The sequence below is a fragment of the Apium graveolens genome, chromosome 8 (genome assembly GCF_009905375.1).
Source record: "Apium graveolens cultivar Ventura chromosome 8, ASM990537v1, whole genome shotgun sequence".
Lineage (NCBI taxonomy): Eukaryota > Viridiplantae > Streptophyta > Magnoliopsida > Apiales > Apiaceae > Apium > Apium graveolens.
In genome coordinates this window covers 161,114,859-161,186,947 of record NC_133654.1, presented here as the reverse complement: position 1 = coordinate 161,186,947, position 72,089 = coordinate 161,114,859, and the positions used below count along the sequence as shown (strand labels likewise).

At 33.9% G+C, this 72,089-nt stretch overlaps 2 protein-coding genes and 2 non-coding genes across 7 annotated transcripts; 3 read left to right on the top strand and 1 right to left on the bottom strand.

The window, feature by feature from the left end:
- The first annotated feature begins 21,268 nt into the window (after window positions 1–21,268).
- On the top strand, window positions 21,269–39,030 carry LOC141676603 (integrin-linked protein kinase 1-like). Of its 3 annotated transcripts, XM_074482284.1 has the most exons (12): window positions 21,277–21,993; window positions 23,345–23,419; window positions 23,499–23,603; window positions 25,509–25,594; window positions 27,180–27,300; window positions 28,436–28,515; window positions 28,780–28,842; window positions 28,946–29,064; window positions 29,497–29,582; window positions 35,248–35,372; window positions 36,430–36,558; window positions 38,735–39,030. In XM_074482284.1, the coding sequence occupies exons 1-12, from the start codon at window positions 21,583–21,585 to the stop codon at window positions 38,739–38,741; spliced, it is 1,407 nt and encodes a 468-aa protein (XP_074338385.1). In that variant the 5' UTR covers window positions 21,277–21,582; the 3' UTR covers window positions 38,742–39,030. The 3 variants fall into 3 exon arrangements, 2 of the variants coding, with proteins under 2 accessions (XP_074338386.1, XP_074338385.1); XR_012557086.1 differs by lacking the exon at window positions 35,248–35,372 and having other exon boundaries at window positions 21,269–21,993; XM_074482285.1 differs by lacking the exon at window positions 38,735–39,030 and having other exon boundaries at window positions 21,273–21,993; window positions 36,430–36,562.
- LOC141676604 (uncharacterized) lies at window positions 32,781–35,006 on the bottom strand. 2 transcript variants are annotated; one of them, XM_074482286.1, is made up of 3 exons: window positions 34,709–35,006; window positions 33,335–34,399; window positions 32,781–33,029 (listed from the first exon to the last, which is right to left on the bottom strand). In XM_074482286.1, the coding sequence occupies exons 2-3, from the start codon at window positions 34,275–34,277 to the stop codon at window positions 32,908–32,910; spliced, it is 1,065 nt and encodes a 354-aa protein (XP_074338387.1). In that variant the 5' UTR covers window positions 34,278–34,399; window positions 34,709–35,006; the 3' UTR covers window positions 32,781–32,907. The 2 variants fall into 2 exon arrangements, with proteins under 2 accessions (XP_074338387.1, XP_074338388.1); XM_074482287.1 differs by having other exon boundaries at window positions 33,335–34,059.
- A 5,538-nt stretch (window positions 39,031–44,568) lies between the features above and the next one.
- LOC141681740 (small nucleolar RNA R71) lies at window positions 44,569–44,675 on the top strand. Its single transcript, XR_012559164.1, has one exon. It is a non-coding gene; the product is annotated as a small nucleolar RNA R71 (small nucleolar RNA).
- A 13,231-nt stretch (window positions 44,676–57,906) lies between these two features.
- Window positions 57,907–58,013, top strand: LOC141681642 (small nucleolar RNA R71). Its single transcript, XR_012559068.1, has one exon. It is a non-coding gene; the product is annotated as a small nucleolar RNA R71 (small nucleolar RNA).
- Window positions 58,014–72,089: the final 14,076 nt, after the last annotated feature.

Here is a 72,089-nt window from a genome sequence, read left to right as displayed (position 1 = left end):
GAATTTCAGGACCGGCCCCGGATCCTATAAGATGAAAATTTTTAAACGTTTGTACTATATAAAGCACAAATAACAAACGTGCCACAACAAAGAACGGAGTTGTGTCCGAAAGAGAACAGAGTTGTGCCATAAAAAGAACGGAGCCCGACTAGTATAATAAGCATTTGCTTATTTCAAAAATATAGGATGGGATAACCCTAAATAAATTATATTTTTTAAATGATAAACTTGTTTTAGTTTATTATAAATATTTAAAATCAGATTATAAGCATTCATGAACTCTTTTTATGATGTTGCTTCTCAACAACAATAGTTGACACGTGATTTATCCGTAAAAATTCACGAATGGCAAAATCTTTAACCCAAAAAATAAATATCAATAAAGTCAAATGGTCGTTGAATTCGTATAATTTTATGTGTTAAATTTATTTGAGAAAAGTTTTAACGGATAAATTATTACATTCGTCGATTGTCAGGTTCAAGTCCTCGTGTGGCATTGTTCATTGATCAAATGGTAACAAACTAACACAGACACCTAATTTAGAAACACATTCAATTGGTTCTTAGATGCGTAGTTATAAGTTATAACTGTACTTTTGTATTTTTTTAAACTTAAAATTCTTATGAATTTAGGTTATATACTTTTTATAATATTCAAATATAAATATTATTCTACACTAACATCGAATATTATATTTTTTTTATTAAATTTTACAATTTATGATAAATTTTTATAATAAAATCAAAGATTTTCCGACCTCCATTCATATAAGAGGATTTTTTTTCTTAAACATTAGCCTATTATTAGAGGGTGACACGTCAACAAATTATAATTATAAGTAAGTTATCACTAAATTTTAATTTTTTTTAATAGAATATTGAATTATTTATTTATCAGCAGTTGAATATGCAAACAAGCTCAGTCTGATTAACTCACGTTCATCTCGATTTTACACGTTTGTCGAATAATCAGACAAAAAATTTAATTGATTTAATATAAAAAAGCAGATTCAAAATCCAATAATTAAAGTGCAAATTATACTTTACTTTGCAAAATCCAAATCCGTTGTCCATAACGCACACCGAATAGGCGAATAGAATAAAGCAAAGATATCGAATGATTGGTTAGGTATTGGATAAATAAGAATCCGAATCCTCACTTAACACCAACAGCGTCTCTGTCTGGCTCCTTGTCGACGTATTCCCAATAGAAAGAAAAGCGGACTTGGTAAAACAATAGACGCATTATGAATGTGAGATAGTCACGTGAAACTTCCGCTTGACCGGGTCTGCTATCATCATTGAATGAAGTACCGTAGTTTAAAATCCGTGCATAACAGGGGAATTCGTTAATATTTATACTAGTTGACAAAGACGCGCTACGCAGCGGCTCTAAAAAATATTTTTAAAAAATTTCATTTAAAAATTATTTAAGAAAAACATGAATAATGATAAATAAAAAATTAATTATTCATAATTATTAACCGTTTTGTGTCACTCTTTGTTAAGCCGACACCCGTTATAATACACATAATAAAATAAAATTACGTACATATTTTTTCATAATATCAGTTTATATCACATTTTCTTAAGTCGATAATAATTGTAGTAATTATGATATTTTGTTAGCCCGACGCCTGTTGTAATAAAAAAAGACTAATTAGATAAATTCTATTATGAACTAATATTATAATTTAGATAAAAATTAGTTTAAGCCGCTCTACTGTCAAACACAATATTAATAAAAATTTATTGTGATCGAGATAAATTAGTTTGAGCCGCGCCCACCCGTCAAACACAATAATAATGAAAAAAATATTAGAATTTAGATAAATTTCAGTTTGAACCGCCTACCCGTCAAACACAATATTAATAAAACAATATTGTAATTTAGATAAAATTAGTTTGATCCGCCTCCCATCAAATACAATACTAATAAAAATATATTATAATTTAGATATAATTTAGTTTGAGTCGTTCTCCCGTCAAATACAATACTAATAAAAAATTATTACAATTTAGACAAAAACTATTTAAATATTGAAACAATAAACAGATGCAAACCCCTAAAAATAAAGAATATTATGTTGAATATCGTTATATACACTCGAGAGCCTACGGCCTGCAAAATTTAAAAAAAACAATATAGTAAAAAATATTAAAGATTTGTACATGGAGGTCTTTCGACCCCTTTTAACTCCCATGGCAGTGGGTCCCTCCTGATTTTTAAAATTGAATATAATTTTAATTAAATTCTACTTCTATATAAATTTGGATTTTATTTCTACTTCTATATGAATTTGGATTTTATTTTCTAAAATATATGAGCTAAATATGGAAGTTTTATATTCTATATAAACTTGGATTTTAGTTTATTTCTACTTCTATTTGAACTTGAATTTTATTTTCTAAAATATAGGACCTAAATAAAGAAATTTTAATTTTTTGAATTAAAATCTAGGATTTCTAGAAAAAAAGATAAATATGATTGAAGCGATTCTAGAGCTCCCGAGGGCTTTCCTTTATATATATAAAGATATTTATATTTATGTTTTATATAATTTTATTAAAATTTTAATATAAATATTTAAATACTTAAATTAATAAAATTATAATTTGATTGTGCATAATTTTAAGGTAAATTAAATAAAACTAAATATTTGATATTGGTGAAATTCAAATCTAAATACTTATTTGTAATTTTAAAATTTGGAGTGATTAATAGAGCTATATTTTGAATTTAATTTTATGCAAACTCGGGTGATGTATTTTTTTAGTATTCGGATCTAACGGTTATGATTGTTTGATTAATAAGCCCGACGGTAAACCAAAAATAGGGGTTAACCCGTAAGGATTGATATTTTCGCGATATAATTATATGAATAAAATATAGTTATGTGATCTATTTGTGGATTATGTGGATTTATGGGGAAAGAATGATGGTATTGAATAATATTTACTGTTTTAATGTGATGAGTCAGTATAAATTTTTAGTATGAAATACGAAAGTGCGATCCAGTCAGATTTGTAATATCCCGTAATTTTTAGAATTATATTAATAATTGAATAATAGGAAAAAAGAATTAAAATTAGATAAGGACTACGATTTAAAATCGAATTAGACTAATGGGTCTAAAATTTGAATCAGATTATAATATGGATAACTTATAGGTTAAGAAATAGGGTTTTGTTTCGTTATAAATACATCATATTTGTCTTTCTCGTTTTTATTCATAAAATTCGTAGGGCTTTCTTACATAAAAATCTGTAATCTTGTAAAATTTGTAGAAAATTCATCGTATGTCGGAATTCGTTGATTCTGAACTTTTCGGAAAGGTCTTTTCGTTCTCTACAACTTTTATGTTTCGTGTTTTTCAAGAAAACGTCGTTTAGATGGTCAAGAAGAGAAATTTAAGATCTGGTCAGGTTTTTAGGTAAGTTTTCGATCGATCTTACTAGTGTTTTCAAAATTGTGTGTTACGCGTTTATATTTGATTATCAAAATTTGGGTAAAGTGATGATATATTTGAAAGAATTATGTGTTATAGTATACGTATTATTGTATCTATGTGACGTTTAGATGATAATTTTGGATCTTTGATTTGTGGCATGATTTGTGAACATTTTGAATAAGAACTTAGGACCGTAATCCCCAGATTTTAGTGGCGGTTTTACAAAAATTTAGTATCGTTATCACCGGGTTGTAGTGGTCGTGGCATGAATTATGAATTTTGAATTATTGTTGATTATGTGTTATATGTATCATATGTATCGAATAAGAATAAGAATAAGAATATGAAAGTTATCGAAAGTGTGTGCTTCATATATCGTATAGAATGTCATATTTTTTCATATGTTTATATGTTGATTGGCCTGATAGTTGGATCGATTGGTCTCTTGCTGGGCTGTATAGCTCATTTTTACAATTTCAGGTTTTGTCTAAGATCCGAATTGGTTAGCATTGGAGTTAGAAGACTTAGAATTGGAGTATATTGACTTTTGGATTTCCGTTAACGGCGCTTTCGTAATAGTAACATTTGTAATTGAATCGTGGATTAATAAACTGTATTCTGTATTAGTTTTTATTTTAGAATTAATTATCCGGAAGTGTGGACTGTTACACAGATATTGTCAGGCCGTCATGAAGAACGAACCCGTTATACAAAAGATGGATTTAATGAAAAGATTAAGAATGAGATAATATGCGGATTATGTTAAAATATGGAAATATTGAGTATTTCGTGTATTTATGATTATTTGGATTTGAATTTCAAATTGTATCATTATTTTAAAAAGTATCGGATATTGAATATCGACGCTAAAATAGATAAAATAGAAATTATGTGTAAAAGTGTATAATCATAAGTTGTGATTGGTGTTATTATGTGAAAATATGTTCGTGGATATTTAAGATTGTGATTCAGGAGTTTTAAAGATTTTTAAAAGAGTTTATTTGGTAAAAAAAATAAGGATTATTTGATCCTTATATATTTTTATAAAATTATCAGAGTATGATGGAAGTGTGAAATCTATTTTATTATCTCTAAAAAAATGGTCCTAGAGACTTTTTAAAAATGATAGTTGGATTTATTTTGATATTCTAGTATTTTAAAATGATTTTCCAGAGTTTATTTCTATTATTGGTGATTTATTTGTAAAATTCATAGAAATTAATCCGTTTGCTCAAAAATTATTTTAAAAATATACGAGAAGAGCTAATTTCATATTCTTGGTATTAAAAATAATTATTGTGATTTTTTCAGATTTTTTCAAAGCTTTTTTAATATTAATAAATGGAGTTTAAAGATTTGTTTTGTATATAAAAGAAAAAGGAAAAAAAGAGAAAAGGAAAAACATATTTAAAAAATTATTATTTTGCCCGTAACTAATATATCTAATATATATATACTCCATCTCCCTATCTTCTTCCTCCCGTCATTCTCGCTCTCACTCTCTCTCACTCTCTCACTCTCTCTCGGTTACACACACTCTCTCTCTCTCTCTCCTCCGTTCTTCTCCGTTCCTGGGTGGTTCTCGAATCTGAGACCGTTATGTGTAGTTGCATGTGTGAATTCTTGAGATTTTGGAAAAACCCGAATCGGGTTTTAGTTTGGTTCTTGATGAAAATCAATTGGGTTGTGATTTTGTTGATATTGTTGTGATTACACGTGTATTTGATGATTAAAAACATGATTATAGGCAAAGTTTCGGTTGGAATCCCCGAAGAGGGCATTATCGGACTTTGTCGCCATTGGCGGTGAACCACCGGTGAGCCGACGGGGACAATGATACTCTTTGAGTCAGAGATTAAGACAAAGTAATTAGTTTTTTATTCTAATTTGATGTGCATGTATATGTTCTTGAATTTTTAGATTTTTTGGATTTACTTTCTTTTAGTTTTTGGTTCGAATTTGATATAATTCGATATATAATTCTTGGTTGTGTAATGGATTGTTAAGAATGTGGATGCATGCTAAAATTTTTAAATTTCAGATTTGTATAAACTCGGTTTATTGGATTTTTAGTTCGAGTTTGGAAATTTTAGTGTTTATGTATAAGAATTGGTTATAGTGATTATGCATCAATTTTAAGAATTCGATAATGGTCAATTGTGGTAGTAAATTTGAATAAAGATGATGCATGTTTAGAACCGAGTCTTGGACTATGATTATTCGAGTGAATTGACATATGTGATTAAGTGTTAAGTTGGTGTAAACCTGAACTTGAGATATATAGTTATAAGTGTGATTAATTTGAAAAATGGATTGGACCGTGTACTTGTTAAGTAATATCAAAACATTGGGTAGTATTAATATACGAATACGTCATGTCAAAATTTTGATAGAAGTATACATCGTCTATAACCAGAAGTCGTAAAGGTTTATGTGAGCATATTAATATGAGAATGCTATGGATTGTGATTATGTGTTATGTGTAAATAGGGATATTTATAATACTACTTGATAAGTAGTGAAGTAGAATAAATAAATGTTGAGTATAAATACTTGATAAATATGATTATGTATGTAACGCCCCCAAATCCGGGGTCAAGGGATTTGGTCGTCACTATGAAATCTCAATCCAACTTAACCTGTTAAATTAATAAATAAATGCCAGCGGAAGATATTTAACATAAATGACCCCAACCTAATCCAAGATCTTTTAAGGTTACAGTTCTAGAAACAAGATATCCAAATTCCACAAATAAATTTTTCTCACTTTCTTTTAAAACTCGTTTCAATAAATTCCAACTCACAATTAAACTCACTAGTATAACTTCGAAATGAAGTATACTAGGCCCAAATAAAATATACAACTATAATATAATATAATATAAACAAATTTATACAATAAAACTTACACTAATCCGTAAACCCTGGACCAACCACCTTCCAAAAGCTTCTTCTTTGCTTCCTCGAATTACGCAGCTAAACAGCGCAAGCTAATCCTCACTGGAGGTTAAATTTGAAAACAGGCAAGTATGAGCGAAAGAAATGCTCAACAAGTTAATTATATCATATATAGGGTCATTTTGATATAAAATGGACATCTGCATAAGCGCAGAACATTTTTAAAATCAAATCATAATTGCTGAATCATAAAACTCTTTTTGATACTTTCTAGCGAAAGGCTTCAGCAATACTTTGAATCTTGACGAGAGCAAAGCTCGTAAAACAGTGTTTACGGAAATATCGTAAACAACAACAACAAGAAGCAATGATCATGGAATGAATCATAAACTTTACTCAAAACCGAACTCTTGAAATTAATACTTATTTTGTTGTTATATCAAATTAGATATAAATACGAACTTTGATGCTCACAACATTCCATACTGAAGTCAACATCAATCATCTATACTAATACCACCTTTGATAATTAACAACAACGTAAGTATCAGCAAAAAAATAAGAAACTGAATCAAAACCACAATTCACTTTAATCCAAAACAGAATCAGTATTTTTAATCCAAAACAGAATCAGTATTTTTAATCCAAAACAGAATCAGTTGATAAATCATTTATTCTATGAATATCAAAACAATATCATAATTTAGATTGGAATCCTCGAACGACGGTGTGTTGCCGCCGGTGATCAGCCGCGGAGCAACACCGGTATGCCAAAGCATATCCAACTAAACAAAGGGGTACCCAAGGCACATATCGGCCTAGCAAGGTGTTATATCCTGTATAACACATAGCTCACGCTGGACCGCCGCCACGGCCTCTTACGCAACCATCCAATCTTAAAACATTTTTTTATTGAAAGGGGTCATAATACTCGACACCCTTATAAATTTTATTCGCCCATTCACTTGGGCAGAAAACCAAAACAACGTCATCTTTCTCAAAATCCACAACATTTATAAATCCGATAATTGGATAAGTAAAATCACTTAGCTATTCTGAACATAGAATAACGGAAGAATACTTGCATAAACAGAATTATTTAATTCAGCGATATGTAAAACATTTATCGATTCTAAACTGAGAATAGGGAAAACAATACTTGCATGATACGATTCAAAATAAATATCACTTGAACAATAAGTGATGATAGGGATACTTGCATAATATGAATCGAATTAAACGTCACTTGAATGATAAGTGAGGTTAGGGTACTTGCCTTTGGATTTTAGCAGTTAGTCACACTCGCAACGACACATCTATTCTGATATTCTGTCTCAAGACATCACCATCTTTATTCTACTAATTCTTGGGCCTGCTGCTCATGCAGTGCTGCAACCCACTATTCCATATTATTCAACTCTAGCTTTTATCCACTTCATCTGGTCCTGATCGTCTTGAAAGACTCGTATCTATAATTAAAACATAATACTTTAATCGTCTAATCGATAATCACTCGACGAACTACGCGTCAAAAGCCTATCGTCTAAACCCATACGATAGCCCATATATAATTAACACAGACAAACACAAGACTCTTGATCCACATACGCACATAATTCATATAGCATATAAGCACATAACTAATGTATCACTTAATTCATATCACATATGACTCAGTGCGTCAAAAGGGTCGACTCGATATGTTTAAAACGGAAATCGGGTCAAAAATATGATTTATCGATCAAAAATCGACTCAAAATGACTTGTAAAACAAGCGACCTTTCAAAACAAAAGAATTTGGGTCTCGAAAGTATTTTTATTGAAAGCGGAATATTTTTCTGAGTCTGTACGCGTTCGTTTCGTATTAAACAGATGAACGATTTATTTATAAAAATATCTTGTCCCAACACGTAATTAGGTTTCGTAAATTTTTATTATATAACCTCATTCAACGTCTCCGATAATCGTAGGTTACGTTCCCGTATTTTCGGAATTAATTTCCCGAAAATCGGGCAGCGTCTCTTTTGTTTATCGGCCTACCCGTCGAACATCCCGACGTCGAATCAACAACACAACCACCACAATCCAATTTACAAGTCCCAACCACCAATTCGAAACAACAATAATAATTGTAAGTCACAATTCCTAAACGTCCATTCCATTACAGTTATTAATTATTATCCGTACTTATAATTATTTATTTTAAAATATTAGGACTCAGAATAAATCATCACAGTCCACCGTCGGCTCGCCGAGGCTCATTGCCGACGGCGGCGAAATTTTGCGGGTACCCGATTAAATCCCGGGTTTCCAACGCAATAATTCCACCGATTATTATTATTATTATTATTATTATTTCCCACTCGGAATTATTTATATCACGAATACTCGATCAAAAATTTTCTGCAAAAAGAATCAAAATTCCAATCAGAATTAATAGGATAAAATAACAGGAGCACAGTACACGCGCGACAAGCAACAAAACACGCGCCACCATCCCCCTTACGAAGAACAGCGGAGAACAGCAAGGGGCGGCACCGCACCATAACAACCACACCATATCACAATGACCACACACACATACAACTATATATGCATGTAACAAGACGGAACCGGAAAGAATGCCAGAAAGACGAACCGGAAACCCGAATAAAGCCACAGCCTCGCCACCACCGCCTCGTCGGAAGCCGAGGAAGGGCGGCTGACACCGCGTGAATCACCGGGAAAAACGAGGATCACGGGAAATAAACCGTAGAGCACATCCCTGACAGCTTACCGAACCACAAACTATCGCTAGGGAAGGGGAAACCCCGAGAGAAAAGTAAAAACAACAAGAAAGAGATGCAGCCGAGAGACTCAGGGAACAAAGGGGCTGCAATTGATATTATATTATTATTATTTATTTTTTTTTTGCCTTTATCTAACCTATTATGTTGTTTACACGTGTCCAGGAAGTTGCAAGAATTAAACACGTATATTTTTGGATAATTATGCAAATTCAGAGACCCGGTTTTATCTCGAAATTTTGAAATTAACGGACCGAGGTGTACGCAAAACAGTTTCAGAAAATTACGAAAACTGTCTCAAAATGTTAGAAATATCCCGAAGTAAATAAAAATGAAATTTTCATAATTTCAAAACAATTTTTGAAACACAATTTATACCCGCTTTTATCAATTAAACGAAACAACGTGCGGGTAAAATTAATCCTAAAAATTCCCAAAATAATTTTAAAATTCTCAGAATATTCCAAACTTATATAAATATGAGTTTCATAATTTTTGAAAAATTTTAGAATTAAATACGGATTTTATAAATAAATGAAATCAGAAAATCATACAGGGCTAAATAATTGATGAAATATTGATTTCTAAATTTTATAAAATCCCAAAAATAATTATTTTAATTATAAAGTCATAAAAATATTTTTGGAAGATAATTTAAATATTTATGAAATTAGATTTTCAATAAAATCACTTTTAAGGACAAAAACAAAACGATACGACTCAGTATTTAATAATACAAATAATCCTCAATCACAACTAAGTCACGCACAATTAATATTACATACAACACATAGCAGACGTAATATCCATCCAATCCCTAATATTACTAAACGAACTCAATTTACCGATATCAATAAATGATCGGTTTTCAAATAAACTTTTGAAATTAATACATTTAAGGAAATATTTTCAGATATTAACAAGGACCGATATAACACTCAACAATTAGCACATTACCAATTAATAACACAAACTCGTCAATTAGGAATAAAATATCCACCATTTTATTCCTTCTAAATCAGAAAATCACATAAACATATTCAAATAATAATAATAATAATTCTGAAAATACGGGATATCACAATCTACCCTCCTTATAAGGATTCCGTCCTCGGAATCAGCAGAAGACAGCACTTAGGGTTTTCTAACCAACTTTCCATTTCCAAATAAACTCAATTTTCCATAATCTCAAATAAATCTTGTATTCTTTGTATAATAAAATTTTTATAGGAGCTTCACTGTGCACCACTGTTCCATTCACACCCTTTGACCAATTCTTCAATAGAATCACTTTTTACTGATCGCGAGAAAGAGGAATAGAAAGAAAGATAGAGAGAAGAAAATAAAGATAGATAAAGAGAGAAATAAAGAAACAGATTGACTTCGGTATATGCCACTAATATTTTAATCGCATTGCAGTCCACTGTCGTCCTTCGTAATTTCATCACATAACCCTGCTTTGACTTGACCAGGATAACTCAGCATAACTTGATTGACATACCTTCGAATATTTGGAATGTTAAAATCATGGAGTTTCAAAAAGAAAAGAATTTGATACCATAACGGAACCAAAATCTAAATTTGAGAAAGATATTGTTGAAATAAAAGAATAACTGAGAGATCAATATGACCAAACGAACTTGGTATTGCGTGTCCAAATTAAGACACTACTAAAGGTTGTTAACCTTCATGTATTCACAATACACACAAGTGATGGCGTCCCATCCAACTCCTATCACACAGACAGGTATACCTTGTGTCCCTTATATTTAAGGTTGTTCATCTCAGTCAGAATAAAAGAATATGAAAGAATTTGAAAATCAACTGAATAAAGCTGACAAGATTTCAAAGCTGATATTTCTGAAGGAAATGAAGTCCAGAGAACAAAATTCTGGCACCAAAATGAGCAAGTGGTGTCACATCACCAAGAAACTATCCACCAAATAAGAAAAGTGGAAGTTAAATTATAATAACTTGACAGAGCTATCAAAACCTGAAAAATAGGCTTCATGACAGCCTCTGGCACATTTGAAACACAGATATAATTGAAAATGAGTGTTAGGGAATATATCTCCTCTAACAATTACTTCTTTTTGAGAGATGTCAAAAGAAATTATAGAAAGAAAAGGTATTGCCAAAGTCTTAATATTTATCTTCAACTTGAACTCTCCAGTTGACTCGCCATCTGATTCTAGACGCTTCTTCATGTTCCAAGGATATCGATAATCTTTATCGTCGTCGAACCGTAGTAGTCTCGAAAGATTCCACCATAGAAGTTTGCAACTGCCAGGAGTTCCATCCAGCTCAACACAACCATCTCGAATGATTGCGCCTATCTTAACTTATTCGTTGGTACTATATCCAATAGTCCAACAGGAACTCGATATGAGCTCAAACGTCCTCACATAGCTATACACACTCCTACACACTCTCGTTTCTAGTTTACTATAACCTCAGCTCTGATACCAACCTGTAACGCCCCCAAATCCGGGGTCAAGGGATTTGGTCGTCACTATGAAATCTCAATCCAACTTAACCTGTTAAATTAATAAATAAATGCCAGCGGAAGATATTTAACATAAATGACCCCAACCTAATCCAAGATCTTTTAAGGTTACAGTTCTAGAAACAAGATATCCAAATTCCATAAATAAATTTTTCTCACTTTCTTTTAAAACTCGTTTCAATAAATTCCAACTCACAATTAAACTCACTAGTATAACTTCGAAATGAAGTATACTAGGCCCAAATAAAATATACAACTATAATATAATATAATATAAACAAATTTATACAATAAAACTTACACTAATCCGTAAACCCTGGACCAACCACCTTCCAAAAGCTTCTTCTTTGCTTCCTCGAATTACGCAGCTAAACAGCGCAAGCTAATCCTCACTGGAGGTTAAATTTGAAAACAGGCAAGTATGAGCGAAAGAAATGCTCAACAAGTTAATTATAGCATATATAGGGTCATTTTGATATAAAATGGACATCTGCATAAGCGCAGAACATTTTTAAAATCAAATCATAATTGCTGAATCATAAAACTCTTTTTGATACTTTCTAGCGAAAGGCTTCAGCAATACTTTGAATCTTGACGAGAGCAAAGCTCGTAAAACAGTGTTTACGGAAATATCGTAAACAACAACAACAAGAAGCAATGATCATGGAATGAATCATAAACTTTACTCAAAACCGAACTCTTGAAATTAATACTTATTTTGTTGTTATATCAAATTAGATATAAATACGAACTTTGATGCTCACAACATTCCATACTGAAGTCAACATCAATCATCTATACTAATACCACCTTTGATAATTAACAACAACGTAAGTATCAGCAAAAAAATAAGAAACTGAATCAAAACCACAATTCACTTTAATCCAAAACAGAATCAGTATTTTTAATCCAAAACAGAATCAGTATTTTTAATCCAAAACAGAATCAGTTGATAAATCATTTATTCTATGAATATCAAAACAATATCATAATTTAGATTGGAATCCTCGAACGACGGTGTGTTGCCGCCGGTGATCAGCCGCGGAGCAACACCGGTATGCCAAAGCATATCCAACTAAACAAAGGGGTACCCAAGGCACATATCGGCCTAGCAAGGTGTTATATCCTGTATAACACATAGCTCACGCTGGACCGCCGCCACGGCCTCTTACGCAACCATCCAATCTTAAAACATTTTTTTATTGAAAGGGGTCATAATACTCGACACCCTTATAAATTTTATTCGCCCATTCACTTGGGCAGAAAACCAAAACAACGTCATCTTTCTCAAAATCCACAACATTTATAAATCCGATAATTGGATAAGTAAAATCACTTAGCTATTCTGAACATAGAATAACGGAAGAATACTTGCATAAACAGAATTATTTAATTCAGCGATATGTAAAACATTTATCGATTCTAAACTGAGAATAGGGAAAACAATACTTGCATGATACGATTCAAAATAAATATCACTTGAACAATAAGTGATGATAGGGATACTTGCATAATATGAATCGAATTAAACGTCACTTGAATGATAAGTGAGGTTAGGGTACTTGCCTTTGGATTTTAGCAGTTAGTCACACTCGCAACGACACATCTATTCTGATATTCTGTCTCAAGACATCACCATCTTTATTCTACTAATTCTTGGGCCTGCTGCTCATGCAGTGCTGCAACCCACTATTCCATATTATTCAACTCTAGCTTTTATCCACTTCATCTGGTCCTGATCGTCTTGAAAGACTCGTATCTATAATTAAAACATAATACTTTAATCGTCTAATCGATAATCACTCGACGAACTACGCGTCAAAAGCCTATCGTCTAAACCCATACGATAGCCCATATATAATTAACACAGACAAACACAAGACTCTTGATCCACATACGCACATAATTCATATAGCATATAAGCACATAACTAATGTATCACTTAATTCATATCACATATGACTCAGTGCGTCAAAAGGGTCGACTCGATATGTTTAAAACGGAAATCGGGTCAAAAATATGATTTATCGATCAAAAATCGACTCAAAATGACTTGTAAAACAAGCGACCTTTCAAAACAAAAGAATTTGGGTCTCGAAAGTATTTTTATTGAAAGCGGAATATTTTTCTGAGTCTGTACGCGTTCGTTTCGTATTAAACAGATGAACGATTTATTTATAAAAATATCTTGTCCCAACACGTAATTAGGTTTCGTAAATTTTTATTATATAACCTCATTCAACGTCTCCGATAATCGTAGGTTACGTTCCCGTATTTTCGGAATTAATTTCCCGAAAATCGGGCAGCGTCTCTTTTGTTTATCGGCCTACCCGTCGAACATCCCGACGTCGAATCAACAACACAACCACCACAATCCAATTTACAAGTCCCAACCACCAATTCGAAACAACAATAATAATTGTAAGTCACAATTCCTAAACGTCCATTCCATTACAGTTATTAATTATTATCCGTACTTATAATTATTTATTTTAAAATATTAGGACTCAGAATAAATCATCACAGTCCACCGTCGGCTCGCCGAGGCTCATTGCCGACGGCGGCGAAATTTTGCGGGTACCCGATTAAATCCCGGGTTTCCAACGCAATAATTCCACCGATTATTATTATTATTATTATTATTATTTCCCACTCGGAATTATTTATATCACGAATACTCGATCAAAAATTTTCTGCAAAAAGAATCAAAATTCCAATCAGAATTAATAGGATAAAATAACAGGAGCACAGTACACGCGCGACAAGCAACAAAACACGCGCCACCATCCCCCTTACGAAGAACAGCGGAGAACAGCAAGGGGCGGAACCGCACCATAACAACCACACCATATCACAATGACCACACACACATACAACTATATATGCATGTAACAAGACGGAACCGGAAAGAATGCCAGAAAGACGAACCGGAAACCCGAATAAAGCCACAGCCTCGCCACCACCGCCTCGTCGGAAGCCGAGGAAGGGCGGCTGACACCGCGTGAATCACCGGGAAAAACGAGGATCACGGGAAATAAACCGTAGAGCACATCCCTGACAGCTTACCGAACCACAAACTATCGCTAGGGAAGGGGAAACCCCGAGAGAAAAGTAAAAACAACAAGAAAGAGATGCAGCCGAGAGACTCAGGGAACAAAGGGGCTGCAATTGATATTATATTATTATTATTTATTTATTTTTTGCCTTTATCTAACCTATTATGTTGTTTACACGTGTCCAGGAAGTTGCAAGAATTAAACACGTATATTTTTGGATAATTATGCAAATTCAGAGACCCGGTTTTATCTCGAAATTTTGAAATTAACGGACCGAGGTGTACGCAAAACAGTTTCAGAAAATTACGAAAACTGTCTCAAAATGTTAGAAATATCCCGAAGTAAATAAAAATGAAATTTTCATAATTTCAAAACAATTTTTGAAACACAATTTATACCCGCTTTTATCAATTAAACGAAACAACGTGCGGGTAAAATTAATCCTAAAAATTCCCAAAATAATTTTAAAATTCTCAGAATATTCCAAACTTATATAAATATGAGTTTCATAATTTTTGAAAAATTTTAGAATTAAATACGGATTTTATAAATAAATGAAATCAGAAAATCATACAGGGCTAAATAATTGATGAAATATTGATTTCTAAATTTTATAAAATCCCAAAAATAATTATTTTAATTATAAAGTCATAAAAATATTTTTGGAAGATAATTTAAATATTTATGAAATTAGATTTTCAATAAAATCACTTTTAAGGACAAAAACAAAACGATACGACTCAGTATTTAATAATACAAATAATCCTCAATCACAACTAAGTCACGCACAATTAATATTACATACAACACATAGCAGACGTAATATCCATCCAATCCCTAATATTACTAAACGAACTCAATTTACCGATATCAATAAATGATCGGTTTTCAAATAAACTTTTGAAATTAATACATTTAAGGAAATATTTTCAGATATTAACAAGGACCGATATAACACTCAACAATTAGCACATTACCAATTAATAACACAAACTCGTCAATTAGGAATAAAATATCCACCATTTTATTCCTTCTAAATCAGAAAATCACATAAACATATTCAAATAATAATAATAATAATTCTGAAAATACGGGATATCACAATGTATGAACGTGATATCGTTATTACATGTTGTGTATATAGTAAATGATTACTTGAAGGTATAAAGGGTATAATAATAGTTATATCATACGTGTTCTATGAGATTCAGTTGTATCGAGATAATACGATTGGGGTACAAAGTTAGACGTTATGAGAAAAGTCGGGAATTGATAAGGTTTCTAATTAGGGTTCGTTTTGTATTGTAGATTTGGAAAGCGAAGGCATTCGAACTAGGAAAGAAAAAGAGGTATTAGGTGGTGGTAGCTCAGACCCTGTGAAAAAAGAAAGTTTTGTGAGGCAAGTAACTTTGCCCTCTTTTTACTTGTGATTTGATCACATAGAATTGTTTATGTCATGCATGCATAGAATAAATGGTCTTGTTGATATTGTTGTTGCCCCTTACATTTCATTTCAAGCATGTATTGATGTTCTTTTAATATCTTGACATCCATACGAATCTACGAACCTATGAAATTCGATGAAACTTCTCATTTGCTATCTTGTTAACCTAGATTCCTATTATAGTGAACTTGAACTTTGTTGACGATTCATTTCTTGAAACCATCTTATTTAACAGCCGTGTGAATACCTATGCTTGATGCTTGATCATTTCCCAATTTACGATCTTTTAATTTCACTTGCTTATTCACTGGAATTCTTGAATTGAATCTAAGAATGATTTGTGACTTGAAATAGTACGAATGATTTCAAAGACTGGCAATGATAAAAAGAATCTTTGTTTGAATTTCTATATTTTCAATATAAAGGTTTTCATTGAATTCCTAAGGATTGGACAGAGACGTAAGAGACTAGCGGGGCTAGTCCAGTCGCGTAAGAGGCTAGCGAGGTTAGTCCAGCATTATAGGCTGAAATAGTGCCATAGGTACCAATATGACCGGATGGAGATCAGTACGGGTTGATCACCCTTATTATAATTAAAAGATGGATAATCCAATCAAGAGTTCTATATTGTTCAAAATGAAAGTAAAAGAGTTTTATTGTGCGATAAGCACTGTTATGATTATGTTGTAGGCTTGATGATAACTTAACAAGACACTCTAAGTAGATAAGTTAAATGAATTGTGTAACCATCTTTTGATGGAGTAGCTTGTATTAAACAAGTATGTAGCTCATTCCTATATACTATAATATCTTAGAGGTTTAGAAATTGTTAGACATTCCAAGTCATGTTGACTACCAGCAAGATATGCAGAACATGTTGGCTAATTGTAAATAGATGATGCCTTGTAATTCTGCATAAGTGAAAGGGTATCAACTGCTAAGAAAATACTATCAACGGATAATCTTCAAAGCTCTCAACAAATGACTCAAGGCACTTTTAACAGATGATTCACAACAGAGTCAACAGATAATGCTGAATTCTCAAGGAACATCAGATTCAAATAGCATTTGAAAGCGACTTGACAGTCACATGAGTTGATTGTATACAAAAAGAATGTGACAGCTTGTAATCAGGATTATGAATATCAAGAAGCATTTCCATTTCCATGCAAAATAGGGACGTTCAAAGATGTTATATCTATCTGGATTGCATGAGACAGAAAAATAAAGAAACATGTGATTAGACCTAGAAAATAGACTTATGTTTTGTCTTAATACACATGTAACTTGGTGATATATATACCAAGCGTACCAAAAAGTTATTTATCGATTGAAACAATCAAAACAAGCTAGAACTTGAGTGCGTTTGTAAGCTGTATCTCTTAGAACTCTCAAGGTCAGTTTGTAAGAACTCTTGTAAGTAGCTGTGTGCTTTTGCATCACAGAGATTTTCTACATTTATATATATCTCTGGTGGAAATACCAATCCATCAGAAAGTTTTAAACACCCTTGTTTAATTACTTTGTGTTTGAATACTTTAATACTTCTTATCCACAACTAACTTATTCAAACACTGTTATATAGATTGTTCGGGACTAACAAGAAGTAATCATTGCATTGTGATTTGAAACTGATTTATACTGATTGAACTTCTTAAAGTTGTGAGAAAATCTATTTGTGAACCCTGTCATTCTGTTTTGAATATCGGATATACAAGTTTAAATTGAACTTCTTAAAGTTATGAGAAAACTTAAACGAGAACCATGTCATTCTATTTTGACATTTAATATACAAAGCTTGGATTGATCTTCTTAAAAGTTGTGAGAACCTATCTGAGAACCCTATCATTTGATCTTGAGAAATGTTGATATACAAAGCTTGAATCTTGAAAGCTTTGAAACCCTCAATTGAATCCCTTTCCTAGATATTGTTAGATCCTGCCACTTGGTTTATTGAGAATTAGAACGTCGTTATTGTTTTGGATACTAGAACTGTTTATTAGTTACTTGCTGAGCCATTTAGCTCATTTATTTGTATTGATCTAACCTTGACAGTTAAGAAAAAAGATGGTCAGACTTAGGCGCACAACTCGTAAGAGTGTTTCTGGAGGTACTTTCCGTACCGTCATATTCCAAGTGCCAGACCAGGTAGATACAGTGTAAGAAAGCGATGCTAGTTGGTGGAAAAATGTACTAGATGGTTCAGATACTTTTGGATTATCTGGCGATTCCAAGTCAGAATCGTAATTTGATTAATTAATAAAATGGTTGTAATAATAATAATATTTCTGGTTGGTAGTTGTTATCTTGTCTCAAACTCTATCCTGTTTAGATCCTTGTAGTTTTCGGGGTTTAAATTTATTTATGCTGCTATAATAAAGTTAGTATACTAGTAATGTGGGTCATCATTTATAACCCCGAGTTTGCGGGCGTCACATAACCAAATTACAAATTATACTCATGTTCGATTATTATAGTTTAGTATTGAATACAGTGTTCCCAAAGGCCTGATTTGACTTCTCAAAATATACATTTATTATAATTTAATTAAAAATTGTATATATTATATAATTCAAAAATTTATAAGATATAATTACAGAAATATTTATCTAATTTATATTAAAGAAACTACTAAAAAATATTAATTTTCTAAATGTTTTGCGATTTTATTATTTTTTTGAAAATATTTATAAATATAGGGTCGTCGAGATTGTATCTGATTGAGGCTCTGTTTGGGATTGCTGTTAAAAAATGCTTTGCTGTTAGAAAAAGAGATGTTGAAAAAAGTGCTGTTGTAAAAATCAGATAACTATTTGGTAATTTTTTTGATATGTATATGTTTTGATGCAAAAAATTAAAAATAATAATGCCTTTGGTAAGGTTTGACGGTGAAATCAGCATCCGCTTCCCACAAAAACTAAAAAACAGCTTTTTCCAAAAGCATGGCACGACTTGCTTTCTCTAACAGGCTTTTAGGTCAAAAGCAGTTTTTGAATTTTACCAAACAGTTTTTTAACTGATTTTTAGTGAAAAGCTGCTGTTGCTGTCAGTAACCGCAATACCAAACACACCCTGAATCGAGTTGCAGAAAATCGTATTTTCCTAAATTTCTTTTTATACCATTTCTCCCATTTCTCCTAAAATCAACTTATTATATTATATTTTCCTAAATTATTCTTTTAATTTTTCACTTATGAAATCTGTTAAAGACAAGTATTCATAAATATATTTATCAATTTTTTTTTAAAAAATCGTGATATCATTATATTATACTTATGTAAAGGAGAACACAAGGGCAGTGGCGTGACGCCTCTCATATTTTTTTTTTTTTTGTAATTTTCTCAATTTTCTATATTATTAAATTTAAAACATATTACATTGATTATTGACTAATAAATAATATAATTTATGATATTAGATTTATGAAAAATGAGAGAGCAGTTTATTGAAATAAACATGTTTAACGAGAGAACGACTTTTTAAACTTTTCCATTTATTATATTTATTTTGTTATTCATAATTTCATAAAGACTAAAATCAGATTAGAAATCCAAAAAATTGAATATTATTTTAAGAGGCGGCTGCTAAGCGCGCCTTACTAAACTTGTTATCTATTTATTTTATATTAAAATAAAGTACAAATTATGGTAAATGACACATTTAACTTAAAAGTGTACAAGTGTCATTCTCTCAATTAATCTAAATATATAATTTCAATTTACTTTACATGCTAAGATTAACGACATTCCTCTCTCTTATCTCATTAATCCTTGTTCTCATTCTTTTTGAATTTGGAACATTTTCTTAAAAAAACCTTTTTTTTTATCATTTTTTGAAAAATAACTATCAAATATAAATTTCATCTTATATATGTTTGTATATGCCAAGGACCCGCACTGCGTAGAATTAAGAAATCTACACCTAGCTGTTTATATATTTTATACTAAATTAAATTTTATACATACACACACATTAAGCGATACTACTTACTTAAAATTGAACACATTACAATAATCAATTTATCTATTTTAATTCTAAAAATATAAAAAATTTAACAAGAATACTTTTAATGTAATCAAGTATTTGCCCAGGAACTAATTTAGTATCATATATAACTAACCTACAACAAAACTATTCTAAGGAACAAGAATTGTAAGTCAAAGAACTCCAATCTGAAAGTAAACATTCAGAAAAATTGAATTAAATTAAAGATTTAAATATAAATAGTAGAATATATTATACTTTATAACCCACAAATTTGGCGAAAAAACATTTAAGTACTTATAGTTAAGTTCGCGGTAGTTCATCCCAAACATCTAAATCACCTTCAATTTGCAATCATTCCGTTAATTTTATTCGGTTAACGTTAAGTATGATTTTAAGTATAAGGATAATTTTGTAATTGTAATTTTGGTTTTTCATCTAATAATATATATATAAATTTATTTAAATTACCTAAAATATTTTTTTACTTAAATATTTATACTCTCATTTTTTTGGTAATATCAAAAATTATATTATATATTTATTAAAATGCCCTTAAACTTTTTAACGTTGATGGACAAAAACTAATGAAATGTTATATTGAAGGTCGAGAACAACCATCCCACTGGATTGTTTACGTTATTTTTTAGCACGTTTTTTTAATACTCGTTTAAAGTATAGTTTCATAATATATTTTTAATTTTTTTTAATAAGAATTTTATGTTTAATTTTTTATTCAAAATTTATTTTTTTTTAAAAAAATATTAAGAAATTATATTTTATAAAAGTTTCAAAATACGTGCGTAATAGTAACGTAAATATATTAGTGAGACGGAGAAAGTAGTATTTAAATACTTCTTACCAAATTTATGTACGACGAACGGCAATATACTCCAACAAACATGAGTTTGAATTAACTTAATCGATATTCTGTCACAAATTTTGCAATTCTTTAACGCGTAATCGAAAAATGCAGGAAATATATAAAAAATGGGAGGGGACCGAGTCATGGATGTATAATTGAAGGCGACCTAACTTTAAAATGAGTCCAAATAAAACAAACTTAGAAGAAACAAATAATAAATAAAGGTCACGTGCTTCTCCATTAGCAGGCATTATGTGTGTCTATACTTGAATTGGCGGTAAACTAATGGCACGGAAATCCAGGCAAAAATAAACCGCAAATTTCCACATATACACATACGTATACATACACCATATAAATAGTACACTCTCCTCCTCCCTCCATTTTCCCTTTTCTCTTCCTAATTCTTCCATTCTCATCATCTCTCTCTTCGTAATCGAGATCTCTCTGCTCGTAACCGAGAGCTCCGGTTCGTACACAATCGAAGCTCTCGATATCTCTCTCACATCTACTCATGATCTAACACTTTTCTTCTACAATCGTACACAATTTCGAAAAAATCGGTAAAAGCTAGGGTTTGGAGGTGAGAAAATGGCGTTAGCGGCCCAACTGAAGCGAGGAATCTCGCGGCAATTCTCGACAGGGTCGTTTAAGAGCGTGAAATTGAGTTTCAAGAGGCAGAACTCGCTGGATCCTCGAGTGAAGACTTTGAGATTTAGCTTTGGTAGACAGTCGTCGTTGGATCCGATTAGGAGAAGTGGAGAGGATGAGTTGAGTGTGCCGGAGAATTTGGATTCGACGATGCAGTTGTTGTTTATGGCGAGTAGAGGTGATGTGGAAGGTGTGTTAGAGTTGCTTGATGCAGGTGTGGATGTTAATAGTATTGATTTGGATGGACGTACTGCTTTGCATATTGCGGCGTGTGAAGGTCATAATCATGTTGTGGAATTGTTGTTGAGTTGGAAGGCTCATATTGATGCTCGTGATCGTTGGGGCAGCACGGTATTTCCCTTTTCCACTTGCTTTTTTTAGTCATTATTGACTTTTGAGAGTGAGATGGAGAGAGAGAGAGAGATGGAGAGATGGTGAGAGATAGAGGGAGAGAGATAGAGAGAGGGGAGAGAGACTGAGAGATGTTGAGATTGAGAGAAAGAGAGAGATGTTGAGAGAGTGAGAGATGCAGAGATGTTGAGAGAGAGAGAGGGAGGGAGGGTGGAGAGAGATAGATATATAGATAGAGAGAGAGAGAGATGGAGAGATTGGGAGAGAACTTCTATTAGTTTTTTGCTTTGCTGAGAAGTTACAATATTAAAAATTTATTGGAATCGTACTTATATGTGGAGTTTGATTGAGATGAAATTTCACATGCTGTACTTAGGCTAATAGAATAAATTTTTCCAGATATTATATTTAGATGCATTATATATTGATGGGGAGTTCTTATAACCCAAGGATTAGCAAAGGCTGATTATATACAAGCACTTGAAGATTAGTGTTTCTACTGCCACTTTTGAGAAACACCAAAAGTTTCAGCCTAATTTGTTTGAAGTGTATAGATTTAGTTGACTGGATCCTGGCTGATATGTGCACTCTAGATTGGCATTTGCCACACACGACTGGCTTTATTGCGACATGCCTGATAAAATGTTAAGCAAATTGTATTTTTCAGCTTAATTTAGACGATTTCAAGTAATTGATAGTCTGATAAGCAGTAAACACATGCTGTGACACCTAAAATCTAAGACCCGAGACCGGTTTGTAATATTATAGCCAATTCGTAGAGCCTCGTGATCACCTTATATTTAGTACTGTATCTGGAAATCATGCATGTGGTAAAAGATTGTGGGGATGCTTTTCTAAAAGAGTGTTTATTTTGCTGCAAGGTGGTTCCCTTCCCTTAGTTGGAAAGTATAGGGTGATATCCTAAATATGATTCTCATTTATGTCTCATCTTCTCTTTTCACAGGGAAAGTTGTTTTTTTTTTGTCAATACCAAACTGATCCAGTAAAATGTTGTAATTAAGTAGTCTGTTATATATTTGTATCTTGTACCAAAATTTACATGTTACACCAAACAGGTCTAGTTCATACTCAGGTACTCTCCTTTCAATGCAAACACTTTGTGGTGCATAAATAGAAAAGATTTTCATTTCATTAATTGCATATAACTATTGTTATTCGGGATAAAAAATGCTACATGTTAAAACTTAAAGTAAATCAATCTATTATGCTCCTATTAATATTATTGAATTGCCACTGAAAGATTATATAATATTCACCTAATATCCTAGTGATCCTCTGAATTGGCTATGTTTCATACTTTGTGTAGTTATGTTCTTATCTTTCATGACAGGCAGCAGCTGATGCGAAGTACTATGGCAATGTCGAAGTTTACAATATCTTGAAGGCACGTGGAGCTAGAACTCCGGTACATTAACCGTTCCTCTATAGCATTAAAATGTGTATGGGTTTGGAGATTATTATGACTGTATTTATCTTGTTCGTAGAAAACCAGAAAAACTCCTATGACAGTTGCAAATCCTGGAGAAGTGCCTGAGTATGAGCTCAATCCCTTAGAGCTTCAGGTTCGAAAAAGCGATGGTATCTCAAAGGTATTTCATCATTTTATTCATGTAGAAGTGTTTCTGTTTTGAACACTATGCATCATCTGGCATCGAAGTATGTGCTAGTTTCAGTGGCAGATCGAGCCTAAAAATACTTCCCAGCGGAATATTTTTTTTCTCATACCGAAGAATGAACTTAATATATTAAAATACAAATTTTCATTAATGTTCATCAAGAAGTCAAAATATGTGCATAAACTATTAATCAAAATGTCATAAGACAATTTTACTAGCTAGTACCAGTACATGATACTATCTAAATTTGAGATCTACGATCTCCAAAATGATCTATCACGGCTTCCGAATCAATATCATCCACATATTTAATTTCCTTGTGACTTTTTTTGCTAAATAATTTCCTTGTCACTTATATGCAAAGAATTAGGGGGATTGGAAGGCAATGAAATATTTAAATTTGATTTAAGTGTTCGAGTGTTATCATCTTTCTTAAAAAAAGAGAAAAGCGACTTCATTCGCTTCTTGGGAGGTTGATTAGACATCCTATATCGCATTTAATTTTATGCACAAATTAACAAAATTTTAGAGAAATAAGCTAACCAAATGCTACACTTGAAAATTATGACTAAATCTAAATCACAAGCAAGTATCAAGATAACATACATCGATGTAAAACAACACAGGCAAGTAAGTTTTACATGATTCTATTGATACAAATATTCAGATTCTCTTTTGCACATTTAATCAAACAGTTTGGGTGCATCCTCTGTTTTGCAAGTTTTGATAAAAATAAAGTATGAAATTACCTTGTTGTGGTGATTGATTACTGACTAGATGTATATATTCTCTAACTTCATCCCAAAAGATTCAATATGAGATTTGAAATTGCAGATCATTGGCGCCCCAATTCTTGTTCTCCCGTCTCTGACTCTCTCTGTCTATCACTTGTTTTATTTAGTTTTCCAAGAATAAATAAATATATATGACTTTTACCTGAAAATTTCTACCCAGCGGTTATTTTTTTTCTACTAAAAACTTATGAAAATTTGCCCAGCTGGAGCTGGGCCCGCTCCTCACACCATACGCCTCTGGCTAGTTTCCTCGATTGCAATATTGCTTTCAGTTTCAGCATTTTTATTCTCTTTTTTTTTTCATGCAGTTTCCTACTTGATGTGCCTGTTCCCCTTTTTGTACTGTGCAATATTTTTTTTGCTTTGCATTCAACCTTATAGACGACATCACATGACTTAAGTTGGATAGAATTTATGTAGTACAGAGAGGTTTTACTTTTATTTATAAAGTCATCTTCTAAAGTAACTCAAAAGTGCAAATTCAAAATATTCGTGTACAGACATTATATATATCTTGAACCAGTACCCTAGGGCATTCTGAGATGAGTTATGTTTGCTAAAAAATCACATACCTTATAGTTCTGACTTTCCGAGAGTCTTGACATCAATCACTAAGTAAACTTGTCAGACTACCAGCATCAATTATAATTTGTCCATGGCATGTTCCTATATGATTTTCCATACTCATTTGTTATGTATGCCAGCAATTTCCGTACCAAGCTTATTAGGTGTTAATCATGTCAAAGCTGATTTACTTGTTTTTCTGTTTTGTCAACTTTGTGCAGCTTGAGTCGTACATAGATAAACATATTTGTCACATTTTTATGCTTTGGTGCATTATGTGTATTATGAGTTTAAACATCTTGCCTAATATCACCTTATTGTTCCTCACTAGTCATTATGCACACCCAGGAATTGTTCAGCGATTCAAACTCATTTCACCAGAAACACATGACAAAATGATAGTTCTACCATCCTCTAAATTTTGTTCCATGTGACTACCTATCTTACAGTTGTTCCGTTGCATTTTGCATGGCCTAGTCAAATCAGTACAACTTCGTAACCAGATTTTGTCAAATTTCAGGGAACGTACCAAGTTGCTAAATGGAATGGCACAAAAGTCTCTGTAAAGATACTTGACAAGGATAGCTATTCAGACCCTGAATGCATGTTAGTATCTCTTGTTTTTCTCATCATCACTATACATTTAAATGGATATTGTCCTTGTCTTCTTACAGTTATGACCATTAATGCGTAGAATTAGAAAAATGTATTCACTGTCGATTTAAAATATGAGACTATTACAATATAGTTTATGCTTTTGTTTCTTGTAGAATTCTTCTTTTGGTTTTTTGCTAAATAGCATGTACCTTGTTCATTGTATGCATATCTGAATTGAAAAAAAAAGTTTAGAATAAATGACCTTCTTCTTAAACCCATGACTTCTCTAGTTATCATGCTACACTCATCAAACGCATTAGGATCTGGTTTTGTAGTCTGGACACAGAAATTGGAATGAAATTCTAACATCTGAAAATGATAAATATGTGATCCTCTGCTAAGTATATACCTATCATACCTGGAATGAGTTGTTAATGAACCTGCTTCCATTTGGCATTTACGACAAGCCCCTTCTTCAGTAATACTCAGTGGCGTGGCTCCATTTAGTGTTGTGCAATACTGTATAATATTCTTATATGTGAATTTGTACATTAGTATTATACTGTTACTCTTAGAAATAGTATCACGAGCCAAGGCTTCCAACATCTGAATATGCACTGTCTGGATAGAAATCTGTGCATAAGCTTCTATACTTTTCAAGATTAATTTGATAATATGTTCTCCTCAGTTTGTTATTTCCTTACTTAGCTTTTCTTCCTCCCAGCAGTTACATATGTATCCTGATTGTACTCCCATCCACCTAGATCTGACCTTCTGCTTCTAACTTCGCTCCTCTTAGTAGGATAATTTATTGAACTTATTCAAGAGGGCAATGCATAACCGATCTCAATCTTTTAGATTTTAAGCTCTAACCAGTAATACCACTTGCTACCAAACATAATTCCGACATGTCCAAGCAAGTGAAGATTTTTTATTCCAAGTATAAAGGTTCTCATTAGTCCCTTCCCCGCAGCGTTTCACTTTCCCCAACCCTGCTGTATGGCTTGTCCGCCTTGTCGTAAATGCTGTGTTCACTTATATTTTCACTAATTGCTAGGCAGGAGACAAAATTAATTGATAGAAACCCCAAGTCAAATAAGCATCTCAAAAGCCTAAATGCCAGACAGGCAGACACTTTTTGTACTCCTTGTAATGAAGTGGAGCCTGTCTGAGTGTCAATAAAGATGTTTAGATATATTTCATGTAATTAAATTTCTATTGCTGCAAGGAGAATTAGAGGATATCATCTTTTGATAATTCTTTATACAAATTATGTGGCTATTAGAACTGCTCTCATTCTTTAATATCTCCCTGTCTCGCACATTTCATTTACCTAGTCTTATAGCTCATTCTACTTCAGAAGGGGTTTCTGGAATAGAGCATCATCATCTGTATCCTTAGTAAAAGACAACTTTTCACAATTACTAATGTTTTAGATACATCAGCTTTCTGATCATTTAGTGAACACGAATTTATTTCCCTCCATTAGCTTTTTGGATAGTGATTATGCCATACAATATGTTTTTTCAGAACATTAATTCTTATCTGGCGTTTTAGTTTCTACATTACCAACTCTATATCTCCTTGCGTGCAGAAATGCTTTCAAAAATGAGTTAACATTGTTAGAAAAGGTTAGACATCCGAATGTGATTCAGTTTGTTGGAGCCGTCACTCAAAATGTTCCTATGATGATTGTTTCAGAGTATCATACAAAGGTAAGTGGGTAACCCTGTCTGTATATATACATTTTTCTTATATTTAGCTTTACTTCTAGATCACCATCAGAAGTTACGACATTGAGGTGAATATGTATTGAATCAACAGGAGATGGCAACCCTCATAGAGGAATTTTGATGTGTTGAATTGAATACAATCTCACTGAGGATTTGATATTGATGGGCACATTTATTAACACCTACTTTCATATATCAAATAAGGAAATTTTTAGACGCAACTCGCAAGTCTAGAAAGAGACTTACTACAGTAATAATGAAAATTACATATTCTCTTTGAGTTTTGATAGGACTAAGGCTCAACCATTGCACGAAATGAAAGGTCAACTAACGTTGAACTCCTTTAAATTGGTGATAGATTCTATGCTAGATTGAAGGATTTTCCAAAAACTTTACGAAGAGAGTTCATTAATAATTGCTGTCATTAGAAGCAGTTGATGTAATTGCACCTAGGAGATTCATCTTACTTAGGGTGACTGATTGAGATGGTACAGAATGCATAACTAAAATGGGCGGAGTATGAAAGTTTAAGCTTAAGGAGTTCTGCAGATTGACAGAAAAACAGAGTGGAAAGAAGATTAGTCTTGGCTGTCAAATCTGTCAAGAATAATTTAGCAAAAAAAAAATTCTGTCAAGAATAAAGGCGGATTAAATTAGGATTACAGTATAGAGAAATGAGAATCAATAAGGAAAAGGATAAAGATAATTTAGGGAGACTGTAGAGAGAATTAGAGCTTAGAAGAAGAGATTTAGCATATGAGAAAGTGTTCGGTAGTCCTCCTAACTTGAGATATCCTTTCTATAATCAATAAAAACATGATGTAATATACATACCCAGATGTTTATGTCAACTCTCTACTTAGATTTCCAGAACTTGGTATATGGAAGTTCTTGATGTAAAGACTCTAGAGATGGCTAATTGATTACCACACAATTATCTTGATTACATAGCATTAATGTTCCTGAAACTTGTCAATTTTTAGGTTTAATAATATAACACTTCTTTGTACACAAGCTACAATGTGACAATATTTTATAATTTACTTTCTGAAACACACATACATCTTAAAATTTGATAGAAGATGTAATATTTTTATTTTCTGATGGAAATTTTCAGGGTGACTTGGAAACCTATCTTCAAAAGAAGGGGCGCCTTTCTCTATCAAAAACTCTCAGATTTGCACTTGATATAGCTAGGCAAGTGAAAATTAATTGATTTACATTTAAATACTTGTAACATCATTGTATGGATCAATTTTTCCTATTTTGAGTTTCTGTTTTTACATAAATGATAAAGTAGAAAAGCATTCCCTTGTTATAACTATGTGGTAGTCCTATATTACCTAATTTCCTTTACAGCATAGTGTTTGTTTCTGCCATTCTTTTAAGGTTCTGTCATGGGCTTTCTATATTTCATTTTTTAGCTTTTAATCTTCTCTTGTCTATTTACTTGTTGAGCAGGGGCATGAATTATCTTCATGAATGTAAACCAGACCCAGTTATTCATTGTGATTTAAGGCCAAAGTATGGATTAAATTCATTAGTTTTGATGTTTAATTGAGTTGGCACTGAGTAACGTTGTTATGATGGACTTTACTTAATTTGTGAACTTTGGGTAAGGTGCCAGAAATATTTTGCTGGATAGTGGAGGTCAATTGAAGGTTGCAGGATTTGGTGTATTGAGAATGTCAACAATATCTCCAGACAAAGCAAAACTATCGCATCCTGAGGCCATTGATCGTGCAAGTAAGTTTTGCACTAATCAAAGCACCTGTTATGGTGATTTTTTAACAAGAATTCCATAATATACTGGTGGAACCACTTGAATTCATTGAAGTCAAGTGTGGTATATAGATAACGAAGTATTTTTAGATGTGTCTCGTGGTAGTGTAGTACATATATCTTATAGTGATCATTCTTAAAAATGTTACGTGGGCTTCTATAGTCGCTTAAGCTTTATGCACATGATATATACTTTAAAGAGTTTGAAAATGCAGATCTTTAGGTTGACATTGTGAACACCATCTTCCAGTGCACTTTCATGTCATTTCATATCATATAAAGGTTTCTGTTCATCATAATATATACAACTTATGAATTATGATGACACTATTTTTAAAAGAACATATTGCTTATATATAGTATCAGCCTAACTATATATTCTCTTGTTGCCTGTAGATTTATATGTGGCACCTGAGATCTACAATGGTGAGGTATTTGAGAAACGAGCAGATGTTTACTCTTTTGCTCTTATCGTCTATGAGGTATAACTTCTTTAATTTCCCTTTCCTCTTTGCTATTTCACTAATTTTTTCAGTACACTTTATATGTTCGGGTGATAATTTGATGTCATTGCATAATGTCTTACAATATTTTGAATTTTTTTGTGTGTGTTAAATTTACAGAATTCATTAGCTTGATTAAATATGCTTTTACTACAATTTGTTGTGACATGAAGCTCAACCTTCATTGAAATGACATAATTTTTGCAATGCATAGTTTGTTTGTTTTTTTTTTTTTTGCTAAATAATTTGTTTGTTTTATATCTCTTAACTTGTATATATCAGCTGTGTGTATGTGATGATATATGTTGAAGAAGAGAAACTCAGGAACTGTTAATGTATATATAAATATTAGTTGTTTTTACAATGAGGGGGGCTGCTCTCCTTCCATTGGGAGTAAAACTTGGTCCCCAAGATTGGAATAGTAAACCCTATCCAATGACATAACATAAGCATGCTGACATCATGTTGCTTACATCATCTCTAACACTCCCCCTTAAGTTGGTGCATATATATCACTCATGCCCAACTTGTCGATAAGAGGATGAATCATTTTTCCACTTAAACCCTTAGTCAAAACATCAGCTCGTTGATCTTCTGATCTAACAAACTGAATACTGATGACATTATTATTGATATTCTCTTTAATAAAGTGTCGATCAATCTCAATATGCTTTGCTCGATCATGTTGAACTGGATCATGTGCAATGGCAATAGCCGATTTGTTATCACAATGCAGTTTCATCGGTGTATCTGATGTAAGTCCCAACTCCGTTAGAAATAATCTAATCCATAGCAATTCACGTACACCTCGAGCCATAGCTTGATACTCTGCTTCAGCACTAGATAACGCAACCACTAGTTGCTTCTTATTTCGCCAAGTAACTAGATTGCATCCAACAAATGTATAATATCCAGATGTGGAACGTCTATCATCTAGACATCCAACCCAATCTGCATTTGTATAGCTCTCAACCCCGAGATGTTCGTTATTAGTAAACATCACTCCCTTCCCGGGAGCAGCTTTAAGATACCTTAGTATCATATAAACCGCGTCCAAATGGGGTTGACGAGGATCATGCATGTATCTACTTACAACTCCCACTACATATGCTATATCTTGTCTTGTGTGTGAGAGGTAGATTAGCCTTCCAACTAATCTTTGATATCGAGTTATATCAACCGTATCACCGGTATCTCCATAAAGCTTATGATTCGCTTCTATAGGAGAATCTGCAGGTCTACATCCCAACACATCTGTTTCGTTTAACAGGTCAAGTGTATACTTTCGTTGTGAAAGAAAGATACCACCCGGACTTCTAGAGACTTCAATTCCAAGGAAATATCGTAGTTTTCCCAAGTCTTTCATCTCGAATTCGGAGGCAAGTCTCCGTTTAACATCTGCAATCTCACATGTGTCATTGCTAGTGATCACGATATCATCGACATAAACAATCAGTACTGTGATCTTCTCACCTTTTCTTTTCACGAACATCGTATGATCTGAATTACCCTGTTTGTAGCCAAATCTGACCATAGCTCTCTGAAATTTGCCAAACCACGTCCTTGGAGACTGTTTCAATTCATATATAGTCTTTTTTAATCTGCATACTTTTCCGGTGGTTGCGGTTGTAGAAAATCCAGGTGGAATGTCCATGTAGACCTCTTCTTTTAGGTCTCCATGCAAGAATGCATTTTTTACATCCAATTGTTGGAGCTCCCATCCAAGGTTTCCAGCACATGATATCAAGACTCAGATAGAGGCCATCTTTGCGATTGGGGCAAAAGTTTCCTGATAATCGATCCCGTAAGTTTGAGTATACCCTTTTGCCACAAGTCTTGCCTTATATTTTTCAATCAACCCATTAGGTTTTTGTTTCACTGTGAATACCCATCTGCATCCTACTACCTTACTTCCAGCGGGGAGAGTAGTTAACTCCCAAGTGTCATTGTGTTTTAATGCATTCATCTCTTCTATCATGGTATCTTTCGATTTAGGATCACATAAAGCATCCTGCCAAGTACGTGGAACAGAAACACTAGACAAGGATGTCACAAAAGCAAGTGACGACGGAGATAATGCATTATATGAAACAAAATTTGAGATAGGATGGTTAGTACAAGAGCGCACACCCTTTCTAATAGCAATTGGAAGATTCAGAGTAGGATCAAGAGTGTTACCATTATCAGTCTCAATTATGGGAGTTGTAGGATCTGCCTCAAGGTCAAGGGTCTCTTGATGTGGTAAAGTGGCGGCATTATCATTTTTACTCCGAGAAAAAGTTATCAAATCTATTTAGATCATCCGACTCACTACACACACGTGAACGTGATGATGATGTGTTTGAACTAGTGTTTGGGCTTATATTTGGACTAGGTACATTGATGAACGACAGTAACTCCTCTGTAGCTTCACTATCAATACTGTGTCGGTTAATCTCCCCCTGAAGCAAAGAGGAAGAGCCCGGGGAGAAATAAGAGATAGATTCCCAAAAGGTAACATCATGACTAACAAATATACGACGCGAAGAAGGATGATTACATTTGTAGCCCTTTTGAGTTGGTGAATAACCAATGAAAACACAGCGGAGAGCACGGGAATCAAGTTTATACCGAGATGGAGAATGATTGTGAACAAAGCATTCACTCCCAAATAATCGAAGAGGCAATGGATGAGAGGAAGGTGCAGGGACAAATGACAATGGTGTTCTGAACAGTAGAACACTCGAAGGAAGACGGTTGATAAGATATGCAGCATTCATGACAGCCTCGCCCCAAAGATATTCAGGGACATGCATCGTTAATATAAGAGACCGTGCTACCTGTTGCAAGTGACCAATTTTCCTTTCGGCCACCCCGTTTTGTTGAGAGGTTTTCACACATGTAGTTTGATGACTAATACCACATGTATCTAAATTAGATGTAAATGGATCGTCATATTCGGTACCATTATCGATTCGAAGGATTTTAACAGAGGCATTAAATTGTGTTTGTATCATGTGATGAAAAGATTTAAAACATTTGAATACTTCACTTTTGTGTTTAAGAAGATAAACCCAAGTAAGTCGAGAATGACAATCAACAAAAACAACAAACCACCTGTAACCATCATGTGTAGGATGTCGAAATGGATCTCAAACATCAGTATGAATAGTAGAAAAAGGAATAGAAGTTCTTTTATTTCTAGACGGATAAGGTTACCTTTTGTGTTTGGCCAATTCACATGGTTCACATAAAAAATCTTCATTAAAACATTGCTTTGTTAAATTAAGAAATAGATGTGTTAAAACACCAAAAGATGGATGACCTAACCGTCTATGCCATTGATATAAAGACTCCAAATAATACTAGATTTGGATGACAGCCGATAACTTGTTAAAGGAGAAGTAGGAGTTCCTTCCATGACATAGAGACCATCCACCGATTTACCTGGAATACACAATGAGAAGGGAAAAAAGTTACTGAACAATTGAGATTTTCAGTAAAAGTGATAATAAGTTTGCAGTTAAAGAAGGAACATGCAAAACATCTAATAATGGTAATGATGATGAGAGACAAAGAGAAGTGCCCTGTCCATGGAACAGGTGCAAGAGCTCCATTAGCAACACAAACATTGCTTGTTTCACTGCGATATGATTCTAGGAAATTAGAATTTCCAGTCATATGTGCTGATGCTCCAGACTAAATAATTCATGATGTACGACACTTATCGGAGATTAAGTGACAAGATATACCTGCATGGGCAGAATGAACTGTAGGTGGAGTGGTGTTCAGTTGAGACATCATTTGACGGAAAGCGTTTAGTACTGAAGCAGTCATCGTCCGTGTAGGAGATTCACATTCTGTTACCATATGATGAGCATTAAAAGGAATCCCTCTTCTTGTGCCCCTAACCGGGCCTCTGCCAAATGAGACACCTCGATAATTTTCTCGGGTGCGTCCTCCTCGTCCTCGGATTCTGAGATGAGGGTGCAAGATAAAGCAGTTCTCATGAGTGTGGTACATCTTGTTGCAGTAGTCACACTGAGAGATAGATTTTTCACCCATTAAAGCCACTGGAACTTGTTCTGGTTTTTCTGCCTCAAGCTGTTGAATACTTCCCGTTAAGAGTGCAGATCGGTCAGATAAAGTCGCCGGAGTCATACTTTGCTTTCGACTTTCCTCCAAACGGACACGTCCATATGCATCCTCTACGTTAGGAAAATGAATATGTCCTATAAGTTGATTTTTAATTGAATCATCCTCATCTGACAGCCCATCAAGAAATTTCATCACTCTTTCTTCTGTCATCATTTTTTGATATTTCTCCTGATCTTCAGCCTGTTTACACTCAAATATAGGGTAATGCCCCAACTCACTCCGTAATGATGTAAGCTCTGAATAATAATGAGCCAGTGTTCGATCTCCTTGGACCAATGCCCATATTTTTCGGTTCACCTCAAATCGCTTGACTATATTCCTGGAGAAAGAATAAGTCCGGATGAGAGAACTCCACACCTCTTCAGCTGTATCAATAAAAATATAACTCTTGCAAATGTGTACTTCCATAGAGTTAAACACCCACGAACAGAACGTGGCATTTTCAGAATCCCAATCATCAAAATTTGCATCGCTCTCCTTAGGTCGCTTGGCTTTCCCATTAATATATTTCATTAATTTATGGGATTTGAGTGCCATCGTGCAAGCTTTTGACCATTCGAGAAAGTTTTTCCCGTCAATTTAGGACTCACATAAGGAGTACTATGAAATCCAGATTTATTGTTACTTGTAGCAACAATCTCATTTGTAATATCAACAACCTCCGCCATTGAATCAATATTGAAATAATAAATTTCAGATTATAATCAACCCTTGACTTGACTAAATGACCAAGTTAGTGTATGTATCTATTCATATACATACGGCAGTGATTACATGTATGTTTCTGAAATAAAATATTTATTTATTTTTTGTTTCTCTCCAACACAAAAACAATACAAAAACAATAGACACATCAGATGTATAATATTCAAGCAAAAACCCAGAAAGTACACAAAAAAACAATAGCCAGTTTTAAACCCATCAAAAGGAGGATAAACTAAAAATTTATCAGATTCAAGAGAAAGTACCACGAATAGATTCCGAACATAGAAGGATTTTTCAGGCCAGATTCTTGGTGCGAGGTCGTCTTGTGGTGCTCAGTACTGCAATGGCTTTGTATGTTTGTTTTGTTGTGTTTTGATTTTCTGATTTTTCAACAGAATAGACAGCTTCTCTGTTTTCTTAAAAACTGAAAGCCCCTGTTGTGTTTCTGATGTGAGTTCTTCCCTCTCTATGTTGAATCCTGCTCTGATACCATCGTAACTTGTATATATCAGCTGTGTGTGTATGTGATGATATATGTTGAAGAAGAGAAACTCAAGAACTGTTATATATATATAAATATTAGTTGTTTTTACAATGAGGGGGGCTGCTCTCCTTATATAGGAAGTAAAACTTGGTCCCCAAGATTAGAATAGTAAACCCTATCTAATGACATAAGCATGCTGACATCATGTTGCTTACATCATCTCTAACAATATCTGATGCTCTCTTCAAGAATGTATGATAAAAACAATAAGACTCGAAGACTGATATTATTTTCACACTATATGGTGATTTGATTTAGATGATAGAGGGTGTTCATCCATTTCATCCAAAGTCTCTAGAAGAAGCAGTTCAACTGATGTGTGTAGAAGGAAAAAGGCCCACAATTAAGCAAAAATCAAAATCTTATCCTCCAGATCTAAAAGAGTAAGCTACTAATTATGTTATGTCTGCTTCTTGCAGGAGAGGTAATCAAGTATGTTGTCGAATTAATAATATGCTGCTGCTTAATACTAGAAATTCAAACCTTAGATGTCATTAAAGAATGCAAATATAAGAGAGAACTAATTGGTTTAATAGGCAAAAACATTATGCAAGTTGTATATTTCATTTTCTAGTTTGTTTCTATTTTATAATTCCAAAATTATATTGAGGCACTAGGGAATGGGTTTCTTTAAAGTAAAATAGTGATAAACAACAATATAGTTCCTCGGGATTTAGATACAAATGTTGTTGTTTGCACTAAATTTGGAATTTTTTACCTATTGCTATTTTTTTTGTTCCCAGGATTTTGATACAAATGTTGTTTGCACTAAATCTGGAATTTTTTACCTATTGCTATATTTTTTGTTCCCAATTATACTGTTGGCACGAAGATGCTAACTCACTCAGTATACGTCTCAGCTATATACTCATGACACCCATTACCAAACACTCTAGTATAACTTTCAAAAATTTATTCTCCTAGTAACAATAACAGCAATGACATCAACTAAAGATATTATGCCATGTCACTAGATTGGTAGATTATGTAAGTCAATGGAAAACACTCAAACACGTGGAATTTAGCCAAGGAAAGTAACCAGTTACTTTATTAGTTCTACTTCTAACCACCCAACAAAGGGAACAACAAAAGTTGAAGGTTTTGAAAAATTTAGACAACCAAACTATACGAGCTCTTTTCACTACTACTCTGTGAAATAAGACGCAGTTGCAAGTTTTGGAACACCTAGTTCTGAACAAAAGTAGGTATCCTTTTACTGCTTAGTTGTTGGGTGTCCATCTGTAGGAATGCGAGATGGATATTGTTTTATTTGATACCATACTGGCATGAGCATATGGTTTTTATTTGAAGGAAAAGAGGATCAGTTCTTCTTTATCCATTATTGGTGCTTGCTTCATAGTACCTGCATTGCCTGCATGTCACATCTTTTTGTAATTAAACTGTGTTCTCATTTTAATCATATTTTCACCATCAATGTAGATTGATTGAGCAATGCTGGAATCCTCAATATGATTTAAGGCCAACCTTTTCAGAAGTCATATCAAGGTTGGACAAAGTAATATTACATTGCAGCAAACATGGATGGAAGGACACCTTCAAACTTCCCTGGTAACCTTTAATAACCCACTCATCTTTTATCTTTATATTGTTACTTATTAGTCGGTGACATACTTATTATAATGAGTGAATCACATTACAGGGAGAAGTTTTTGTTTTTGAAATAAAGGAGAAGTATTAATATAGTAGTAATACTTATCAAAGTTATAAGAATAAAGACCTAAAACGGTTTTGTTTAGGTTGGTAACCTGAAGACCCAGACTGGTCCATATGTGCATTATTGGATGTTAGTTAATCATATGTTTAGTTCTGGAAACGGTTCTGTGATGTTTAAATCTGTCTTTGTAAACCTCTTTTCTAATACACTGATGTGTCATGCACTGGCCTATATAGTAGATATTTGGTGTATCAGCTAGTTTAGTCCACTTCGCTATAGGCACAGTTATGTTTGCGGGCGTGTGTGTGGGGGTCGGGGTAGGCATTCTAATTTGTTTTCATATTCAATAAAAAATGAAAATTTATACCAAGAATTTTAAGTTTCTGGTTGTATAGAAGTGTTATGATGCTTGGTAAATAATGTTAGCATTTCTAAATTTCGGTTTTCGCCATTTTCATTTGTAGCTTGATGGTGGGATCAATTATACTACACAAAGTCCACATGATAAATAAATGTTTGTTTTTAGATTTCATTTTAATTGGGATACATTTTTATAATAATCTCGTTATATTTATAATCTTTGAACAATCAGATCAACCCAGAATTACCTCTAGCTGTTGATGTTTGTATGGCATGTTTAACAATGGTAAAACAAAATCCTGGGCTAGAGTGATAATGCTTGGCTGTAGGAAAAAGCTTTCTTAATTGACATACATACCAAGGTATATATTACATTGAGAAACTTAAACCAAGAACTACATATATAGCAAGGTATAAATTAAAAAACTTAAACCAAGAAGTACAACTTTATTGCTTCTTAAAACCTAGAAACAAGGATACCTAGCCAAAAAAAAAGCAGCATTAATATAGCTGGTGTAGACAATGTTCTAAAAGTCGGCGATTAATCGGGATTAATCGGTGATTAATCGGGATTAATCGGTGATTAATCGTTGTTTGGTAGGAAATCGAACTGGTTAAGCGAAAATCGGGGTCAAATCGGTTTTACACAAATCGGTCAAAAATCGGAAATAATCGGTCAAAAATCGGCCTCATTGGTAAAAAAATTAAAAAAAATACAAAAAAATTTAAGAAAACTATTATTCTCGTATACATAATTAATATTTTAAATGGTTATATAATAAACTTTCTTATTTTTTCATCTCAAGTTGACCTCAATTAATAAGTTAGATCTTACGATATTTACCCTAATAATATTACATAATTTTAAATTTATTTGTATAAATATATATAATAATTATATATGTATAGTCAAAATAGTAAAATAATTACATATGTTATAAAAATAATATTAAATTAATTCCGATTAAATCCCCGATTACCCGATTAATCCCTAGAAGGTGCCTCCACCGACTAAGTCCGATTCCCGCTTTTTACAACATTGGGTGTAGAACAAAATGGAAAGCATTGAAAAGTTTTGCAACTTTGCCTAAACAAAACAGTTTGAGGAAAATATGGTACATTCAATGAGATAGGTATATCGCGAGTAGATTAAAGTTCAGCTTTTAGACATGGTCACTTTTTTCAACCCAAGTAAACTAACCGGACACTTTGAGGTGTAAGATGAGTGCTAAAACTATGTTTTGCTCTTCTTGCTAGGTAATTTGTTGATAGTATTCATCAAAGTCTTATATTGATTACCAAGTACCCTCCAATTGCTGAATTCATAAAAAATTAGAACCTTTAGACTTTAGTAATAAGCTTTCCTTTAAAAATGATTGTTATGTAAAGTAGTCCCATTTAGGAGTTGTCTGTTTCTTGAGTATCATTTTCGATTGCCTTATCATTTGTATATTTTCATTTACTTCTTTTCTTCTTCTCAAGTATCATCTTTGATGACCTTGTTCATTTGTAAAACTTCTAAATAGTCTTCATATCAAGTGCCTAGATAATTTGTGCAAGAGGAGAAGTGGACTACTGTATATTTGTGTAATGCAAATGGCTTTCGCTTTCGTAGATACATCTGCCTATCCTTGCTTAGTTTTTGATGCTTTAACAAGTGCCACTGTTCAAATAAGCTGACCATGGAAAACACCAATTATCTTGTTGTAGGTTATGAAAGATGTACCAATTGCACTGAGAATGGAAGAACTATTAGTGGTTCTGTTTCGCAGCTTCAAGTTTCATGCTCCTTTAACTTGAGAAGACCAGTAAAGGATTTCGGACCCTAATACAATCTTAGAGAGCTAGTCTTTAGGATCTTAGGACCAAAAATATGGTCTGTGAACAAATATCCGGTTAGTCCTTTGTTGTCAAATTTCCTCAGGAGCTGGAACAGGCTTTTGTGGATAAAATGTGTGCACATTTTTCTATCAAGCAAATAATAAAGAGAAAATAGTTTTGCTTTCTCCTCTTTTAACCCAAAAATAGTACTAGCTTTATACCCGTGCTGATGATCATAAAAAATTTTTTATAAAATTTTTTAAGTCAATAATTAGTTTACTAAATTTTAATATAAAAATTCTATTCCTTAATTTTTTATATTTCTCAAGTATTTATATTTAGTTATTATTACATTTTTATATTTCATCATGAGAACCTAATACATTATTATTATAAAAAATATTACGCCATTTAAAGTATTACTATTATGTATAAGTGCATTTCACAATTATGCATATTTATTCTTTTATTTTATTTCAATATTTTAACATTCTAATAACATATAATATATATTTGTACATATTTATTTTTAAATAATGTATTTTTCAAAAGAATTTTATTTTTTAAACTTGTTCATTTAGTTGTTATTATATTTTAATAATTGATTATGTTTAAAGTAATTTGATTAAAAAATTGAAAAGTTGGTTGCAGTTTGTACCTTACGACTTTTCAAGTGTGTTTTTAATAATAATTTAATAAAATTTAATTTTTGTAATGATATTTAAATAAAATACTTTATAATTTATTGTCACAATATTTTTTTATTAAATTTTTATGTCATTTTAAATTGTATTAATTCTTTATAGTTTTTATATTTCTTTTCAAAATTTATTATTTATAGAATTTATGACATTCATAATTGAACATATCGTAAATGTTTTCATTATTTAATACTATAAAAAGTTAATTTTACACCGTGCCTTGCACATGAAAATTTATAAATGATTTTTAGCATAAGAATTGTTTTTTGACAAATTGAGTTGACTTATTTACTTTTTGATATTAGTCTCTATTATCAAAAGTTTTATTATTTGTTATTCTAATAACTTCATAAGTTTATTTAGATGACGATGATAATATTAATAACTTGCTAACCATAAATTTCTTAGTACTGATCTCTAAATCCTAATTACAATATTATAGTCATAACTATCAAATTATACATTTTTTATACAAGATTTTTTGACAAAATGAGTTGATTTATTTACTTTTTAATATCAATATATTTTATCAAAAGTACTATTATTATTGTTATTCAAATAACTTTATTTACGTGATGATGATGATGATAATATTAGTAACTTGCTAACCATAAATTTCTCTCTAGATGATATACATAATAGGTGTAATGTGTAATGTTGGATAATTATTTTACTGATTTATTATTAATTACAATATTCTCTCTTACTACCAATCCCTATTTATAATATTAGTCATAATGACCAAATAATACCATTTTATCTCCTTTACTCTAATTATATATAGATATAATTCCATAAAGATAAGAATATACTATACTAACCATTTGAGATCAATGGTTTCACCAAAGCAATAATATAGACAAATAAAAATAAACTAACAATTAGAAAAATATATCTACTTCGTATAATATACTGTTCTTTTTTTGTGAAATTCAAGTAACCATCTCTAAAATTAAATAAAATATTTATTTAGCACACATATATACATATATATGTATGATAAAAAGCACATATGACAATATATTGTAGTGGTATGGGCTTGCATTTGTGAAAGAAATATCTCGAGTTCGATTCCCACAAGCCATATCTTTTATATAAATGTTAAAAACCAGGGTAGTTTAGTCTTTTTAATGAGACTTTTTAATCTCAGGAATATTATCATCCTGTTCTTTTATTATATATAAAAGAGATTTTTGAAGCATGTGTTATTCTTTTTTCTATTCAATCATTTTATGTAATTCTAATGGTTAAGAAATAGTATATAAGCAATTGGCATACATTATTAATTCTTATGTACATATTTTAAAGGAGTAACAGGACCGCGAACAATATCTGTGGTACGGAAAAATTATATTCCGCGGTTGGAACATGTTCCCTTATCTCAAATAGTCCCTTTTCCTCCCTCACTTGTACTCACTACAACCACACAGAATACACCCCCGCTCCGCTCCAATTTTAGGCGAATTTTGGAAGAAATTAAAGCAACTTTCTCAAATCTGAGATATATTTCTTCTCTTCAATTTTTAATTGTCATGGCAGATAATATTTGTACTCGTATATTTCATCATAAACGTAAAAATGAGAAAATAAAAATTGAGTATTGGTCATGTTTTAAATCTTGACGACTTAAACATGAGTAAATAACCTAAAACCCCTCAATTTGTTGAAAATGATAAGTTTGTAGATAACATTGAGAAAAATGAAGAGTTCATTAATTTAGATGAAGTTTTTATTCATATTAAGAAAGACGAAAATTTAGAAAGTGAAGATGAGTTTGAAAATGTTAATATTGATGGTAAGGATGAAGATGATAATGTAGAGGGTGCGAATTTGTATGAAACAATGGATGGTAATGAAATTCTTTATATGAATTAATTGTTCCAAATTTTGGATAAAGCTGATAATTTTTTTAGGGCTTATAATTTAAGAAATGGATTTGTCATTAAAATTCAAGTGACCCATAGACGTAATCAAGATAAAGAATATATTTTCGTTTATATGTTTTTAGACTTTCAGGAAAAAGTGTTGTCAACAAAATTAGTAAAGTTAAACGGCGTCAAGAGATTCTTCCTAAATGTGATTGCAAGGTGAGAATGTATGTAAATTATCAAAAGAATATAAGTCTTTGGGAGATATCTAGTCTTGAGCTGGTACACAATCATGGTCTTGTTTCCCCTAGAATGATGAATTTGGTACAAGACGAAAGATATGTGAACACCACTACCAGTAGTTTGATTCAAAAATTTTATGGTTTGGGGGTTCGTAATTTTCAAGTGATGATTGTCATTCGTAACATTCATGGAGGTAATGATAAAATTGGTTTCAGTACTCAACATCTTAGGAATATGATAAGAGATTAAAGGAAGAAAATGTTTGAAATTAATGATGCCCAAGTGGGGTTGAACTTAACATAGTTTGAATTAAGAAAGTGGTTCTAAATACTTTAGTAAGACCCAAGTTGATGAAGAGAATCATTTGAAGTGTCTTGTGTGAATTGATCCAAATTGTATAATGGCATATCAAAATTTTGGTGATGTTGTTACTTTTGACACGACTTATCGGACAAATAGATTAAGAACACATCCCTACACTTAAATGGTTCATTGTCCATTGAGATAAAAATATATTACATATTATATACAATTAAAGTAATCCGAAAAATATATAAAAATAATTAAAATAATATTAAAAATAATAATATACAAAGAAAAGTTAGAAATGCTCCCCTAGTGCATAAGTACGAAGTGTTGATCCAAAAATAATTGAAAAATATGGGCTTCCCATTGTTTAGCTTCAGGCCCAATTTCATTATAAAGAATTATGAGTCCACCTAGTAGCAACAAAGGCAAGATAGCCCAAGTGGTTATAAGAGGAATATAAAATTTACGCAACCCCATGGATAGGGGTTCAAATCCCAAGAAGCACTGTCGTTAACGTTATTTAGCCGGACTTTTCTAAATCAAATTCATGGCGACTTCAAATTCTTATCAGAAGAACCATTCAAACGATGGTTGAGATCAAATTTGCTCACTTTCAAAATATTTTTCCCATCAATCTTCAAATCAATTCTTGCACCCATCAGCCTTTTATTTTTCTTTTTAACACCTCTAGAATGTTTATCTCTCTCAGTAGATTGAAACTCACACTCTTCTACCTCATCAGCAGCAATCCATCTTCTCAAAATATTGTCATGACAAAATTTAAAAAGAACTAGTTCATCATTCAAATGTACATACTACAGATGTGGTGGAAGTTTTCCGAGTTTTACATTCGCGAGATCTTTTCCAAGAGAGATTTCAATTTTCTCCTTAACTTTCTTATGATGTAGATGTGTAGCTATAGGCGTTGCATCCAAAAGTTTCTTGTTGCTCGTACACTCCTTATCTTCTTCATTGAAGTTTAACTCAGAATTGGCTTGAAGTGGATCTTTATATGATAAAGTGTTGGTTTTGATGTCGATCACTTCTTTTATCGCATCCACTTTTTTGATCTCATCCATAGAAGGATGTCTTATTGTGTTTTAACTTAAATTTCATCTTCTCCTCTCCCACTTGAAAAGAAATTCTCCCACTTTTCATATCAATTATAGCTCTAGCGATAGTTAAGAAAGGTCTCCCAAGAATGATATGAATATTTGCATCTTCTTCCATCTCCATGACAACAAAATCACATGGAATATAAAATTTTACTACCTTAACGGGAACATCTTTAAGTACACCAAGAAAAAAAATTTAACAATTCTGTCTGCCAGTTGTATAGAGATACGTGTGGGTTTCAGTTCACCCATATGAAGCTTTACATAGACTGATACTGGCATTATACTAACACTTGCTCCAAGATCACACAAAACTCTTTGAATTTCAACATCCCCTAATTTGACAGGAATAGGGTAGCTGCCTGGATCCCCCAGCTTTTTAGGAAGATTATTTTGCAAGATGGCACTGCACTTTATTGTTAATGAGCTAATAGAACTTTCTTTAATCTTTCTCTTACGTGTCTATATATCTTTCAGAAATTTCGCATAAGAAGGCATCTCCGATATGACTTCCAAAAATGGAATATAAATGTGCAGTTTTTGCAAAAATCCAAGAAAATTACCATACTTCTTCTCTAGCGTAGCTTGCGCCAATCTTTTTGGAAAATGAACATGTGGCACATATGGTTTAATAGGAACTACAACTGATTCTTTCTTTTCTTCTTCCATCGCCTCTTCCTCTAGCACTTTTTCAGTTGTAATTTCTTCTTCCTGTTTTTTAGCATTATCAATGTGAAATCTGGTTCTTTCAATTCTCTTCCGCTCCTGGTAGTTATACCATTAATATGGCCCATTGATGGTTGCTCAGTTTGGCCAAGAAGTTGGCCTGAAAACTTGTTAAGTTTGCTCTACTTTTGAGCAATTTGAGAGATTGAATTTTCCATCAACTTGTTGTGAGCCTTCATCGCATTAATAATTGCATCAATATCTTCATTCTTTTTTACCTGTGTAGAGATAAATCCCTCCAAAAGATTTTGCAAGTAAGATTTACGTGGTTGAGCTGGTGGAAGTTGAGCTTGATCCTGAGTATTTCTTTTGGAAAAATTAGGATGATCTCTCCAACCTGGATTGTCGTGTTGGAGTAAGGTTTGTACTGTTGCCTTTTATTTTGGTTGTAAAGGACATTTTCTTGTTCCATTGCTAATCCAGAGGGATTGAACTGACAAATATTTTGAGTGTGTCCAACTACACCATAAATCTTGCATGAGGCAACTGTAGATGAAGTTCTATAATCCAATTAATCAATCTTCATAACCATTGCCTGCATAGTTGTATTCAACATGGCATCAACATCATACTTACCACCTTTCTTAGAGTGATTTCTGTCACTGGAGGGATAGTTATCATTAGACTCCATATCTTCTAACAAAGCTTTCGCATCCTTAGTTTTCTTCTTCATAATGGATCCACCTGAAACAACATCAACAAAGATTCCGAACTCTAGTGTTAACCCATTATAGAATGTTTGGATCAACATCCATTCAGGAATTCCATGGTGAGGGCATTGTCTCTACAACCTTTTGTATCTTATTTATGCATCATTAAGTGACTCCTCCTCATCTTGATGAAAGTTTGGTATGTCACTCCTGAGTTCTGCAGTCTGCTTCTGACAGAGAAATTTGAGTAGAAAGGCGTTTAATAAACCATCCCAAGTAGTGAACTTGTTTGGTACTTCATCTTTCAATCAATCTTTTGCTGCATCACAGAGAGAAAATGGAAATTATCGTAGCTTTATCGCATAATCACTAACATTAGTCAACTTTATCGTATCACACTTCTCCAGAAAACTCTCAAGATGATCAACATGATTTTCAGTGGAAAATCCTGCGAAAGAATCATTGGAAACGAATTGGATGAATTGAGTCTTGATTTCAAAGTGGGTAGCCGTGACTGTTGATCTGAGAATACCGAAGAGTACGTCCTTAGTATCTGGCATACCCTGCTCATTGAGAGCCTTAGCTGTGACTACTTCACCCATAACTTCCTTGTCTTTTTGTTTTCTTCGTGCACCCGCTTTTCTTCTCGTTGTAGCTTCAATTTCATGGTCAAAAGTAATCAAATTTTCAGTACCTGAACTTCTAATTTGCATGCAACAAGAAAACTAGAAACAAATATCAAATAACAAGGGAATAATAACCGAAGCACACAACTAAAAAAACTTAGCTAAACTTACTCAAAAATTTGCTAATCTAATACCGTTTTGTCCCCGGCAGCGGCGCCAAAAATTTGACATGGCTGTCACGTACCTATTAAATAATAATATCTAACAAATCCATCTAACAATATAGTAGGGTAATTCAGAGTCAATCCCACAGAGACAAAGGTACCAATCACTAGTAATTCTTGACTCGATTTAACTAAGCAAGTAATACAATAAAAATTGAGAGATTGTTTAACTAAAATTATACTAAAGCAAATGCGTTGTATTAATAAAATAACTAAAAATATCAAGAATTAAGAATCACCACTAGTATGAATCAATGCAATTATGATTTCCCGCCCCAAATCAATCATATACTACTCAAGAGGATCAAGCCTATTTTCATAGTATCATGCAATTTTAGAGACATTAAACATAACATCCTAACTTCCTAATAATCCGTTCTACCTATTTTCATGGAGAAGTTCATGTCCTTATTGGATAAATCACAACCACCTAAATCCAAATTTCGTTGATAAATAGATATTGGTTCAAACAATACACGTAATCACGTCTAACATGTAATTTTTAATTAAGCACAATTGAAAAAGCAAGAGCATGTAATATAACATAATTGGGGGGGGGGGGATTGGAAAAATCATACATCAATCATAACCAGGGTTGAACTTAACCCTCGATTAAAAGTCTACTCGCTTATAACTAGATTAACAAACACATAATAAAGAAAAGTAATCTCCTCCCCCCTGTATATGACTCTCTATCTATGTATATATATCCCTATTTGTATATCATAAAGGTATACAAGTTGTTTCCCAAACTGATTTCATTTTTTTAAGAAAATTTTGTAGTTATTTTCTTCAGTAATTATGGGCCACTCCAATAGTAATTTGATACTTGGACCAATTAGAATGAAAGATAATTTCGTTATCATCACGTGGGCTGTTGAATCGTCCAATTCTGAGTTCTGAAACTCAAGATGCAGTCCAACAAATCCTGCTGTCTTATAATAAATATCCAAATTAAACTCTTATTCTCCAATTCATCCAAGTTTAGGGTTTTCTTTCCTCCTACAATAAAATATTGAAATCTATTAAATAAAAATTCAATTCAATGCAAAATATAACAATTATGAGGAATAAAATCATGTTATATATATATACTCTATCAAGTATTATAAGACACTTATAATTTTCATAAGTCACTTTGAGTTATTTTCGCAGTTAAACAATTTAATTATATTGGTTTTTGGCATTAATTATTGGTTTGCTACTTTTTTCATCCCTGTTTCGCATTGTAGCGGGGAAAGTTGCTCTCTGTTAGGTCCCAATGTGTTTGTAGAAGGGGGGGTTGAATACAAACAGCACCGAATAATCGAATTAAATGCGGAATAAAAAATGTGAAACAAAATTCAAGTTAAATAAAAATATTATTAAACTTGAAGGGTGTTACAACAACTGTATCGATTACAAGGTATTAATCTCAAATCAATTATCACAAATCTAGAATAAATTCGACATGAACTTTTTCTATTTTTGTAATAATTAGAATCAAATGCTAAACGCGATTTGAGATTAAGTTCTAGGGATTTTAATCCGCTAGATTGATACACAAGAACAAGATAAATAATTCTAGTGGTTTGGATTTAACATTAACAAACTAGAAATTGATCTTGAAATAAGCAGATGAAAAATGAAATATTTCAAGGCGGCTGCTGTGTTCTTTGTTCTTGAATGTATTGGATGATTTTTTTAGTTGCTGCTTCTCTGCTTCTTTTTAAGTCAATCAACCGAATGCAAATGAACTGGTATGACAATCCCTTTAAGCTTGCATGACTTTCGGTAGGACAATTGAATGAACTAGCAAGACAATCTGAATGAACTAGCAAGACAATCAGAATGAACTAGCAAGACAATTACCCTCCTAGAGTAACTTTCGGTGAGACAATTGAAAATAGCCTAGCATGACAATCGGTATGACAATCCAGATTGTCATGCTAGTTCATTTTCAATTGTCTTGCTGATTTAAGACTTGAATTTAATCCAATTAAACTTCTGAAAATTCCTAAAATTCCTAGAATTAATTCAGAATTAATTAATCAATTAATTCAATTAATAAATAAATTATTCTTCGCAGATATAATTTATTTTCTTAATTAAATTAGATGACTCAATTAATTAATAGAGAATTAATTCTAGTCTTGAGCAGCAACCATTCTTCTGCAAATCTTCTGAAAATCACTGAAAATTATGAATCAATTCCACCACTTCATCGTTGACACTCGATGTACTGTCTGGTTCATGAGTGACTAACTTCCGTGACGTTTCTTCATGTCTTGACTTTGACACTCTGATTTTCTTCAGATTAAATCCTTGTAATTAATGATACTCTGTCGAGATCTCTGTCACTTGATTAAATCCACGATCTTGATTTATATCACTGAGGCATGATCAACTTCTTGAACTTCTTCCAGTGAATTAACTCCTCAAGTCTGTAGATGAACCTTGTCTCTGAATCCTTTGACAGATATTACTTTGCGAGATCTCTCTGACGGTCGATCCACTATTTACTTATTACATTCTTATTTGAGTTGAGTTGAATCCTCGAATATACAAATAGGTCTATGACATATGACTTACAATCTCCCCCTATTTGTTTGTTAGACAATAACACACAAATACCTAGAGGATAACTCAACTAACAAATAAGAAAAAGATATAAACATACATGCAAAGTAAATAGCAGAAAAGTTCTGGACTAGATTTAACATTTTCCAGATTCCAAGTAGATGTTCCTCTAGACTGAACATATCTTCAAGTAGTTTCATCTTCATTTGTACAACCACATTTCCCTGTTGAGAAGCACATATCTCTCTTGCTTCTCCCCCTATGAGAATCAACTGATTAAAGAAGATCACCTTCGTTTACCACCTCTCCCGTACAATAGGATCCGCAGATAAAAACCAATGGTACTCCCTTAACAGCTTCTTCCCTTACTAGGAAATCACCTTGTGTTTACCACCTCTCCCGTACAATAGGATCCGTAGTTAGAAACAACAATGGTGTGGTGTAGTGTACATGTAGGATCTTTTTCTTCCTCCCTGCTATTTCTCCCCCTTAGTTGAGGAATCCTCCAAACTATTACTTAAGCTTTTATCTCCCCCTTAAAGAAGGAATGTATGCCGTCGTCTGAAGGAGTTCTCATATTTCACTTGGTTGGAAAAGAAATAACAAGTGTTTCTCTTTCTTCCTCACTGTGAGTGTGTGATCCTGTTTTAGTGTACCTCACATGTGTTTCACTCTTCTCTCCACTCGTGTTTACACTCAATCTCACAAGTGTATCACTCTTCTCTCCACTCGTGTTTACACTCAATCTCACAAGTGTATCACTCCTCTCATAGCTCCAAAAATCAGCTGTACCTGCAAGGAAAATCACCTTAGCCATCCTTTAAGGAGGTCACAGGTGGTGCAATGGGAGTTCACAAATCCCCATCCTTGTTAAACTCGTCAGATAAATCTGAGTCATAATCTACAAGTTGCTAGTTTCCCTTCTAGGGTTCCAGATTTGAATTCTGGGAAGGTAAACAATGATCCAACGATTTTAGCATAAAGATCAAAGTTCCCTTCTAATGTCTGTGAAGACATTTCCTTGTGACTCATCAGTTAATATCTGAATCATTGTCAACAAGTTGCCGATCTGCACCTATGTCAGATCCACTATCCGCAGATGCATCCAGGGGATTTAAGCCTGGGGAGGTAGACACTGACCACTGACATATGGCTTTTGGATCAGTATCCTCTCCTAACACCTGTAAAGGCAATTGGTCCACTAACGAACCTTGAACAATCGAATCTGACCTTAAAATGGTCGAAACTCTTGTTTCCGTCAACTCATCCTTTGTGTGTGTAACCTCTCCTTGTGCATCAAGAATTGATTATATTTGAGGTGGTGACACTACATCGGATACCTTGGCCGACAGGCAAAATTCAATAGACGCACCCTATTGAGAGAATGAATCTAGTAACTGTTTTTGTGCCTTTTCAGCCATTACATCTTTTTGAGAAGATGTATGGGGGCTAGCAGTTGTCTCGGGTTAAATACTACTCATCTATGTAGGAGACAGAGCTACTGGGTTGACTATAGAACCTTCCTTATGTGGTGCACTAAGGCACTATCTCCCTCACGCTCATTCATACTACATTTAGTGGTAAGAGAATGTTGGTTGGTTCTGTTTTGGTGTTTGTCTTTACAGTCTGGGATAGACGTTGTGGGTTTTCAACCTCATGACTGTTAATGAAAGAAATCCATTGGAGACTGAATCTGTAACACAGAATATATGGTAATAGAGAGAAAATGATTTACAATAGTGATTTCAAAAGATTTTACACGAAATAAGAAATCACTAATGTAGAAAGAAGTTTGATTTTGTTTTTCAATATGAATGAGTTTTTGATAAAACATTGATCACTTAGGGTAAAGTCTAAGTAATTCTCATTCATGTCAAAAGCTTACAAATATCTGCAACATAATGTTAACAAGATATCATTGACCGATACTTGTCAAGTACTTTAGATACTAATTGTTATGTTGCATAATCAATATACCACTGCACATATAAAACAATATGATTGTGCTTAGTGATAATATAGTTATAAATATGACGACTCTACTTATTCATATAAAATTATAACTTCTGTTAGAGTGCCATACCATGTCCTTGACGATTGCTTGAGCAGTATACTAGTTCATACCAACCTGAATTGAGATTGAAGAAGAGATTGCATAGTCCAATAGATCTGCAACTGCAAAGTCCATGAACTGTGGTGCACTGACTTCCTCTTTTAACTCACCAACCAGGAGTACACTTGTACACATCTTACTAGAGTACAATTCCAAGTGTAATGTGCAGCAGGTGTTTGATATGTCGTAATATTCTCAAGTCTCGTCACTGGTGCTATATGTTAGATACTGCTTCCTGATAATAACCTAGCACTATATACAAAATTACACTGATAACATTCCCAGCTTGCAAACAGCCATATCCCTCAGATAAACCTTTGCTGTTATCTCCAAAGGTAACCAGGGGCCAGCTTTCTCAATCCACATTTGATAGCAGGGCTCTATCTCCGGTCATATATCTTGATGATCCACTTTCAAGAATCCACACTACCGGTTATACCTGTATACTGCCCTGCACTTCAAATGGATTAGACCTTCTTCGGAACCCAAACTTGGTTGGGCCCGGCATACTTGTAGAACTGACCTTTGTCAGGCAAAACAACATTTTTAATTTCAACGATCTCAACATCCTTAATGACTGAACATTTGACCTTGTAAACAGCCTTAACAAATTTCTGTTTAAGCTTAGGCACAAATGTCTCCTTTCTAACCTTAGAAGGACTAGCAGTCTTAGACCTATCATGCTTCTTGTTATTCACATGCTGACGAGGAGTAGTCTTATCATTAGACACATGCTTACCATTAAAATAAGCATACATCATATTAAAAGCACAAGACATACAATTAGCAACACCACATGCTTTATGAGAGTGATTAACAGCAGGCAATTTATGCATGGTAGACATGGCATTATTGTTATCCAACTCATGTGTGTCTGAGTTAGTCTCAGTTGCTTTCACAACTTTGACTGGAACTTTCGACTCACTTGACTTGGAAACAATCTTCTCATTAGCATGATCCTCAGCACGTATTTCTTCTTGAATAACAGAAGAGGTCGCATCAAATGGTTCAGCAATTGATGCTTTATAGAGGGGTTCATCAACACCCTTAAGCACATGTGGTACTTCCCTCCCTTTAGCACATACATGAGGAGGGGAGTTTATGCCTAATTCTCCAATAGCAGCATTGTAATCATAACCTATTCCAGATGTTTGATTAACAGCTTGCTTACTATAGAACTCTTTAGCCTTCGAACAAGAATTGAAGTAGGCTCTAACCTTAGTCTCAAGACCGGTGATCTTGTCTTTGAGAATAATTTCGAGTTTTCTATAACAGTCAACTCTATTCTCTAGAAAAGATACCTGTTCTTTTAATTTGTCTTGATTAATGTGCACAAGTCTTAATTCATTGACCTCTTTCTCAAGGTCTGTGATCTGTAAACTTAACAGTTCATTATCACGACGTGCACAATCTAAGTTACCTCTTAGATGATAAACCATTTCAGCATCAGAAAGTTTTACCTCTATTCTTGACGATGAAGCTTTTCCATCAATAGCCATAAGAGCAAGATTTCCTTCATCTTCATCTTCACTGTCAGTATCATCCCAGCTTCTTCCCTTTGCCAGATAAGCCCTTTCAGAGTTCTTTCTTACTTGCTTTGGCTTCCTACATTCTGTGGCAAAGTGTCCCAACTCATTGCAGTTATAGCATCTAATGGTGCTCCGATCAACCATCCCTGTTTTGTATCCACCACTGCTGGTGTTAGAGGATGAAGATCCACCTTTCTGGAATTTGTTGTAGTTGGACTTGTACTTAAGCTTGGGATTCCTCTTGAATCTGACATGGGAGAATCTCTTGACAATTTGGGCCATTGATTCATCTTCCAATTGCTCCAGCTCTTCCAAGGAATAAAAATCATCACTTGATTGATTTGTAGTAGGAGGATCATATTCTGCTACTAACTCATTTTCCTCACCCTTGGAAAACTGTACCATTCTTTCTAACTGTTGAGATTGCTGTTGTTGTTGACCTTCAGCTACAAGTGCAGTAGATGTGCTGACCATTCTATCCTTCCCGTAGACTTCCTTCTGTTGAATCTGCTCCAACTCATAAGTTTTTAACACTCCATAGAGCCTGTCCAAAGAAATCTCACTCAGATCTCTAGCTTCTCTAATGGCAGTGATTCTATGTTCAAGATGAGCTGGCAGTGTTAAAAGGAACTTTTTGTTGACCTCCCTGATTGAATAATACTTTCCATTGATGTTCAGGTTGTTGATCAACGCATTGTACCTCTCAAACACTTCAGTAATTCCTTCTCCTGGATTTGATTTGAAATGTTCATATTCAGAGGTTAGGATCTCCAACTTGTTTTCCCTAACTTCCTCTGTGCCTTCATTAATCACCTCAATAGTTTCCCACATGTGTTTAGCATTTTTACAGTTCATCACATGTCTGTTCATTAGGGGATCAAGGGAATCAATTAATATTAATTGAAGGCTGGCATCCAAGGAGAATTCTTCCTTCTCAGCAGGAGTAAAATCTTCAGGATCTTTTGGATAGGTTCTAGCTTCAGTAGTCACCACACCATCTATTATTACCTCCGGTTCAATAACCATCGGAGTTTTTATACCCTTCTTTAACAAGTTTGAATATTTGGGATTTGCAACTTGTAAAAATAATAGCATCTTCTTCTTCCACATGATATAATTCTCTTTATCAAATTGTGGAATTTTAACGGTTCCAACTTTATGTGAAGTCATTATGAATTTTTGAATAAATAAAAATTCAAGGAGTTGAAAAATCACAAAAGTCTAGGATCTTGATTTGTTCGTTAATCAGAAGGCTCTGATACCAATTGTTAGGTCCCAATGTGTTTGTAGAAGGGGGGGTTGAATACAAACAGCACCGAATAATCGAATTAAATGCGGAATAAAAAATGTGAAACAAAATTCAAGTTAAATAAAAATATTATTAAACTTGAAGGGTGTTACAACAACTGTATCGATTACAAGGTATTAATCTCAAATCAATTATCACAAATCTAGAATAAATTCGACATGAACTTTTTCTATTTTTGTAATAATTAGAATCAAATGCTAAACGCGATTTGAGATTAAGTTCTAGGGATTTTAATCCGCTAGATTGATACACAAGAACAAGATAAATAATTCTAGTGGTTTGGATTTAACATTAACAAACTAGAAATTGATCTTGAAATAAGCAGATGAAAAATGAAATATTTCAAGGCGGCTGCTGTGTTCTTTGTTCTTGAATGTATTGGATGATTTTTTTAGTTGCTGCTTCTCTGCTTCTTTTTAAGTCAATCAACCGAATGCAAATGAACTGGTATGACAATCCCTTTAAGCTTGCATGACTTTCGGTAGGACAATTGAATGAACTAGCAAGACAATCTGAATGAACTAGCAAGACAATCGGAATGAACTAGCAAGACAATTACCCTCCTAGAGTAACTTTCGGTGAGACAATTGAAAATAGCCTAGCATGACAATCGGTATGACAATCCAGATTGTCATGCTAGTTCATTTTCAATTGTCTTGCTGATTTAAGACTTGAATTTAATCCAATTAAACTTCTGAAAATTCCTAAAATTCCTAGAATTAATTCAGAATTAATTAATCAATTAATTCAATTAATAAATAAATTATTCTTCGCAGATATAATTTATTTTCTTAATTAAATTAGATGACTCAATTAATTAATAGAGAATTAATTCTAGTCTTGAGCAGCAACCATTCTTCTGCAAATCTTCTGAAAATCACTGAAAATTATGAATCAATTCCACCACTTCATCGTTGACACTCGATGTACTGTCTGGTTCATGAGTGACTAACTTCCGTGACGTTTCTTCATGTCTTGACTTTGACACTCTGATTTTCTTCAGATTAAATCCTTGTAATTAATGATACTCTGTCGAGATCTCTGTCACTTGATTAAATCCACGATCTTGATTTATATCACTGAGGCATGATCAACTTCTTGAACTTCTTCCAGTGAATTAACTCCTCAAGTCTGTAGATGAACCTTGTCTCTGAATCCTTTGACAGATATTACTTTGCGAGATCTCTCTGACGGTCGATCCACTATTTACTTATTACATTCTTATTTGAGTTGAGTTGAATCCTCGAATATACAAATAGGTCTATGACATATGACTTACACTCTCTTTCGTTGGTTTGTAATTGACATTTGGTCATGCTTTGTCATATTCCAGGGTTATACCTTGTATTTTGATTAGTCTTGGAGCAATTTATATGACTAGTAGCAAATTTGGCTTTCGAATCATGTATGTCTTGACTAGGCAATTTACAACTTTCTTTTATAATTATCATCTCAACTTCAACCATTGGCTTGTAAGTTCTTTTCCAAGTGTTGTCATGAGAATATATTCGTTATTTAGGGAGTCATGCTTTGTAAAATCATTAGTTAATTATAGGATCTTACTTTCCTTCGTCACCATTGTAGTACTTGTGTGCCTATTTTTTATACGATATTGCCACGAGACATGTTTTGTGTCTCACATTTTATTCCATTGGTGCATTCGTAGAGAGACCTTTCCCTCTTGAAACTCACCTAATACATGTACTTGTGAGCAGTTTTTCATTTATCATCATGGCGTCTAAATTTGTAGTTAAGAATTTTGGTAAAATACAAATGTTTATCTTGATTTTAACATCGCAATAGGGTGATCAGCCCTTGAAATTAATCGTAGAACCAAAATGATAAGTCATACCATTTTGTGTTGTCATGCCGAATTGGCTTTATAACTTACTAGTATGCTAAACTGGAATTAATGAAAACTATTAATAAGAAGTTAACATCATGTCAAGATAAAACAAGAGCATTACGAGGCTTATATAGCAAACAAACAGTTGAAAGATGAAAGGCATATCCTGCACTCATTAATCATAAAATTCATAATCACACATAAGCAAATTCTTTTATGATGGTATAAAGAATTCAACATCTAGAATGTCAAATATTGAAACATAACTAATTCTATGTCCCAGTGACTTATTTATAATCGACCTAAGAACCAAAGTAATTTAGAAGGACAAAGAACATTACACGTGATAAAGCTCCAGGTCCTGAGACTTGTAAGCCATTTATGGTAAATAACTGGTAAGCTCCACGATAGACCACTGCATCTATGAGATAAGGACCTTCCCAGGCATCAACAAACTTTCCCACTGACATGTTCACGTTATTCTGGAATGTCTTCCTTAAGACTAAATCGTCGATTTGAAATGCCTTTATGTGGGCGTGTTTGTTATAAGTGTTGGAAATTCTCTATTGATAAGATACCATGCATATTTTTACCATGTCACGAAGCTCGTCCACGGTGTCCATGTCATGTGCCAACTCTTAGTTGTTCATGCCAGGTGCCAATAGTCCATACCTAGCAGTAGGCATCATTACTTCAGTTGGTGAAACGACTATAATACCGTGAACCAAACTAAATGGAGTATATCGTGTTGACATCTTAGGGTTAGTCCTATCCGACCATAGTATCCAAGGTAATTCCTCAGCCCATTTGCCTTTGCATGATGTCAGCCTGTTCTTGAGGTTGTTGATTATAACCTTGTTGCTGGATTAAACTTGCCCATTAGCTTGAGGGTACCCTAGGTGTCGAATTGATTAAGTTAATATTCCACTGTTTGCAAAATGCCTCAGTCTTATCACTTATAAACTGTGAACCATTGTCACAAACAATTTCAGATGGTACCCCAAACTTGCACAAAGTATTCCTCTTAATAAACGAGATCACCTCTTTAGAAGTGACTTGCTTGAACACCTCTGCTTTGATCCATTTAGAGAAGTAATCTATCATAGCCTACATGAAGACTTTTGGGCCTGATGCAAGTGGCATCTTTTACACAATGTCCATTCCCCATCTCATAAAGGGCTAAGATGGCATAGATGTGTACAGAAACTCAGGAGGCTAATGAATGGTAGGTGCATAATGCTGACAGGCGTTACATTTCTTTGTGTAATCCAAGGCGTCTTGGCTTAGTGTTGGCCAGTAATACCCCAAATATATTATTTTTAGTGATAAATTTCTACCATCGGTATGATTCCCACATTCTCCTTCGTAAACGTCTCTTAACACCATGTCAGCTTCTTCTTTCTCTAAACATCTTTGCAAGAGACTTGTGGATGAATTTTTGAACAGTACGTCGTCCATTATGGTAAATCATGACGCCTTCATCCTCGATACTCTTGCCTCATTTCTATTATCAGTTTATGCACCATGTTGCAACTATTCATTGTATACTTGAGTCCAACTACTCATGATTTATTTATTATCATTGTTGTGTGAGATGAGGGCCAACACCTCTGCTTTTTGATTTAATCTTTCATTGGAAGGCTTCATGATGTGAATAACATGATTGTTATTTAAATTCATGCCTTTAAACACAGCCCCAAGACTAGCTAGTGCATCAGCTTGCACATTATTTTTTCTAGGCACCTGTCTTGTCACTATATGTCCCAGAAATTTTCCAGAAGACACGAAAAAATCACACTTTGAAGGATTGAACTTCATGTTGTATGCTCTCAAGATGTTAAACACTTCTTACAAATCTCGAACACAATTCTCAGCATTTTCTGACTTGACCACCATGTCTTCTATGTAAACATCCATCATTTGTCCTATTTGGTCCTTGAAGATCTTGTTCACGAGTCTCTGGAAGGTTGCACTTGCATTCTGTAGCCTAAAGGGCATATCCAAATAACAATATATCCCCCTTCCAGTGATGAATGCAGTCTTCTCAGCGTCTGACGGCTCCTTTTGTATTTGATTGAATCCACTAGAGGAGCCTAGGAACGTGAGCAATTTGTGTTCAGTCATAGAGTCCACAATGATGTCGATGTGAGGAAGTGGATATGGATCCTTATGATAAGCTTTATTCAAGTTCATGTAGTCAATACAAACTCTCCACTTTCCATTCTTTTTCTGGATTATGACAACGTTGGCCAACCATTCAGGATAGTCTACCTCTTTGATCATTCCAACTTTCAGAAGCCGATCCACTTCGTCATTGATTATCTTGTTCCTGTATGCTACAAACTTCCTTCTTTTTGTTGGATGGAGTAACACTTAGGTCGACATTCAACTTGTATATGATCACGTCTGGATCAATACTTGTGATGTCATCATGGTCCCACACGAATGCGTCCAACCTAGTTGTCAAAAACTCTACCAAATTTGCTTCAATAGTTGGAGAAATGTCTTCTCCTATTAATATCTTCTTGTCTCCAGTCTTCAAGTCTATTTCAGCTAATTTCTCAGGTCCATTAACTGTTGCTACAAGCATCTCCTTTTTGTTGTATTGAATTGTTGGCTTCAAGCAGGTTTTATAACATTCTCTTGCTGTATTTTGATCCCCACGAATCTCATATGCTCCCCATGGCGTGTGGAATTTGATGAATTGATGATATGTTGAAGGAACAACCTTCAAGTCGTGAATCCATGGCGTTCCCATTATTATGTTAGACGTTGAGTCACCGTCAACTATGAAGACTTACTCTAAGATATTGACAGCTTGTGCATATGTTGGTAGAGAGATTTCACACATGGTACGCTTGGTTGTAAAGGACATTTGCTTATTCCATTGCTAATCTAGAGGGATTATACTGAAAAATATTTTAAGTGTGTCCAACTACACCACAAATCTCGCATTTGGCAATTGTAGATGAAGTTCTAGAATCCAATTGCTCAATTTTCTTAACCATTGCCTGCATAGTTGTATTCAACATGGTTCGAGCATCAACATCATACTTACCACCTTTCTTAAAGTGACTTATGTCACTATACGGATTGTTATCATTAGACTCCATATCGTCTAACAAAGCTTTTGCATCCTTAGTGTTCTTCTTCATAATGGATCCATCTAAAGCAGCATCTATAAAGATTCCGAACTCTAGTGTTAACCCATTGTGGAATGTTTGGATCAAGAACCAGTCAGGAATTCAATGGTGAGGGCATTGCCTCTGCAGCCTTTTGTATCTTTTCCATGCATTATGAAGTGACTCCTCCTCATCTTGTTAAAAGTTAGATATGTCACTCCTGAGTTCTGCAGTCTTCTTCTGACTGAAAAATTTGAGTATAAAGGCCTTTACTAAACCATCCCAAGTAGTGAACTTATTTGGTACTTCATCTTTCAATCAATCTTTTGCCTCATCACGGAGAGAGAATGGAAATAATCGCATCTTTATCGCATCATCACTAACATTGGTCAACTTCATCGTATCACACTTCTCCAGAAAACTCTCAAGATGATCAACAGGATTTTTAGTGTACAATCCTACGAAAGAATCATTGGAAATGAATTGGATGAATTGTGTCTTGATTTCAAAGTGGGTAACCGTGACTGTTGATCTGAGAATACAGTCCGGTACGTCCTTAGTATCCGGCATACCTTGCTCATTGAGAACCTTAGCTGGTACTACTTCACCCATAACTTCCTTGTCTTTATGTTTTCTTCGTGCACTTGCTTGTCTTCTTGTCGTAGCTTCAATTTCGGGATCAAAAGCAATCAAATTTTCAGTACCTGAACTTCAAGTTTGCATGAAATAAGAAAACTAGAAACAAATATCAAATAACAAGGGAATAATAGCCGAATCACACAACTAAAAAAACTTAACTAAACCAACTCAAAGATTTGCTAATCTAATACCGCTTTGTCCCCGGCAGCGGCGCCAAAAATTTAACACGGCTTTTGCGTACCTATTAAATAATAATATTTAACAAATCCTTCTAACATTGTAGTAAGGTAAGTCAGAGTCGATCCCACAGAGACAAATGTACCAATCACTAGTAATTCTTGACTCGATTTAACTAAGCAAGTAACACAATAAAAATTTAGAGACTGTTTAACTAAAATATACTAAAGCAAATACGTTGTTTTAATAAAATAACTAAAAATATCTAGAATTAAGAATCCCCACTAGTATGAATCAATGTAATTATGATTTTCCGCCCAAAATCAATCATATACTACTCAAGTGGAAAGACACATCCTGTAAAATACCAATAGCCTCTCTCGAGTATTAATGGCTTCTCGAAAATATAATCAAGTCTATTTTCATGGTATCATGCAATTTTAGAGACATTAAACACAACATCTTAACTTTCTAATAATTCGTTCTACCTATTTTCATGGAGAAGTTCATGTCCTTATTTCATAAATCACAACCAACTAAATCCAAATTTCGTTGATAAATAGATATTGGTTCAAACAATACACGTAATCACGTCTAACTTGTAATTTTTAATTAAGCACAACTCAATAAGCAAGAGCATGTAATATGACTAAATTGGGGGGATCGGAAAAAACATACATCAATCATAACCAGGGTTGAACTTAACCCTAGATTAAAAGTCTATTCGCTCATAACTAGATTAGCAAAACATATAATAAATAAAAGTAATCTCCTCCCCCCCTTATATGTCTCTCTATCTCTGTATATATATATATATCCCTATTTGTATATAATAAAGGTATACAAGTTTTTCCCAAATTGATTGCGTTTTCTAAGGAAATTTCGTAGTTGACTTTTCTTCAGTAATTATGGGCCACTCCAGTAGTAATTTGATACTTGGACCACTTAGAATGAAACATAATTCGTTATATTCGCGTAGGCTGTTGAATCGTCCAATTCTAAGATATGACCCAAACAGTGAATTACGCGCATGCAGTCCAACAAATCCGATATTTTTCTTCTAATAAATATCCAAATTAAGCTCTTATTCTCCAATCCATCCAAGTTTAGGATTTTCTTTCCTCCTACAATAAAACATTAAAATCTATTAAATAAAAATCCAATTCAATGTAAAATATAACAAATATGAGGAATAAAATAGTGTAATATATATATAAATATATACTCTATCAAGTATCATAAGTCACTTAAAATTTCCATAAGTCACTTTGAGTTATTTTCGCAATTGAACAATTTGATTATATTTGTTTTTGGCATTAATTGTTGGTTTGCTGCTTTTCCATCCCTGTTTCGCATTATAGCGGGAATCTCTTTCGTTGATTTGTAATTGACATTTGGTCATACTTTGTCATGTTCCAGGGTTATACCTTGTATTTTGATTAGTCTTGGAGCAATTCATACGAGTAGTAACATATTTTTCTTTTGAATCATGTATATCTTGACTAGGCAATTTGCAACTTTCTTTCATTATTATCATCTCAACTTCAAGTATTGGCTTGTAAGTTCTTTTCCAAGTGTTGTCATGAGAATGTATTCGATATTTAGGAATCACACTTTGTAAAATAATTAGTTAATTGTAGGATCTTACTTTCCTTCATCAAGTACTTGTGTGCCTATTTTTTTTATACGAAGTTTAACATCTATTACCACAAGACATGTTTTGTGTCTCACATTTTATTCTGTTGGTGCATTCGTAGAGAGTCCTTTCCCTCTTAAAACTCACCTAATACGTGTACTTGTGAGTAGTTTCTCATTTGTCATCATGACGTCTAAATTTTTAGTTAAGAATTTTGGTAAAATACAAACATTTATCTTGATTTTAACATCGTAATAGGGTGACCAGCCCTTGAAAATCTTTGTAGAATCAAAATTTAGTTTTCTAACTTTCATAAAAATTTCAAGTGAAAATAATTATTTTTCAATTTTATAAAAATATCGGAGCCGAGACCGCGCGATTAGAAACCCTAGAATCCATAAGCGGAGCCGACAACGAAAATGAAAATGAACTTAAGATACTTTGAAAAAGGAAGCGACCATAATGAGAATAAGGACTTAAAGAAATAATAAGTGTAATATAAGTTGAGAGGGTGCATAATAAGTAGCGCATGAGTGTGAGTCACCGTAAATTAGAACGGGACCTAACGAAACAAATTGTGTTTATGATTATAGATTTTCGAGCGGAACCTAGAGCATCCTCCACCTCAAGATACCCAGGCAAGTTTACGAACCCAACTCCATTTAATGTTGTGTTGTGAAAGGATTGTTTTATTATCATTGCATAAATATTATGCTTGCCATGATACGTAGTAATCGAATTTTCGCATAATGTAGCGATGTTGTACGATAAGTATATATCGTGAAATATTTAATTCCGCTATAAGCGTGACATATTATTATAAGACCGAGAGTCGGTCGGGATTTCAAAATAAAAACCCGAGAATCATTCCGGCGATATTATAGGATGATTAAAAGTCCATAGTAGTACGTTTTAAAGGGACTCAACGTCCACTTACAAAATATTAAACACCTCGAACTTTTATTAAAACGATTTTCAAAGATCGTATTCCCTCAACTATACTTTATCGTTCGGACAATAAATATTTATCTTCTATTCATTTATTATGGAGAAGTATTCTCCAGTGAATATTTATTTCAGACTCGATTAAATATTAAAGATCATTAAATTATATAAAAATAAATTAGTTGGGGAATATTAATTCAAATATTCTTTTAAAAGTAAACTCCTTCGAGGTTTAATTATTTATCGATTATTATTTAATTAATTATTATTTATTAAATGGTTTCTTTATGATTTAAAAATCATAGAACCTGATTTAAAATACTTTCTGATTTTCGGAAAAATCATTCGAATAATTTCAGATCGTCGAAGAATTGTATCTCGACTTATTTAAATATTTGAATATAGTTTCAAAAGAAATTTCCCCCTTATTTAATTATCTGTTGACAACGGTCAACTCACATCCTTAGTACTTCCTCCGAAAAATTTGGAAGTACGTATACATATACATATATACGCTAATAAATCAAGTTGTTTCTATCGACAAGCAAAACGCTTGGGGGAACTTAGATGTGGTTCGAGTTGTCGAGATATGATAGAATTCTTTTAAAGGACAAGGGAGGGGTTGACTCTGGTACTATGTGTGCTAGATGGACTACCAAAGGTACCGCATGAGAAGGTACTCTATGTGCTCAGGAACTTGTGAAGTATGTGTATACCCAAAATGGGACACGTAGCCCAAATGCGGCCAGGGTGATAACCGGGATACGAAGGTGTCGTCCTTCTACTAGTAGAAAAGGATACTATTATCGTATTACGACTGATCATCGTATGCAGTTGCTCCAACGAGTGTCCTATTCTTCCAATTAGAATTGTGATGCAATACCGTAACCCAAGCCTAGGTGCTGAGTTTACTATTAAAGTATTCGCAGGATAATAAAATCCACTAAAGAATTGTGTTCATAAGAAGGTGTGTATCACCAAGGAAAACTATTTTTGAATAAAACATAATTATCATATATGATGTTTTACGTGAGTTTATCATATAGTCATTTTCATACTGTGCATTATTATGTTGGGCATTATAGCTCACACTTATTTTCTTAAATTGACACAACACAACAGTGAATCAAGATGCCTACCATGAGACTCACAACCAGGAAACGGGTAGAAAATGGTCAGCTGTTTCGTAGGTTGTTTGGTGCGGTACCACAGGTAGTCCGAATAAGCTGGATTGGTTTTCAGTTGTTTTTAGTTCGACTTATTTATAAGTATGACTTATGTAAGGTAATAAATAAGAAATACATATTTGGCCGACGGGCTAGCCTTACTTAAAGGTTATTCACCGGTAAGACTTAATTACTTTTGGGTTGTAATAATTATCACTTTGTGGTTTGAGTTACTCTACTAATGAATGGTTCATTTCCAAGACAATAACCTGTAAGTGTGTGTGTGTGATAAGTGTGGGGTCGTAAAGTGTGAGTATTTATATATTGTGATGTGAGGTATGTGGTTTATAGTGATTGAGATAGCGTGGCCTCCGAGATCCCAGACCCCGGATTTTGGGGTGCCATAGAAATGGTATCAGAGCCTTAGGTTATGAAATCTTGGTAACGACATGATATACAATACGTAGATATAAGAATAATAAATAATCAATTAGAGCTCAAGTCGAGTTTGTCGTCGGGCTACACGGGTAGTCTTGACAGTTTTAACCCTCAAGGGAATTCCGACTCTAAGTTAGTAACACCTTGCCTATTATGTCAGGAACCCGTGGAGCCTATGAGGGAGGTTGACCCTGTTGATGATGCTATAGTCCCTGAGTGTGACCCTACTCCCGAGCCGGAGGACCCACCCATTGATGACTCAGATGATGACCCTACTGAGGATGCCCCGGAGGAGGAGACTAACCTTCCTGTCCCCATAGCTGACGACGTTGAGATGCCCCAGGGAGATGACTTAGGCTGGAGGGATGTAGAGATGTACCCTCTCCCGACTGTTCACTCTTCTACACCACACCCAGGGATGCAGAGTCATTTGCCCTATATTGATTATGATAAGGATGATATGGATGCACAAACCTACGTGGCTTATGACATATCCTCTAGTGACCCAGACTCACCTCTACCACCCCCGGAGACCATACATGTAGCTGTACACGACTGAATGGTGGCTCAGCTTAACGCTGAGATCACTGCGGCATCTGCCCGCATTGTGGAGTTACGCCAGGCACTGACAGCTGAGAGAGCCATCAGACTAAGATACCTAAGGGACTTCAGAGCTGCTTCCCCAACCATAGCCCGTAGAGAGATTGATGGGATCGAGCTCCGCATCCGGGTTTAGATGAGGATGCCGGCGGTTGGAGGATACATCCTGGTAGTTGATGCATAGCTGATGTTGGCAGGAGCGATGAGGAGGGTGCGTGACCTCATGCGCAGTGACAGTAACTGAGGACTAGTAACTATTTATGGACCTTGAAGAAGGCTGGGTGGCTTGTCACCAATTTTGATAGGATAGCTAGTAGTAGATAGCATTCCTAGCCCTTCAGGGTACATGACTTATGTATTTGCATTTCAGTATTCAGGACAAGTAATGATGTATTATAATCAAGTCATGTATGAACCCGGTTAGTTGTTTTGTTCCCCAGATATAAGTGGGAGACCATATGGTATATATATCTAGCAGCTATTTAGAAATGGATTTCCATATTATTGCACCTGATAAAAATATGCTAGATAATAAATGACATGCTTACATACGAATAAATTAATCCAATGGTAAAATAATTGCAACTATATTGACAACTTTTCATTATCTGAACAATGCCACCCCGTAGAAGAGGAACCAGGGCACAGCCCGCAGAATCTGTTAACCAACAACGGAATGAACCTGACCCTGTAGTGAATGAAGAATGTGAAGAGGACCTAGACTATAATGAATATGATGAGGAAGTATATGTAGAAGAAGAGGCTGAGGATACCCATCAGGGAGGGAACCCCATGAATGAGTTTATGGAACTTTTAAGAGTAAATCTGAACCAACAGCCCATTCCACCATAGCCGCATGCTGCCCAACAGACTGCAGCCATTACATTCAGGGCATTTAAATCCCTCAAACCTCCAGAGTTTCTAGGATCCGCCGACCCCGTGGAAGCACGGGCCTGGCTCAAAGAGATAGAAAAGTCCTTCGAGATACTAGGTGTGGAGGAACGATGTAACACCCCCAGATCCGGGGTTGGGGATCCGGGTCGTCACGAGTTCCATTTCCCTTAATAACACCCAATCTTAATAATTACTCAACTACTCTGTGACCCCACAATAAACACACACCACACGTTATAGTCTCAGAGATGAACATCCAAAAATAACCACAAGTCATTTTATTCCACAATTATCTGCCAATACACCTTAAAAGGTTTTCTGAATAAATTTACATTTCTTTGCCATTATTACAATTCATAAATATAAATAAATCTGGTCCATCAAAAGTTGAAAGCCTAGCCTATTGGTAGTTCCTACCTCAGCTACGGCGGCATCAATGCTTCTAGAAAACTGCGGAACGTCTCCTAATCGCTTGCGAATCGGGAGCTTGGTTCTGTTCATCTTTTCTATCTGTTGTTGTGTGATGAAAGAAGAAAGCAAGGGTGAGCAGCAAGCCCACCAAAATAATATGTATAATGATTAACAATATATGAGCCTACTCATAATACTCATGAAAGTCTTGGTCAAAAGAAATGAACCAAGTTTGATATCTTAATGCGATGAAGTCGCAAAATATTCAGTATATATACATATATACTTTTCAAAATATTGGAAGTCCTCTTCCATGCATAATATACACAAAGTCCCAGTGTATAACTGTGTATAAAAATATCGTTGCAAGGTGATCTCATATATCTAACCTTATCTCAACGTTTTTCTGAAAATCTTTGTCATTCATAAGACAATTATTAATTAGATATAAGTTTAAAAGATGAAGTTACAAGATACCCCAATATACTTATATCTTTCCCAAATACTACTTGAACTACCACCGTTCAAATTATAATTAGCTTCAAAAGTTCATCACATAGATGAGACTATAAGACAAGATTTGAATAGATTAAATCTTTAAAATATTATCAAAATAAAATGAAGTTACGAGATACTTCATTTGATGTAAACATCATTTTGAAAACTTGACCCTGCCAACACTCAACAATCGCCCAACCGTAGCCTTTCTATCGAAGTGCTCTGGGTAGTGTTGCAGAAATTATCCAATTGGATGATGAACTCATTACGGGAGTTTGCCGCGCCAGGAAGACCACTTACGATGATCAGTCGTAGTAGTACAACCCCACCATTTTCTACATGTAGAGGAGAACCTGTCGGATTTACTTGTCAACCGAACACTGAACTCCTAAGGAATGGACCGCCTTAGCGGAACTTCCAGGCCATTTGGGCCAATATAATAAGGCTGGGCCGGCGCTACTCGACCACTTACGCCACTCCTAGTTCAGATGAAATCCATGACTCTGAAACGTAAAGCTCGTTTCCCCCTTTCCCCAAGTAGAAACTTGTTGATACGGCTCCACCAAGAAGTCGTACCTAGTTGGAAAGGAAAACTCACCGATATTTCCCAGGCGATGCCTGTTAATGGATTAACTTGTTCCAAGAATTTTACTTCCCGAATATTGGGTAAGTAATCAAAAACTTCTTTTACCAAGACAGCAACCTTGTTGCGAATATAAAACACACCACCGAGCCGGATCCCCCAGGTTTTGAGCGAGTATTTAAATCCCCTTTTTAAAAGGAAGATCTTAAATATAAAAATGAGTTTTGGGATCCGCTCTGACTTTTAAAAATCATTTTTAAGACTCGAAAACACTTTAAAGAGTGTTTGGAGTAAAACTGATTTAATGAAGTAAATCAGTCCCCAGAATATTTAGAAAATGTCTGAATATTATTATTTAAATAATATTCCCATAAAAAAATAATCTTTATAAAAATAATTGAAGTAGAAGTATTAAAACTTATACTTGAAATGAATAGCAAATAATCAAAGATATACTTATACGAAAGTAATATCTTTATTTGAATAATCAAAAATAGTTTGATTATCGACACCTTATTCTTTAATAAAATAAAGAATATTTCTCAGCAAATAATCGGAGTCATAGATCCTCAAATGAATATTCAAATAATATTCAATAAATAAAATAAGCTGAGTCATAATACCTCGAATGAATATTATAAATAATATTCATTAAATAAAATAAAGGAGTCATACATCCTCAAATGAATATTCAAATAATATTCAATAAATAATGTAAAGGAGTCATACGCCTTCGAATAATATTTGAAATAATATTCAATAATAAAATAAAGTTAAAGTTATCGAATAAACCTTATTCGATTAATAGTTTTAAAAACTATATCCATATATATATATATATAAATAAATAAATATATATATATATATATATACTCGGGAACATCGACTCCCGGTTTAGAAATATGTTCACCTTTTATCCCCTATACTAAGGGTATACGCAACTACTTGCTTATTTCTAGCATAGGTATTATGCAACTATAAGCATTGAAATCAACAGATAGATAACCAGATTACGAAACAGACATGCATATATACCATATTAGCATGCTCCAATATATCGCAAAATTTGCTAATAACAATCATGCAATATCACAAGATAATGCATATACATATATTTACATCACAACAACAGTATAACGGGTAGAAAACTTGCCTGAGCGACTGGGGTTACGAATGGCTCGGGACGAGTCTGGTAACCTATAAACAACAAGTAAGTTGGAATTAAACCAAAATCACTTGTAAATCTATACTTTAACTAACTTAGACTCTAACGCTTGTTTTGCGCTCACCGATTTGCTTAAGTCATTCGGGTACCCTCGGCTCCGCCATTTTTAATAATTTAACCTTTACGAGTTTTAAAGCGATTCCTTCGCGAGTGACTTACCAACTGCCTAAAACACTTACCATAAATGTTTCATGCATTAATTAACCCTTTTTGGTCTTTAACCTATGTTTCAAAGTAAGGCGAGGGGAAAAGTTTCGTTCGCGAAACGCCGTTACTTGAAACGGTCGTTTCTCCTAAACCGTGCATCGGAATCGAACGAACTACATATCAAAACGAAGCTCGTAACATGAGCTATCTAAACATGGCAGTGGTCACAATCTAGCAGGGGGTTCTCGGGTCCTAATGCTATGCACAAAAACAGTCCAAAGAAAATTGGACGTTACGACGGCTATGTTTACGCGATTTCCCATTTTCAACCCATTCACAAACAACCCAAATCAACCTCAAATCCAACATACAACCATCCTCCATCCTTATCACATCATAACAATCCCAACAAATCCACATTAACCATTTATACTATTCTTTATCATGAATTTAAACTACACTTAAGTTCATAAATCAACAACCAAGATTTACAACTTCAAAAACAACCCAAAACCCAATAATCTCTACATACACAATCATCAAGCCTCTCATGAACTCTAATACTCATTTTATGCTCCTAACTTTCAATAACAAAGCTTGGTTAAGAGATTATACCTTCCTTGGAGAGTGGAAAGTTACTAGGGAGCCTCAAAGAACCTCGATCTATCCTTATCTAACCTTGATCTTGCAAATGAAATCAAGAACACAAAGTTAAAAGTTTGAAAACACTATTCACCCTAATCTTTGGTGAATTATAGAAAAAGATTGGCTTAGATTTAGAAGCTTAAACTTATAGGAAGTATGTAACTTAACTAGGAGAAGCTAGGATAATTACCTTGGAAAATAACAAGTGGAGGAGCTTGGACTTTCAAAAATTAAGAAAACCACCCGAGAGCTTCATGAAGAATGGAGGATTTTGTGTTTTGCCTTGATGAAAATGAAATGATTTGCTTGGTTGGTTGGTTGATTTTTGTTTTTGATTTAGTAAGTTACCTTCTTGCCCTTGGATTTGTGTGGTTACAAAGCCACCACACCTCCTTATTCCCATGTCATGCTTATCTCATCCACATGATGTCATCCTTCCTTCCTTGTCTTCTTTCTATTGGTTGGACGACATCATTCCCATTAATCCCTTTGATTAACTTCCTAATCGTTTGCCTAATGACCGCTGATCTGTTATACGGTTCGCTTAACTTTCGTTCTCGTTTATCGTTTGAAGGATCATACCCGGGATCTTATTACTTAGGTTCCCTTAACCTTTCTCAATACATTGTATTCCTTTTATGATCCTCTCTTATAATCCTTTAATTTAAATCCTTTTTATCCTGTTACCTTATACTCAATTCTCTCCGTATCTTGTGGATTTCCGGGAAAAACCAAAGTGTTCGGAATTGGATTCTGACGATATTTACATACACTTATATACTTCATAGAGTACTAATAAAATCCCAGAATATCCATAACAGAATCCCTACATAGTGTGGCATGAAAAGTTTTCTCATTCAGCAAAAACACTATTCATAAGGGTTTCAAAATTTTCCAAAAATTGGGGTTATTACAGTCTCCCCTCCTTAAAAGGATTCCGTCCCGGAATCAGATAGAAAATGAATAGGGATACCTTCCTTAGTATTGCACTTTCTAACTCTCAAGTCAATTCTCCACATTGTGGTCCTACCACCAAACTCTGCCTAGTTTGATAACCCTTCTCCTAAGCACTTGTTCCTTTTCACTCTATAACCCTTCCTGGTTGCTCCATATAGGTTACGTCGGGTTGCATATCTATGCGCTCATATGCCTCTATTTATCTGGCATCTAAATTACACTTCCTTAACATTGATACGTGAAACACGTTACGACCTGCTACATGTTCGGGGTTAGGGCTAGCTCATATGCTAACTTCCCAAACGTCTTAATATATCCAAGGGTCCAACAAATTGTAGACTTAGCTTTCCTTTCTTTCCGAACCTCGTCAATCCTTTTTCAAGGGTTTCCAAGGGGATACCTATAACATTACTAGGCTCCCTATTTCATACTCTTTGTCCTTTTTGAGTCAAATCAGCATACCTCTTATGTCCATCTTGGGTTACTACCAGCCGTCCTCTGATTAGATCTATTATATCCCTGGTCCTTTGGACTACTGCGGGTCTGAGCATCTTGCGCTCTACAACTTCGTCCTAACATAAGGGAGATCGACATTATCTTCTCTCAAGGATCTCATAAGGTGACACCTCAATAATGACATATGATCTATTGTCGTGATATAACTAAATTCGCGTTAAGTGATCATTCCAAATTCTTTCAAGTCTATTGCACAGACTCTCATTATAGCGTTTAGCATTAGAGCTTTTGCTTCTCAATACCCATTCTTTTCGAGTTCGTAATCGCTACTACCTTCCGTTCCTAATATTATACTGGTTATACTTTTGCTCGTTAGAGTTCTATAACCTTTTAATAACCATGCCAACCTTAGTATCACGAATGTGTTTCCATTCCGAATACTACCACAACTTTATTACTCCTTTTTCAGCTGTTTCTATTTTCCAAAATTTGATCAATCAAATAGAATTAAAGGAATTTGTTGAGAGATCACTATGATCATGAACACTTGTTATATCGCATAGTTAGTACAGAAGGTGGCCAGCCTTTAGTACTTGACAAGCAATTAAACAATAGATGGTATCCTACTAGGCTTCTATCACACAGATAGATAGTCATTCGGCAATACCTCCCCTTCTGGAAGGGTTGTTCTTCTCAGTTTACATGAAATGAAAAGAAGAGAAAAGAACGAACTGAAGAGAATTGTATATATAAAAAAAAATATACTGCCACAAAATATCTGGCTTGGAACCTACCTCTGAACTATAGAGGTTTGTCATAGGAGAACAAAACATATACGTATTTATATCAACATCAAGTATTATAGCATCGTATTTCACGTGCCTAAATATTTTCGCTATCCCGTCCATCGTTCTATGGTCCCATGCTCTTCCTCGAGCTTATACACAATTACTTTTGAAACTCCCTCAACATCGAAAATCGAATCTGGGATCTCATTCCAGACATCACCGTTACTAAAATTCTATGCCTGCACTGCAACCTTCCTCGTATAGTAATACGACTCTCTATTGATAAGTAGAATAAATATACAATAGGTAGACACTCTACTTAATTAGTCTATCAATGTTAACTTATACACTACCACTACCCGATTAGTGGTACTCAATCTCAACACCCATTCCAATACAACTCTCACGGTTGTAATCAGCTCATTACTCGCAGAATCATTGCTGCTTTACTATGGTCCACCACTGACCTACTGTAGTCATTCATTTTCCATGAAATCTTAATAGCTAACCATACGGAGTCCATACATCTCATATCTAATTCTCCTAAGGAGTTAACATAACCACCAATCACAATTCATGAAGAACACTCCAAACTCTGACGTACTTTCATGACATGAAGTAGATAAAATTGCAGAAGAGTTTCAATCAAAGCAACGATAGCAGGTTAATACCATTCTTAATCATATGCCTTCAATAGAAGACTTAACTTAAAGGTTCGTTTAGTCCTTTTTGAAATATGGTCCTGGATTATTCTCAAGATAGGACCTTCTAAGATAGATAGCCCGTTCATGGCGATTACACGAATTAAACCTTTACCTACTACTATTACGGTTGGGTATTGCACAGTCATCAGGAGGAATGTCAATCTTCCAAACCATAATACAACCTTCACAGTTTTAACCATCATCACTGTATTCTTTTGGCACACGCGCCTATAATTATCCACTTACCTTTAAAGTGTCGGCCACCTCTTTGGCCTTTTCTGATAGTAAAATTTCCTTACAGTCAATGTCATTTTAACCACCTCCAAATAAATTTTCTACCTTATTTCCGATCACTGCTTGAGTGAAGATGTTTTCCTTAAAATCAGATGGGAAAAAAAATATCACCATTTTTCCATAAGTTATTGCCTCATTCTTTAGAGGCTAATCACTGTCAAGACTGACTCTCAATCATACTTAGAACATTTTTTTTTTTTTTTTTTTAAATCCTAATTGCCCTGAACAATTTCGACCATTACTGGTTCGATCCATACTTTCTCGTGGTTTAACACGTGCCCCACTTGGCATCATTATAATTACGTCATATTTCCTTTATCCACATTTCTATTCTTGAGAATTTTGAATATTACCTTTTTCCTTATAAAACCTCTAAGGTTATCCTTCAATCGTTCCTCCTGTATTCCCTAGATACAGGGCATATCACAATACCATTTACTAATAGTAGAACCATTGTCTATATACTTCTGCAAAATTTCTCCACTGATTCTTAAAGGTTGTTGTTACCTTAACCCTTTCCCAATCATACTGTCAAAACTCATACTGTCCCTATTAAGGGTGACATGCCAACCTTTATGCAGTCCCCTAGGATTCATTTTAAGTTACCAATGTTCTATCCTTAATTCCACCTTTAAAAGGTACATGCATCCTTCCATGGATAAATCAAGTCATATATCCTTGATAGATTATCTTATTCATCATTCCCACCTCGATAGTCTATACCTAACTTCATAACAGCATCCTTATTCAAATTGAGGTCAATCCATATGGCCTCCAAAAGATAACAATGGTCATCCGCTTTTCTTTCCTGATTTGGTAATGATCACATGGATGATCTGGAAGATATTGGTCATGTTCAACGTGAACTTCTTCTTAATAAATCCTTATTTACTTTTGTTGTTTATCTCAACAGTCATCTCAATGTTGGGATATCTTTCATACCTGGCGTCTCCCTTCCTGGGTATCAAGCCACCGGTCTTACACTTCACATTCTTGAAGGTCACTTCCTTCATCCAATTTTCTTAATTTCTTACTTTCTTGTCTCCTCAGTCTATCCGCGTCTCATTATTTATCCTTCGAACTATCTCAAGGTTTCTTCGA

Excerpts from the sequence above, each read along its gene's own strand:
- LOC141676603 (XM_074482284.1), top strand. The coding sequence starts at position 21,583 with ATGGCGTTAGCGGCCCAACTGAAGCGAGGAATCTCGCGGCAATTCTCG. Across the intron at positions 28,516-28,779 it reads TTTGCACTTGATATAGCTAG|GGGCATGAATTATCTTCATG; the intron begins GCAAGTGAAAAT and ends CTTGTTGAGCAG. Across the intron at positions 29,583-35,247 it reads TTGCTCTTATCGTCTATGAG|ATGATAGAGGGTGTTCATCC; the intron begins GTATAACTTCTT and ends GATTTGATTTAG.
- LOC141676604 (XM_074482286.1), bottom strand. The coding sequence starts at position 34,277 with ATGGCACTCAAATCCCATAAATTAATGAAATATATTAATGGGAAAGCC. Across the intron at positions 33,030-33,334 it reads AGTTCATTCTGCCCATGCAG|GTAAATCGGTGGATGGTCTC; the intron begins GTATATCTTGTC and ends TGTGTATTCCAG.